The following is a 72,089-nucleotide window of genomic DNA, read 5'->3' as shown; positions in this document are numbered from 1 at the left end:
ACCTCTGGTTGACAAATTCTATTAGCAAAGCCCAAGTCACAGGTAAACATGATTTCATTCACAAGATCCTCGCATACAGTGTGTTCAAAGTGCGTTAGACTGGTCTCTTTGTCCAGCATTATACCGCATGTCCCTAGCTCCCCTCTTTTACATAATGAACAATTAAAATCCCCTCCCCAAATAACAAGAACCTCCTTAGTTTTCCAACCTAGCAAACTTTTAACATGTATCCTCAATGCTTTCAGCATGTCTTCCATTACCTCCGAGGGAGCATTATTGTAAAAATGTACAATGATCAAACAGAACACTTTATCAATATGTATCCTGATGGTATGATAATATCTATTGTTATGGGGCATCTCTATTTTCTCACATCTAAGAAGATTTGATATGTAAGTACAGAGCCCCCCTTTAGCCCTACCATATGTTGAGCCTATCGCTGGTGTAAATAATGTTTTAAAACCACACAGATGATGGGCCTCTTTAGCCCAGATTTCTTGTACACTCAATATGTCATACTCATTTACAAGATCAATCCAAATTTGATTAGACACCTTTGATTTTTGGCCTGCCACATTCCAAAACATGATTGACCATTCCAACTTTTTCGTTGTACTATCTATCCGGCCAATGCAACCAAAATTTTCACTAATATTGATGTTATTTTCAGTCGTAAGATTGGCTACTGTGCTGTGTTCCTCAATTACTCCAAATTTTTCAATTTTAGGTACCCCAGTTCTCACACAAGGATCTAATTGAGAACAATTTACTCCATCTAGGGGATCACCATTTAGATGTTTTACATTTGGTAAATTTAGCGTCACATTAACATTAGGGTTCCCGGGACTCAGTCAATCTACTCCTTCAAGCCCATAAAGCATGTCAAAGTGATTAAATGTCAGGATGTTAAATTGGTTTTTATGCATGATCATGGAACCTCCTCATTGTACCCCAGATGGATACAAGTTTGATGGCACACTAAAGGAGGGAGGGTAAACATAACTTAAATCAAAAGTTTGTATTCCACTTACCCCTCTTCGGTGGTGTTAGTCACAAATGAGATGAACCACCCGTCTATCCCTATAATTAACAATGATACAATCACCAGCTAGGTCCTTTGATCCATGGCCCACCCAACTTACTCTTCATGCATACAATATCTCACTATGTATGTGAGAAGGGAGTGGTCCATTGTTGTTTAGCCAAAAGTTTACCTTATTTTTTAATTCAGAATAAGTTTCTATTTTATCATTGTCCAACTCAGGAACCCCAGTCAGAACGACAACATAAGGAAAGGAGTCTGGTGGTAAATTAATGCGTAAATGAGTATGCTTTGTTTTTACAGGATTTGTTGTTTCCTTAACTACACATGTTGATTTTTGGTCCTGTCCCAGAACCCGGTATCCCGTTTCCAGCCCCCCCCCCCTCGCCCTTGACATCCCTCTCTTCCTTGTGTCAATGTCCCACTTTGGGCACTTATGCCAACATGGCTAGTTCCACGTGACAATGAGGAAGGTGTATTAGATGCAGTTGGAATGTGCAATGAGGGAATTATGGTTGTAGGTTCCCATGTTATGTTACTTTCCACAACACTTGACTTGGGTATACTCTTTACAGATTTTTTCAGGGTATCAAAATTTACTGTGGTTAGCTGTTCAAATTTACCCAAACTTTTGCTAATCATTTTCAGCCTCTCTAATAAGGGTAACATTAAGGACTTAGGGCCAGATGTAGGAAGGCTATTACCAGTCGATAACTGCCGAAATCGGCTGTTACCGACCGGTAATAGCCTTTTCTGATGTAGGTGGCAAATTTACCGATTTGGTAAATAATGAATCGGTGTTTACCGATTAGGTATTTACCGAATCAACATTTACCGATTCCGTATTTACCTAATCGGTCAATGACATGTAGGAAGCACTTTAAAGAGTGCTTCTGTGCTTTAAGGATTCATTATTTACCACCAACTATTAGTTGGTGGTAAATAAAAAATCCCTCTGTAAATGCAAATCTGTGCATTTACACCTGTGCCATGTGACAGACATACATGCCCTTAGGGCATGTATGTGTGCCACATGTACACACAAGCACTATTCAGGGGTGCAACAGGGTGTCAAAGTGCCACACTGCCACCCTTGACTCTTTCCCTATTTTACCGAATCGGTAATTACCGATTCGGTAATTGACATTCATTCCTATGGGCCTTCAGGCCCATAGGAATGAATGGCAATTACTGAATCGTAACGATTCGGTAATTTTTACCGAATTATTACCTACATAGCATTTACCGATTCTAAAATACGAATCGGTTAAATTTGGTATTTTAGAATCGGTAAATCCTATTTACCTACATCTAGCCCTTAATCAGTTGTTCTATTTTCTCCATAAGTCCCTCAACAATTTGGGCCGAAGGCAGGGGAAGATCAATCGACTCTATCGGCAAAGCCCTTGATGGGGGATTAGATGTTGGTGAGAGTACAATAACTGATGGAGCAGAGATCTCAGCTTCACCATTCTTAGTTACTCTAGACATTTTCGTTATCTTTGGACATCTACCCTTATGAGTACCCCCTCCATGCTTCCTCTTAGCAGTGGGTCCTGATGCTTGTTTTAATGGTTGGGAGTTAGAGTTAGGTTTCAATGTAGACCTTGTAGGTAAGCCTAAAGCTGTTTTATTAAATGTATCATCCAAAACAGAATCATTAATTAAAGCAGAAGGGCTCCGGTCTCTTATCTCAAGTCGGTTTGGCAACCCCTGTAGCTGATGGTCATTGCCTTCTCCCGCAATAGTGTGGTTAAATGTTAGTATGCATTAGTTGATCTGGATGTTCTGGCGAGATTACTGACATTAAACCGCCTAGTGATGATCGTTTGTACATAGGGTCCAATGACAGGCGAAGTTCAGTCAAGGCTATCTCATGAACTAATACTGATGTGGCCCTAGTTAGAAACTGGTTTAATGACCCAGCAACATACCCGCCCGTCACTGCTTTCTTCCCTTTCCCTGCACGAGCTGCCATTATTCCTGCTTGCTTGGCTATATAACGTAACCGAATTTTCCTATGCCACAAAATACAACAGATTTCAAATCAAAGCTAATAATGTCCTTATGATGGTAACTTTGTTTGAGGGGTGGCCCAGCCCAGCCTCCTTCAGTCTCAGATGGGCTCAGACGGGCCCACCCTTGGCCCGGCGCCCGTTCCGCGCCGCGGGGATGATGTTACACTTAAATAGCCAACGGACAATGCAACGCAGGTGTAGCGTGTCCTGTGGCCCCCTGGGACCTGGAGTCCCTCTGCAGTTCGTGGTTCAATCCTCACAGGCAGAGAAAACAACAGCGCAGCGGCTTCCGCGAAGCGGGAGCGGCAAGATGTTAAAATGCTGTTGTGGGCAATGCGGTACAAAAGGGGGTGGTGATGGACGGAGCATCTGAATCAATCAAACACTCACACCCAGTCAAAAGATCTGGGTTTAATCCATCACCGTTCTTTAGCCCAGTCTGCCACCCCAGTTCAGACATGGCTATATGCAAATCAGTCTGACCCTGTGCCTCATGGGAACAGTCCAGCCCGAACTGCCAAGCCATGTCTTCCCTGGACCGGAAACAAGCTTCCGAGGACTGGTTTCTGGCATTCCAGCCGTCTTCAGCCCGGCTTGCTTGAATCCAGTGGCAAAGTGAGCAAGGGACTCATGTCTGAGCATACCCTGCCACACTTATGGCTGCCAGAAGCGGTACAAAAGGGGGTGGTGATGGACGGACCATCTGAATCAATCAAACACTCACACCCAGTCAAAAGATCTGAGTTTAATCCATCACCGTTCTTTAGCCCACTCTGCCACCCCAGTTTAGACATCGCTATATGCAAATGCGGTCCGGTCCTCACAGGCAGAGAAAACAACAGCGCAGCGGCTCCGCTTTATCAAAAGAGAGGGAGACCAATATTATATCTCTAGTTATGGCCGCCTCCTCATTATGCCAGATTGCCAGCCGTAGCATTGTTGGAAGCCGTCCATCTGATGCAGTTCCCTAGATAATGTAAGCCGAACTCCTCATGACAAATGTAATGGGGAGTTGATATCGGGGTTGAGGCGAGCTTTCACCAAAACCTATGTTCTTTTCCGCTGTATAGCCACACAGTTTGAAATAACCTGCACTCCCGCTCCATTTGTTGCAATAGAAGTGTGTTGTGACTTATATGTCTTGAGTTGACATGGCAACAGTCCAACCCCCCACCCCCGAGGCTGTGGGAGATTAAAGAGAGAGTCAATTGCCTTTGATAGCTGCATCCTATTTTTTTGTTGTTAGACCTGGCATCTTTTGCCATGATTTCCATGGTGATTTTGCTTCTGACTTCCTGTTTGATTGTGTGATGCATTTTGCTTTTGCTGATTTTAGGACTCTGGGCAATTTACCACTGCTAAAATGCAAGCGCTCCCTATTTAAATGGTATCACTGATTGGATTATCTATGATATGCATATTTTATTTACTAGTTATTCCATAGCAAGGTGCACCAGAGGTAACCAGGCCCTGTAAATCAAAGGATACTAGTAGGCCTGAAGCACTAATTGTGCCACCCACATGAGTAGCCTTGCAAACATGTCTCAGGCCTGCCGCTGCAGTGTCTGTTGGTGCAGTTTTAAGCCATCCCTAAGGTGGGACCAAGGCAGCCTGTGGGCAGGGTGCAATGAGTTTAAAATGTAGGACATGCACTGGTGTGTATTACATGTCCTAATAGTGAAAATCTGTTACGTTTAATTTCCCACTGGGAACTAAGAAATATTTGAAGTTTGGGGTCTCTGAGCTCACAAATGTAAAAATACATCTTTTTTGTGAAGTTGGTTTTTGAATTGTAAGTTTGAAAGTGCCACTTTCAGAAAGTGGGCATTTTCTTGCTTAACATTTCTGTACCTCTGCCTGTCTATAGAATACACATCCAGGTTGGCTGACAGTTGGGCTCTTGTTCATTCACTCTAGACAGTCACACAAAGGGAGCTGAGGTATGCCCTGCATTTCATGATGGTCCATCATCAGGTGATGGGCCTTTCTGAGCTAGAGTGGTGGTAGGAGTTGTCCCTGACACCTGAATTGGGTTGTGCCTGTCCGCACACAAAACAGTCTCTGACCACCTGTAGTGTGTCTGGAGCCACGGCAGGGAAAGGCAGGGTCTTGCACACTACAAAGACTTTCCTTTGAAGTTTGCCTACTTTAAAGGCAGAAGCGGTATAAGTATTGGACCTCTGACACCCAAAATCAGAAAACGTCTGGACTGAGGACAATCTGGCAGGAAGAAGAGCTGGAGAAGCTGTCAGGAGGGACTGCCACTTTGCTGTGTTTGCCTACTGCTGTGAAACTTCAGTCCTGGGAGTGAATGGACTTTGCTTTCTGTATCCTGCTTCCAAGATTTCCAAGGATTTGAGTTGAACTTGCCTCCTGATAAGAAGTCTCAGGGCTGTCTAAGACTTCACCTGCCAGTACCTGGACTCTTCTGATGAGAGTCCCAACTTGCCAATCAGTGCCAAATCCAGTTCCTGGGCCCTTTGAAGTGCAACCTGATGACCTTAAGGAGAAAATCCATGCACCAACTCTCACTGCCTGTTTTTTATCAAAAATGTATACATCGCCAGTGCCTGCCCCGAAGAGTGGTCCCACTCATTGCATCAACCACAGCTTTCACTGCAGACCCCAGCTTGCCATTCGCAGTGCGTAAGAAAAATCGCTGTAGCGTGAATTACGAGCACCGTGTCACAGATGTCCGTCAGGGCACCCATTCTAACTACAATGCAGCACCTGCTTCACTGCTCTGGAATTGATACAGCACCTGCTTCACTGCGTTGCATTCACACAGAATGTTGGCACAGAACTTCTGAATTTTTGACACATCGTCCCTGGGCGCCAGTTCTTCATCCACTCCGCATTAAGGAACTGAGTCCGCGTGTCCAGACACCGACACATTACATGCCTTGCCAATAAGGAACAGGCGCAACACCTGCCCTGCCAATTAATAACCTGCCTAGAAGTAAGGTACCAACGTATCACCACCTCTTCCAGTAAGGAATGAACGCATCACCTCCCCTGCGTAGTAAAGAACTGATGCAACACTTTGATTCCAGAGTGTCGCTGTCCCTGCGCCTAGCACCATCTTCGATTTTTGACCTTTCTAAGGTGCTTTGAGCTAAAACCACTGCATCCATTGATTTATATGGGCTAAACTTGATTAACATTTTAAAAGTTATATTTTCACTTGTGCATGTTGGATTTTTGTTGTTTTGATCTTGATTTATTTAGATAAATATTACCTATTTTTCTAAACTGGTGCGAACACCTTTTGTAGCATTATCACTGCGTTACTGTGTGTTTCTACAAATACTTTATATATTGCCGCTGAGATAGGCCTGACTGCTCGTGCCAAACTGCAGTGGGGCTGTACAGAGGTTATCTCCGCTGTTCTGACTCTCTTACCCTGACTAGAGTGAGGGTCCCTATTTGGACAGGGTGCAAATCACTATCAACCAGAGACTCCAATTCTAACAGATGTCCATGATACTGCAGCCGAGAATGTGACTCACAAGCATTTTAGTTCGTAGTAACTGATGAACGGTGGCAAAACAGTTCAATGAGACCAGAAGTTCCTGTCCCGTCACATAAATTAGATGCACCTTTTAAGGTTTTTTATAGTGATTATTTAGAAACTGACACTGTTAATGCTCAAGTAGATTACTTTATGACAAACAAAAGCCCACTTTTACCTCTATTATTACTCTGACCCATTCTGAAACTATATCAGCTGTTTGTGAAGAGAACAACGGAAAGGTAGCAGGCTTGGATAAACTTCTGGCTGTTCTTTTTGCACTGAGCAAGATGTATGAGTACCTTATATAAATGCCCTCTCAAATACTATGCAGAAGGTGCTCTGGTCCCAGATTCATGGAAGACTGCTGAAATAGTGACACTCTTTAAACAAGGATGTCATAATATACATGCCAATTACCAAACAATCAGATAATATGCAGTAGATATTCTTCAAGCAAGTCCTTAATAGGCGCATGCCTTGGATGATCGAAAATTAGATTGTTAATCTATACCAGGCCGGATTTAGACCAAGAACAAGTATGATTGGCCAGGTCTTTTGCTTCCTCTTGAATAAGTGGGGGCCTATGGACATGGTCCGGTGCACCTTTTATGTTGCCTTGTTGATTTACGAGCAGCAACTGACATTGTCATGGTCCCAAGAGTGAAACTGTGGAAGGTGCATGCAGAGATAGGAGTTCCTTCAGACTTGTTCAATTTAATAAGAAGGTTTTACACACATAATTGAGCTATGGGCCAACAAACTGTCCGAAAGCATAGATGTGAGCACAGGAGGTTGGCAGGGCTGCGTTTGGCCTCATCCTCTTCCTCAATGGTTATGTGGAATCCCTAACTAACTACCCTGTATTCTTTGGCCAGAGAGTACCTGCTTTACTCTCTTTATTAATATCATAAACCCAGAGATGGCTTCAGATGTTGTTACAGAGGTTTGCCACTGTCAGTAGCATCTATGGCTTGAAAATTAATGCATCCAAGACTAGATTTATTGCATCTAATCCCCATAGAAATTTCAGTGGCAAAATGAGGCTGAGTGCAATCTCTTTGGAGAAAATGACATAGTTCGTTTATCTTGACATCACACTTTCTGACTCTCAAATATAGCCTTCAAAAATTTAGAAAAGCACATTGATACTGAAATGTAGGGACTCTGCAATAGTCAGGTTTGCAAAGCACACACAACTTTTCCTGTGTCTCCGACTATCAAGATCTTTGAGCACAGGCAGTTATTTCTGCCTTGGAAGGTTCAGAATTATGGAGGAATAGTGTTGCAAAGTCCATTTGAAAAGCTGATTTTTTGAGATGCTTGTTGAAGCTTCAATAGAGCTCTCTGCTATTGTTGTTGAGATTAGACTGGACCTTTAAACCAACAGATGGGTATGCTATTACAGCCCATTCTATATTGTATTCAAATCCTCTCAGAGATGAACTAGAAACATATTAGGAGAGGCTGTGTGATGCCATTGCAAGACCATAGGCACTTAAGATTCCTTGACTGATATACATTAAAATAGTTTAGAAAATCTCGTATTAAGTGAGTCTACTACTTTATCTATTTTTTCTTGAGCCTACATTGTGAATGAGAGGTTCTGGTACTTGGTCTCAGAGGAACAACATACCTCACCACCCCAGACAGATTGTCCATATGCTTCCTATCTCAGAAATCAGACTATATATTCAAAGAATTTTTGGATTAGATGAAATCTTCCTCATCCAGAACTGTGTTCATAAGGTTAAGATTGGGTATCCCTCTCATAGCATTCTTTATGAGTACGTGGATGTCATCTGAATTTGAGTGTATGCTGTGTTCTATTTGCCACTAAGTTGAGAAAACAGAGGGTCATGTTTTACTTTTTTGGATGCGTTATACAAGGACAAGATCTAGATGGGTTAAGCCACTTTGCCTGGTGCTGGGATTTAGGATCTACCAACATGCTATAAAAACATGTTTGATTAAGTCTGTGTGTTTTTTCTACCATCTCAAAATTTCTACAAGCAACTTGGCAAATAAGATCCAAAGTATTGCAGTTCTGATAATATTGATCTGTGTGTACAAATGGTATATTGATGAATTTGTAAGTGTATTATTTTGTTTTTATTGAATGTAATTTTATATTGTACCCGAACTGAAAATAAATTAAAGTAAAGTAAGGATTATTCTTTAATGTTTTCACTGTCATATATGCGTTTTACAAATGATAGAAACCCTTGAGTGTGCCACTGCTGGAAGCAGGGAATGATTATCCTCTTGGAGATCTGGAACACAATTCCTTTATCTATAGAGATGCAAGCAGCCAGGCAGTATTGTGGAACTCCATTAGTAAACATTCCTACCTGTTGAAATCATGCAGCCTTCCCTTCTCACTCAGACATGAACTCTGTATGTCATTTGTGAACAGTTTCTGATCTTCTCCTCCAGACCAATGACTGCAGCCTGGAAGAATGGACGAAACTTTTTTCTGAAGTCAAAGAAACCCTGGTACAGTATTGCTGAAATATTATCTTATTAACTATCTTTATTTTTGGAGGTGTTTTAGGGTGAGAATCAATTCAGTATAGTGCAATTTTGGAATATTTCCTCAGTGAAAGTATTGCAATATATGATCATTTAAAGACTACTCAGCAATGACAGATTTGTACTTATTGTTTTACTTGCTCACAGCCAATTACATATGCAATTTTCTTGTACTAGGTTATTTTCAATGCTTATTGGTATTATAATACTTTCATATTGTTTCATTATTTCAGAAAGACACTGGATGTGTGGTGGATCAACTTCTGTTAGGCGGAAATCCAACGGTGGTAAGTTCTTAATTGTTAGGTTGTTCTGTTTTCCGATTTCATCTTTCACATCTTATCCCTAATTCATAAATATGATCCTAATTGAAATTGTCTGTCGTTAGTGATGTAGTGATGTCTCCCCTGAGCACCTCAGGACAATACTTGGTGGCTATCTCTGGGATGTCTCACATCAGTAGAGTTCTTCTTGACTGTCTATGGTTATGTCACCCCTGAGAATCTGAGAATTGTGCTTGATGTCTGTCTCTGGTGCTGTTTACCACAAATACCTCCGTACATTACTTAGTAGGCATCTTTGAGGTGGGACTGTTTACTCTTAAAGGTTTTATCATCACTCCAGTGTAGCACATTGATAACTCTAATGAGGCAGCACCAGCTCAATGCAGATGATATCCCAACTCTTGGTTTAACCCCAGGATGGATCACCTACAACACTACTCCAGCCTTACTTCTGGGCATTGCCCTGATATATTGGAGTGGCTATGGCGCAATTCATTTAGTAAATATTTATTCACACATCCTGATGAAAATAGCACACTAATCCAGCAGCTTGTGCAAATATTGTCTGATTTACTTATATATTTCTTTTGATCCTAGTACTGGGTAAAGAGAGTAAGAAAATTGAACATGTGCCTGGTGTCCCTGAAATTCTTTTACCTGCTTATATGATGGTTTCCAGTGAAAGTATTGATAAATCCTTGGACAGTACATGCCATTAAACACCCTTGAATCTTCTCAACTTTTTCACATAGTTCCGCAGCTTTAATAGGTTCATTACTGTGGTCAGTGTTTAGGATCATATTGATTTTTGAGTGAAGGGTTCCATTAAAGCTGACAGGCTGATGCCTCTCTTATATTTTGTGTTACCAAAAGCCCATATTTTGCCTATTGTTTTTTTCCTTGGTTGAGCAGTGTCCTAAAGTGTGTCTTCCTGTTACTAATCTTTATTTTAATGCCCATTACTACCTTTACAGCATTGTGTAGTGCAGATCTTTGAGAATCGTTATATTTTGGAGGGATTATAATAAATATGTACCGAAAGAGTTCCTTTTAAGTTTAAAAAAGATTTCTTATAGGCAAATCCTATGCCAGTAAATAAGACATTCAGATTGCATCAAGGAGACTGGAAATCCACTCTCCAAATACGATATGTGCCTCTCCTACTGACACTTTGTCTGCGGGGTTTGTAGACTGCACAGGGTTGGTTGGGGGTTGGAAACTGTCAGCAGATAAGTTGGCAGCAGTTTCCCTTGGATGTAGGGCTAATGTCTACATAGGAATATTGGGGCATATTAGCAAGAAGCTCGTTAACATTATCTCAATTTTAGGTGCAGGAAACTGCCACGAAAGCGGAGTTAATGGGCTTGATAATATGCGCTATAGAATTCCAATAGAAGCACATCTAACCTGGGCTTTTTTGGAATTCTATTGCACATATTATCAAGCCCATTATTGCCGCTTTAGCTGCAGTTCCCTGCCGCTAAAACGACGATCCTTTTAACGAGCTTCTTGCTAATATGGCCCAAGGTGTGGAAGTGGTATTTGTTATAGGAGCTATATTTTCAGAAATCATACATATTGAAATAAGTGGTCTTGTGCTTCTAGATTAAATATCAATTTAGGATTTTCATGGGTTTCAAGGAATGTAGTCAATACTAAAAAGAAAAATAATTTAAAGCTTAGGTATGTATACATAAGAAGGCCCTATATAACATCAAGCAAGCTCTGGCAGTGCTAACCAAAGATAGGTCTCTGCCACAGTTTTGAGCTAACTCATCTCTTAAGTTAAAGCACTGCTCTGTTTTACCACTTTAGAACGTAATACATGGCTAATTAATTTGTCACTGAAATGTAAAGAAATGCTCTACCTTTGGCTAGAAATGTACCAGAATGTGTTTATGTCTCTAAAGTAAACCATAAAACATTGCAGAATGTCATAACACAAGGCCACATAACAGAACCACTGACACATAAAGGGAGCAACACAGTACAACAGTCAAAAGTGAATTCAAATTCAAAAGAAAGTACCTAACCTGGCAGTTTGGGCTGGACAGTTCCCATTGGGTACAGGGTCACGACTGATTTGCATATGACTGGGTTCAAACTGGAATGGCATGGAAAGCAAAACAATGATGGATTTAAGCCCAGATCTCTGTACTGGGGTGAATGTATGACATTGTTCTGCATTCTGTCCATCAATTGTTCTTTTTGCATTTGTCACTTTGAGTGGGACGGGAATGCCCAGACGTTGGTCCTGTGCTCTCCATGCCACTGGAGTCTTAGCTCTCCTGACTGATGAGGGGTGAAACCCCAAAACCGGTTCTAGAATGCTTGTTTACAGTCCAGGGATGACCTGGCCTGCCAGTTCGGACTGGACTGTTCCCATTGGGCACAGGGTCAAGGCTGATTTGCATATGGCTGGGTTCAAACTGGAATGGCATGGTGAGAAAAAAAACAATAGATTTAGGCCCAGATCTCTGTACTGGGGTGAATGTATGACATTGTTCTGCATTCTGTCCATCAATTGTTCTCTTTGCATTTGTCACCCCGAGTGGGACGGGAATGCCCAGACATTGGTCCTGTGCTCTCCATGCCACTGGAGTCTTAGCTCTCCTGGCTGATGAGGGGTGAAACCCTGAAACCGGTCCTAGGATGCTTGTTTCCAGTCCAGGGAGAGCCTGTCCTGACAGTTCAAGTTAGACAGTTCCCACTGGGCACAGGGTCAAGACTGATATGCATAAGACCAGGTTCAAACTGGAATGGCATGGTGAACAAAAAACAATGAATTTAGGCCCAGATATATGTACTGGGGTGAAATGTATGACATTGTTCTGCATTCTGTCCATCAATTGTACTTTTTGAATTTGTCACCCGTGTGGGACGGGTATGCCCAGACGTGGGTCCCATGCTCTCCATGCCACTGGAGTCAAGCTATCCTGGCTGGTGAGGGGTGAAACCCCGAAACCGGTCCTAGGATGCTTTTTTTCAGTCCAGGGAGGACCTGGATTGGCAGTTCGGGCTGGACTGTTCCCAGTGGGCACAGGGTCAAGACTGATTTGCATATGGCTGGGTTCAAACTGGAATGGCACGGTGAGAAAAAAAACAATAGATTTAGGCCCAGATCTCTGTACTGGGGTGAATGTATGACATTGTTCTGCATTCTGTCCATCAATTGTTCTCTTTGCATTTGTCACCCCGAGTGGGCCGGGAATGCCCAGACATTGGTCCTGTGCTCTCCATGCCACTGGAGTCTTAGCTCTCCTGGCTGATGAGGGGTGAAACCCTGAAACCGGTCCTAGGATGCTTGTTTCCAGTCCAGGGAGAGCCTGTCCTGACAGTTCAAGTTAGACAGTTCCCACTGGGCACAGGGTCAAGACTGATATGCATAAGACCAGGTTCAAACTGGAATGGCATGGTGAACAAAAAACAATGAATTTAGGCCCAGATATATGTACTGGGGTGAAATTTATGACATTGTTCTGCACTCTCCCCTCTGTGAGTTCTGATCCAGGTCCCCCAGCGCCAGGAAGCCGCTTGGCAGCAGTGCGCTTTATTAAATATTGTTTTCATTTCATTCATTTTTCATTCTGTCCATCAATTGTACTTTTTGAATTTGTCACCCGAGTTTGACGGGTATGCCCAGACGTGGGTCCCGTGCTCTCCATGCCACTGGAGTCAAGCTATCCTGGCTGGTGAGGGGTGAAATCCCGAAACCGGTCCTAGGATGCTTTTTTTCAGTCCAGGGAGGACCTGGCTTGGCAGTTCGGGCTGGACTGTTCCCAGTGGGCACAGGGTCAAGACTGATTTGCATATGGCTGGGTTCAAACTGGAATAGCACGGTGAGCAACAAAACTATGGATTTAGCCCCAGATCTCTGTACTGGGGTGAATGTATGACATTATTCTGCATTCTTTCCATCAATTGTTCTTTTTGCATTTGTCACCCCGTGTGGGACGGGTATGCCCAGGCGTGGGTCCCATGCTCTCCATGCCACTGGAGTCAAGCTACCCTGGCTGACGAAGGGTGAAACCCCGAAACCGGTCCTAGGATGCTTGTTTCCAGTCCAGGGAGGACTTGGATCAGCAGTTTGGGCTGGACTGTTCCTATTGGGCACAGGGTCAAGACTGATTTGCATATGGCTGGGTCCAAACTGAAATGGCATGTGAGCAAACAACAATGGATTTAGGCCCTGATCTCTGTACTGGGTGAATGTATGCCATTGTTCTGCATTCTGTCCATCAATTGTTCTTTATACAAAGGTGAATACAACACAACCACACTAAAGCACATCCAAAATACAACGACATAATAGAGGAACAAAACACAACACAAACAACAAAATAAGATATCACCACCATAACAACATGTGACACAACATATAAGTACAAATATTCTTCTCTTACATAAGGAGCTCCAGAAGTCTGTTTTATAATACAGGGTTAAATGGTGTTTGCACCAAGAACTTCCAGAATAATTTTCGAGGACATGTAATAGCTCAGGCTAAAAATGCTTTGTGATGCGCCCTAAGTGTTCTATCTGTGACATTAATTTTAATCTTTTTAGATTGAAAGACAATCCAGGCTAAAATAATTACCAGTTTCTCTGTTATCTTCTAGGAAAAAATTGCAGCTGAAGTTGGGAATGCTCTGCAACAAATCCGTGGCCCTGTCAGAGACCTTTTGGTAACACTAACTTATTTGGGTTATAATTGTGTGATATATGTTTCCCAATTTATCTTGTGACTGACTTACCAAGGCACACCATTTCAGGGCACTTTGAAATATAAGAGCTAACTTAGACAAACAACTTACCTACAGCGTCTTCCCTGGGCACCCACTATAAATGCAGGATTAGTGATGTAAATATGTATGAAAACTATCCAAATATTCTCCAAAATGAAAATGTGTAGGCTGTCTAAGGGACTCCCCTCTCAATATAGGCTACCACTAACCTTTTAACTTAGAACTAAAGGTATGCCTCCATTAATTGCCACTGCAGCTGTTGACATGCTTGGTGCTCTGACTTTAAAGAACCAAAATCCTGGATCACTGCAGATCTGGTTAAAGTATCTAAAACTACATACTGAGCAATAATGTGATGGACTAGAAGAGGCCCAACCTAATTGAAAGCTGCTGAGATGAATTCGAACATAACACTCATCATCATTTATTTTTCCCATTTATAAGTCAGACCATAATACATTTTTAAAGAGTGCTCATATTTTCTGCTTGAAATTGGTATACATAAACTAAAATGATTTACGAGAGGAAACAGTACACACCTTGTGGGTGCAGACACCTTTTCCATTCCTCATAGTCAGAAAATGTTAATTCCAATGTAATTAGGGAATGCAATGGAGAACCACTAATTCAATGTAAAATGCAGTCTGCCTGGAATGGTTTATATGGAGGTGGCCACCAAGATGATGTTAATCTTTGCCAACTGCCCTTAGATTTCACTTCTTAGTTACAGTTTTGATTCACCAGATTCCTTGGTGAAGCACTGAACCTGAAGCCTGAGCACCTCTTGACAGTTCTTGACAAAATGTGATCAAGATGAATTGATACTATAAGGGAGTCTGAGTTCACAACCTCTCGTACCCCTTTGGTTAATGGAACAGCCTGAATAGCTGTATTGAGTACCCAATAATGACCATTTAACTAGAAGCTGGACTATATAACATGCTTCATTTGATGCTTAGGGTCAAGGTTAGGAGACTGTAAAGCCTGAAGCCACTACATTATACTTGCTGTATTAGGTCAATACTAGCAATGACATCTGTCTTGTTCCAGCATGTTTATTTTCATCCTCATGCCCCTGTAACCCTAATGGAAGACTACAACAATGCCTTCTAATTGCTCTCTTGCAATAGTTTATCTTTTTACATTATGGTTTCTTATATTTAACTCTAGTGTTTTGCCTGACTGCAGTTCAGTTATATTGCTGCACTTTTTGATTATGAAGGAGAGGAACAGGGATGCAAAGTCATTGCTAGCTATGAATTGGTATTTTTTCATATGTTATGGCAATGCCATGGTATGCATTTTTCCAGTCCCTGTTTGATAGTCCTAATGAGGCAGCAATACATTCCCACAATGATACACACCACCCACTGTAGGTACCAGCACCAGCAGCCAATCAGCTATGTCATGATACTATGTAGTTGTAGATGTGTCCCATGCAACAGAAATTACTGGAACAGCTCTTGAATTGAACCCCCGTAAAGTAAAAACAAGGGAACCCTACTCACAAGCGAGCCTGGGTGTTTAAGTATTATACATAACATCTATATGATGATAGAATGCCAGTTGCAATGGTTCGCTTTTTCTCAATTGTCGACGGCGTTTCGATCCTAGTATGGATGTAGGGTCTCTTCAGGACCTATGGTGTGGGGGACATCTGATTTCGAATTGGCTAGAGTATACGTTGTGCGCCAGCGTCAGTCTTCCCGAGGTGCAATGACCAGGAAAGAAATGAACCCTTTTCCGGGAAATGCAAACAAGCACCCGCATTGAATGAAATAATTATTACATGCTTCAGAATCTTCACGCAAGCCAGAGAATCTAAAGGACAGCCATTGTGCATCCCAGAATTGCTGCAACCCACACGCTTATTAGGGAACCTGGCTGGGTTTCCCTAGTAAGTATTTTACTTCACCTGCACACGGTTTCAGATACAATTTGTGGTTTACAAAAAGTGACCACTATCTTTTTTCATTTTTCAAGTACATAACATCTATATGATGATAGAATGCCAGTTGCAATGGTTCACTTTTTCTCATTTGTCGACGGCATTTTGACCCTAGTGGCTAGATTATACGTCTTGCATGTGATCAACCGTGTGCAGGTGAAGTAAAATACTTACTAGGGAAACCCAGCCGAGTTCCCTAATAAGCGTGCGGTTTGTAGCAATTCTGGGATGCACAATGGCTGTCCTTTAGATACTCTGGCTTGCGTGAAGATTCTGAAGACTGTAATAATTATTTCATTCAATGCGGGTGCTTGTTTGCATTTTCCGGAAAAGGGTTAATTTCTTTCCTGTCTTTTAGCAGCAAGACCACCAGGGTCAGTCTTCCCGAGGTGCAATGGTCACTGCACCCCGGGAAGACTGACGCTGGTGCACAACGTATACTCTAGCCAATTCGAAATCAGATGTCCCCCACACCATAGGTCCTGAAGAGACCCTACATCCATACTAGGGTCGAAATGCCGTCGACAATTGAGAAAAAGCGAACCATTGCAACTGGCATTCTATCATCATATAGATGTTATGTACTTGAAAAATGAAAAAAGACAGTGGTCGCTTTTTGTAAACCACAAAGTGTATCTGAAACCTCACACATATTGTTATATAAATGTTTTTTTTGGTTTATAATTTCACTTGGGACACACTACAAAACTGTAAATATTTCCTGTAAATCGTAATAAATTGTTTGTCACTGGAAAATGTATTTTCAATACAAACATTGAAGAACTGAATCACTGTGTTCATGTGTCTTTCTCTATCTGGCACCTCACCCCAATCCCTGCATATATACGTGAACCTTTCGCCAATTCTTGAATCAGCATTTAAGTATCTTCCCACTGGAGCTACTGTTGTTTCTTAAAATACTTGAATTGAACGACAGCAAAGAAAGTTTAACTTGTTATATTGTGCCTCATCTTTTTAGGCCTGGCATTAGCTTAAACCTTTTGATTTTATATTAATTATATATATATATATATATATATATATATATATATATATATATTCACAGAAAAAACCATAGGTTATAGTGGATATATAGTTAGGAATTTGCATTTACAAAACCTTGAAAATTCAATGAAAAAACCATTGGTTTTAGGCCATATATAGTTAGGAATTAGCATTTACAAAACCTTATTTTACTCGCATAAAACCATTGAAATTCCATATATAGTTAGAAGCGCTAACTATATATCGCGCACCCGCAATCCACTGCTGATGATGTCACATATTACATCATTCATGACATGGTCAGTGACATCACTGATGACATCACTGATGACATCTCAAATGACATCACTGATGACATCACTGATCACAACATCCAGTGATTGTATGTGTCTGTAAAGTTTAAATATGTTTTACATATTGAAGAATGAGTGGATGTATAAGTGTCTGGATGAAGAATTTAGTAGGTGCATCACTGACTGTATGAAAGAGTGATTAAATGTGTCTCACTGAGTGCATGGGTTAGTGACTAAACTGTCTTAATTTGTGCATCAGTATGTTTGTTGTTGTGTAAGCTGCTGCATGTGTTGATCAGTAGCTATAAGAGTGGCCATATGGGTTATTGATTGGTTGCCCAAGTATTTGAATGGGAGGCTGAGTGTGTGTGTGGGTGGCTGGGAGGTGCGTGACTCTGTGCATAGATGTGTAAGCAGTTGATTCACTAGGAGTATGAGTTCAAGAGTGCATGTGGAAACAGCTATATGGGCGGTTGACTGTGCATGGGTGTGTTGGTGAGTGAATGGATTTCTCATTGCTACATGTGCAAGTAAGTACGTATGTAAAACACAATACATGTGAGAGTTGAAATATATAAATAACTGAACATAAGAGCCAGTGAATGTGTGAGTGGCTGTATCGATCACTGTGAGCTTGTATCAGGGATTATATAAGAGAGTAAATATGTGTTATTATATGTTTGAATAAGTAAGATGTGTATAACTGTATAGTTGAGGAAATGGAGGTGTGATTGATTCTTTGCATGACTGACTAGGTGTGTGAGTAACTCCATGGATGAGTGACAGTCTGTGAGTGTCTGTTTATACTGAGTGTATGTAAGGTTATATTAGAGTCTGAAGAGGTTCATTGTATTATCACATGAGTGATGTGATCAGTGATGACAAATGAGATGTCATCAGTGATGTCATTTGAGTTGTCATCAGTGATGTCATCAGTGATGTCATTTGAGATGTCATCAGTGATGTCATTTGAGTTGTCATCAGTGATGTCATTTGAGATGTCATCAGTGATGTCATCAGTGATGTCACTGACCATGTCATGAATGATGTAATATGTGACATCATCAGCAGTGGATTGCGGGTGCGCGATATATAGTTAGCGCTTCTAACTATATATGGAATTTCAATGGTTTTATGCGAGTAAAATAAGGTTTTGTAAATGCTAATTCCTAACTATATATGGCCTAAAACCAATGGTTTTTTCATTGAATTTTCAAGGTTTTGTAAATGCAAATTCCTAACTATATATCCACTATAACCTATGGTTTTTTCTGTGAATTTCATTGGTTTTTTAATAGCAAATATGAAAAGCTTTAAAATGTCAAGTACGTGATAGATAAAAACATTTTCGTATTTATGCACGCTGATGTGCTTTGAACGCTGCACCCCCCCCCTCCCCTCTTTTGTCTTAGTAGTACTCTCTCTTTGCAGATACTGAAGGGTAGTTAACGCAGGCCTTTACCCCCGTTGTAATCCGTCGTGCCTCCTTGTCTCTCCATTTGATTGATTGTTGTCCAAGCATTTACTGTTTTAGAATTGGTTCTCTTTGGATCATTCTCTATTTACAAACAAGCACAAAGTCGCAATACTCTGTTTAGTCTTTGCAGATAGTGAAAAATCGTGTAAAAAAAATAAAAGTAATCGAGCAAAATCAGTAGGCCACTAATTGGATCTCTTTTTGACCTTGCTAAAATAGAAATATTAGGAACAACCCTTCATGAGAAATACGAAAATAGTGAGATGAACTGAGCTCCACACCATGAGGGCTGCAAGACAGCTCGGCTCCGTCACCCATCCCGCCCAAAATAACGACAAACCCTATGCAAATATTAAAAATATAGACAACACACCAGCAAAGAAACAGGGTAAAACATTTTATTAAAAAACTATTTACATAACGTTGGTTTATAAGATGATGTCAGTAGTGGACCGATGTGTGAATAGATCGAAAACAGCACAAGGCTCCAAGATCCGGATGGCAAGCTCCTGGATGTTGGGTGCCATAGTTTAGAGTTCTGAATTTCAGCCTTTTTCAATGCCTGTGCTTTGTTGAATCAAAATGGCGGCTTGACACAAAGCTGACTCAAGCGTTGCTACTGATGCTATGCCGACCAAAACTGGTTTTCAGTTTGTACATTTTTCTAGATTTTTCAATCCAAGTTTGGTTGACTTTGTAGAACGATGGCTTCAGATTTTCAACATACGGTGTGGTGGCGCTGACTGGGAGGGGGCGCTTCGCTCCTGCCCCCTCCCCAAGTAAGATTTTCATACGTGAAAGTACGTTAATGGTTTTGGTCCCTGAGATGCTTCGATGTCACTGCCATTCTCAAATAGCATAAGTTCTGGATGTTGGGTGCCATAGTTAAGAGTTCTGAGCAGTGCTTGTAACACTGTCTGAAGCTTATTTCCACCTACTGCAGCTTCACTATTCTCAAAGTAAGTGAGTGTCGTTTGTGGACCTGACTGCATTAGAAAACAATGTGATATGTTACCTTCCTAAACAGCTTGACGGAGGCCCCTGAGGGGCGGTGTGATGGCCATGGATTCGGAGAAGACGCTTGGCTCCGACACCCTCCCCAAGTCTTATAGCACTGGTGTAGCCTGAGATCGCCCCCGACATAGGCGGCCGGCTCCCGGGGTCCGGCGGAACTTTTTGCCTTTTGATGACTCTTCAATTCTGGACCTTGTCCCACAATCCGTTTGACCTGAAGACAAGCTGTAGTGGGGCGCCCCTTTATCGTTTTAGTTGCCATTCCGCCCGCTTTTGCTACACTGTGCCTCTTCCGCCATTCAGCTGTTTACCGCCCGCTCTTGCGACTACAGCGTCTCGCTCACCATGTAGTTGAGATGCGCCCACTCTTGCGGTGCAGCGATAGGCGGCTGCCACAGGACTCTCAAAATGGCGGCCGGCTCTTCGGTTTTGGGCCTGGTCCACTAAAATGGCCCTGGGACACCTTGGAACTCGGACGCTTGTCTGCTAGGGCTTGGGTCCCATTCTCGAAAAGCGTCCCCTCAGCCGTGAAGATTCTACAAAAGTCTTGGGGGCCTCCGACTCCCGCAGGCTTCTGGTGGGGAGCGGCTGCCATGATTGCTCGTGGAATGGCCACGACGGAGCTACGAGATGGTAGTGGTCTCATGCTGACGCCAGCTTTAGTCTGAAACATCCAGAAACACTATAGACTACCAATTCGATCAGTTCCGGTAGCGCCCCAACATGACCCGGAAGAGAAGAACTTGCCCTCCCCTCTTTGACTGATGGTTCTTGTTGCCTGTCCCCTCTGTTGTCATTTAACAGAACTTTTTGGACTGCTGAAAGGGGTTGTGTTCTGAACGCTGGTTGGTGGAGACATTTAGACTATATTCTTGACCTACGTTGTCGCGTAATGCATTTTATGACACGCCGCGTTAGCGCACCCGGAAGTGATCCGAGGCGCGGCGCGCAGCGCGTAACGTAAGCATAACAGGTCATGTGACTTGTTAATAAAACTTTTCATTGGTTCATTTTACTTTTGTTAATTTAATGATGAAAAGCTTGGTCATATGACCTAAAAATTACGCTTTTTATTATTTTCGAACAATATTTTTTTTTCAAACATATGTTATAATATTCCAGGCTAATGTACTTTCCCGGAAAATTTACAACTGTCTTGCAAGTAAAATATATTCCTTTTTCGAGAAAAAGGGCGTTTCTTCCTTCCATGACGGAGCCGTTGAGTAAAAGAGATTCGGCCTGCTGTCTTAGTCGCCGATACGCCTGATTATCAGATTCTTATCGATCACTTTATGTTGCAGACATGAAAAACACAACTGCCCTTGACCATTTATCTTTACTGCGTTCCTACATATTATACCTTTTATCCGTCATGTAATTGGACTGCTTTATTTCACTTGCCTTTTACTGATTCGAAAACAGTCACTAAAAGTAAAAACTTTACCAATGTAAATACTACTACCGTGTTTTGTTTTAAAAACCTTTATTGTGAAAATGTCAGTATACAAATACGGGCCTATAACCACGTGGGCCGGCCACGGAGCAAACTGAAATCGTATATGATGAGGAGACATTTACACTGTAGAGGAACGTAACGAGCGGGCCATTAGGTTGCAAGAACTAAGGTGTCTAACAGTTGCGGAATCGGTGGACATACATTTTGTAATTAAAATAGAACAGGGCCACTTACAATAACATTTTCTAGATATACATTTGCGGGCAAGGAGTTACGAGTCCCATTTATACCGGCGCCATTTTGGGCGAGGCCGGGCAGGTCCAAGATATAGTCAAAATGTCTCCACCAACCATCGGCCAGACCAGAACCCCTTTCGGCCCTTTATGCTACAAGATGGTGTCTTCCATTCAGAAAATATTGTTGGCAGCATTTTGAAAGGAAACAGAAACAGCCGTTCTCCTAGTGAGTTTCACATTGTTACATTTAGGAAGAATGTTGAAGAGTAGTATGTGGAAAATCTGAAGCCATTTTTCTACAAACTCTCAATCAGACTTGGATGGAAAAAAAAAACCTGAAGAATGTACAAACTGAAAACCAATTTTTTTCTGTATAGCACCAACAGTAACGCTTGAGTCAGCTTTGTGTCAAGCCGCCATTTTCATTCAATCAATAGCGTCCCCCTGCACACATTCAGGGACCTGGTCGTGTCTTCAGATGAAACGCATTGTAGGAAAAGAAGCAGAAAGGAAAAGGAAAAAAGTTCCGCCGGACCTAGTGAAGCTGCAGCAGGTGCAAATAAGCTTCAGACAGTCTTACAAGCACTGCTCAGAACTCTCAACTGAGGCACTCAACATCCAGGACTTGCCAATCGGATCTTGGCGCCTTGTGCTGGTTCCGACCTATTCACACATCGGTCCACTACTGACATCACCTCATAAGCCAACGGGGCACCCCACGCCGACTTTCGGCGCAGCATTGTAGGATGGCCACACCAGTGCGGCAATTTCCTGGACACCACCTCGGTGCCATCCGGATCTCTGCGCGTTCGAGTCACTGTACCGCAACAGTGACCGCAATTCAGCTGGACACGCTGTCTTTCGGCGCAGCATTGTAGGATGGCCACACCAGTGCGGCAATTTGCTGGACACCACCTCGGTGCCATCCGGATCTCGGCGCGTTCGAGTCACTGTACCGCAACAGTGACCGCAACTCAGCTGGACATGCCGTCTTTCGGCGCAGCATTGTAGGATGGCCACACCAGTGCGGCAATTTGCTGGACACCACCTCGGTACCATCCGGATCTCGGCCCGTTGTGCTGCCTTCGGCCTATTCGCACATCGGTCCGCTACTGACGCCGCCTCACGTGCCAACGGATTTTCTACGCTTTTTGTAGCCCTATGCCGCATAACAGGTCATGTGACTTGTTTATAAAACTTTTCATTGGTTCATTTTACTTTTGGTTTCCTAAAGATGGAAGGCTTGGTCATATGACCTAAAAATAACACTTTTCATTGGTTTAGAAAATTTTTTTTTCCCAAACGATGAAAGCCCCACCTTGTTTCTGGATCATTCAGACTGAAGCTGGCGTCAGCATGAGAGCACCACCATCTCGTGGCTCCGTCGTGGTCATTCCGCGAGCAATCATGGCAGCCGCTCCCCACCGGAAGCCTGCGGGAGTCGGGGGCCCCCAAGACTTTTATACAATCTTCACGGCTGAGGGAACGCTTTTCGAGAATGGAGCCCAAGCCCTAGCAGGCAAGCGTCCGAGTTCCAAAGTGTCCCAGGGCCATTTCAGTGGACCAGGCCTAAAACCGAGGAGCCGTCCGCCATTTTAAGAGCCATGTGGCAGCCGCCTATCGCTGCACTGCAAGAGTGGGAGCAACTCAACAACATGGTGAGCGAGACGCTGTAGCCGCAAGAGCGGGCGCAACTCAGCTAGATGGCCGCCACCTGGGGAGGCCCGTTCACGCCGGCTCCCCCACGCCCCCCCCCGGGCCGCTGCACGCCAATTTTCGGAGCAGCATTGTAGGATACCAAAACCAGTGCGGCAGTTTACTGGACATCACCTGGGTGCCATCCACATCTCAGCGCGTTCTGCTGCCTTGGGACTATTCGCACAACAGACCGCTACTGACGAGGCCTCCCCCCGCACCACCCGGGACGCCCCACGCTGTTTTTCTGTGCTGCATTGTAGGATCCCTAAACCAGTGCGGCACCCAGGCGACATCACCTGGGTGCCGTCCAGAACTCTGCACGTTGTGCTGCCTTGGGACTATTCGCACAAAAGACAGCTTCTAACCATTGTTGCTTTTTGTGTTGAGAAATGTTTAAATGTTTTTAGTTTTTGTTCCGTTCGTTAAAGTTAGTAGTTAATAAAGTTTTATAACCTTACTTTGTTGGAGTGTTATCTATTTTTTTAAAAACGGGTGAATGGGGCCTTGAATCGGGTTATTGTCATGTGTGGGCTTTGGAAGTGTGCTTCTGCAGGATCGGACATTTCAAACTCAAATGCACGTTCTTTTTCTTACCTTTACGAAGCATGGAGCGCAATAGCAAGCAGAGAAAGGGTGATGCACGTGTTGAACACTACCTGACCTGGCAAGTTGCTGGCAGTGCCCCCCCGCCCGCTCCTGAAAGAGGGCACACACACACCGCCGCTCCGAGTACTTCACAAATCTTTAAAAGACCATGCGCTTGTTCATGAGGCTTAAATGGTTTATCACCTCTTCTAGAACCCCTGCATCGACCCTCTGACGTTTCCTGGAAAAATTACCATGTAACCCAATACCAAGCCCTGTCAGCTGAAACCCCCAAGGAATCGTGGGGCATATTATCAAGGGGGTTTATCTCCGCTTTTTTGGCTTTAAAAGCCTTGAAAGCGGAGATAAAATTATCTCCCTATTACCAAGCTGTCGCTAACACCAGTTAGTGACAGCTAAAAGGAGATTGCGACCATCTTGGGCCCCGCTTTGCATGTCAGTGATACTTATCACTAATGACATGCAAAGTGGCGTGCCAAGATGTTAGCGACTAGAAACAGTCCCTAACATCGCTACCTTCTATTACCAACTTTTGGAGATATTCGCGCTAAGCGCGAATATCTCCAAAATCTAACACCTGCCCTGAGCAGTTCTTAGCCATGTTATCCAATGGGAGGTGGATAACATGGCTAAGAGCATTAGGTCGATAATACATGAATATCGCTGACTTTTCTGCGATAATAGCAAGGTTTATCTGCGATAAAAATCGCCGATGTGCGGCGATAATTTTTGTCTCTAAACAAGTTAGAGACAAAAATTATCGCTAGTTGTTCGTAATATGCCCCCGGGTTTTTGCTTGCAGAAATCGGGAAGCGGGAGACTAGCACTGAAACAGTAGTCACACGCCTGAATCAGGAGGATTGGCATGTCTGAATTCTCTACAGCTGGGGCCATAAACTACATCCGCAGGGTTAGGTGATAGCCTGGGACCAGCCTGGCATCTAAAATGGCTGCCGTGCACGACAAAATTGTGGCATTCGAAAAAAGGCAAGATGGCGCAGCCGCTGGAAGAGATGTATCAACATATATCAGCCTCCTCAGCCACCCTCAGGAAACATAGGGGATTAGGACACGGAATCGTGGGGCATATTATCAAGGGGGTTTATCTCCGCTTTTTTGGCTTTAAAAGCCTTGAAAGCGGAGATAAAATTATCTCCCTATTACCAAGCTGTCGCTAACACCAGTTAGTGACAGCTAAAAGGAGATTGCGACCATCTTGGGCCCCGCTTTGCATGTCAGTGATACTTATCACTAATGACATGCAAAGTGGCGTGCCAAGATGTTAGCGACTAGAAACAGTCCCTAACATCGCTACCTTCTATTACCAACTTTTGGAGATATTCGCGCTAAGCGCGAATATCTCCAAAATCTAACACCTGCCCTGAGCAGTTCTTAGCCATGTTATCCAATGGGAGGTGGATAACATGGCTAAGAGCATTAGGTCGATAATACATGAATATCGCTGACTTTTCTGCGATAATAGCAAGGTTTATCTGCGATAAAAATCGCCGATGTGCGGCGATAATTTTTGTCTCTAAACAAGTTAGAGACAAAAATTATCGCTAGTTGTTCGTAATATGCCCCCGGGTTTTTGCTTGCAGAAATCGGGAGGCGGGAGACTAGCACTGAAACAGTAGTCACACGCCTGAATCAGGAGGATTGGCATGTCTGAATTCTCTACAGCTGGGGCCATAAACTACATCCGCAGGGTTAGGTGATAGCCTGGGACCAGCCTGGCATCTAAAATGGCTGCCGTGCACGACAAAATTGTGGCATTCGAAAAAAGGCAAGATGGCGCAGCCGCTGGAAGAGATGTATCAACATATATCAGCCTCCTCAGCCACCCTCAGGACACATAGGGGATTAGGATACGTCTCCCGCACCCCCTTATACCTAGTACTTTAATTAACGAAGCACAAAATGGCGAATTCCCGTTTCGCTACCAGTTTGCGGCCCAGTTCGCGGCCCGTGAAGCGCTTCTACCGTGAAAAATCATTTTTTTTTTATTTTCCCCACGGGACCCTTTAATAACCCCAACAACATTCCTAGGGGGTCAAGAGGGGGATACCTTGCCCCCTTTCATTAAATTCCCCCTTAGTTTTTCACCTTTTCTTCTCTCTCGATCCTACCGAGAGACAAGATGGCGGCCGCTCCGGACTGTCACGCAGCAAAAAAAAAAAAAAGCTCAAGCACAGCCGCTGGAAGAGATGTATCATCATATATCAGCCTCCTCAGCCACCCTCAGGAAACATAGGGGATTAGGATACGTCTCCCGCACCCACTTATACCTAGTAATTTAATTAACGAAGCACAAAATGGCGAATTCCCGTTTCGCTACCAGTTCGCGGCCCGTGAAGCGCTTCTACCGTGAAAAATCATTTTTTTTTTATTTTCCCCACGGGACCCTTTAATAACCCCAACAACATTCCTAGGGGGTCAAGAGGGGGATACCTTGCCCCCTTTCATTAAATTCCCCTTTCGTTTTTCACCTCTTCTTCTCTCTCGATCCTACCGAGAGACAAGATGGCGGCCGCTCCGGACTGTTTAGAATGTTGACAGACACCGGAGAGCCAATCAGCTTTCTGCGCGCAAAGTTCCGATAAGCGAAAAGTAAGCGGACCGGATCGCTGCCCGGAGCGCTGTTACAGATATATATCTTGATTTAAACGTTAATTTCTCAAAATCCACTGAAGCACATATATTGAGACCTAGCAAAGGCACATCGGGCTAACAGTCCCTACAATTTTGCCAAGTTTCGTGCAAATCCATTCAGCCGTTCGAGCTAAAAGTGAGGCCAAAGGCCCTATGGAAAAATGAATGGGAAAAACGCGTTTTGGGACCCCCCTTTTTTCTCGGCCCCCCCTTGACGAAACCCCACCAAATTTTCGGGGCTGCTCAGAAACAAAATGTGCCATTTTCCTGAAAATTTCAGCCGATTCCGTCCACAAACGCCAAAGTTATTAGACATAGAATTTTCAGAAATCCCATAGGGAATTAATCCTAACTATATATACCTACTGGCGATAGCCAGTAGGTAATACATATATATATATATATATATATATATATATATATATATATATATATATATATATATATATATATATATATATATATATATTCACTGAAAAAACCATAGGTTAGAGACCATATATAGTTAGCTGGACATTTTATTGACATAAAACCAATGAAATTCCATATATAGTTAGTTGCACTAACTATATATCGCGCACCCGCAATCCACTGCTGATGATGTCACATATTACATCATTCATGACATGGTCAGTGACATCACTGATGACATCACTGATGACATCTCAAATGACATCACTGATGACATCACTGATGACATCTCAAATGACATCACTGATGACATCATCTAGTGTCTGTGTGTTTTTGTAAAGTTTAAATATGTTTTACATATTGAAGAATGAGTGGATGTATGGAAGACTGAGTGTGTGTGTGGCTGGCTGGGAGGTGTGTGACTCTGTGCATATCAATGTGTACTTGTATCAGTGATTGTATAAGAGAGTAAGTATGTGTTAGTATATGTGTGAAAAGTATGGTGTTCTGTGTTTAACTGTATAGATGAGGAAATCGAAGTGTGATTGATTCTTCACAGGACTGACTAGGTGTATGAGTGCATATGATAGTGTTGTAATAATGAGTGACTGTATGTATGAGTGATTGTATGGGTGAATGAGTGAATGTGTGTGTAGACGTAGGAATCAGTGAGTGCGTATGTAGTAACTGGTATTGGTGTGTCATGATGTCATCAGTGATGTCATTTGAGATGTCATCAGTGATGTAATTTGAGATGTCATCAGTGATGTCATCAGTGATGTCACTGAAGTATGGTGTTCTGTGTTTAACTGTATAGATGAGGAAATGGAAGTGTGATTGATTCTTTACAGGACTGACTAGGTGTGTGAGTAACTCCATGGATGAGTGGCAGTGTGTGAGTGTCTGCATAGGTGTATGAGTGCATATGATAGTGTTGTAATAATGAGTGACTGTATGTATGAGTGATTGTATGGGTGAATGAGTGAATGTGTGTGTAGACGTAGGAATCAGTGAGTGCGTATGTAGTAACTGGTATTGGTGTGTCATGATGTCATCACTGATGTCATTTGAGATGTCATCAGTGATGTCATCAGTGATGTCATTTGAGATGTCATCAGTGATGTCATCAGTGATGTCACTGACCATGTCATGAATGATGTAATATGTGACATCATCAGCAGTGGATTGCGGGTGCGCGATATATAGTTAGTGCAACTAACTATATATGGAATTTCATTGGTTTTATGTCAATAAAATGTCCAGCTAACTATATATGGTCTCTAACCTATGGTTTTTTCAGTGAATTTTCAAGGTTTTGTAAATGCAAATTCCTAACTATATATGGTCTATAACCTATGGTTTTTTCAGTGAATTTCATTGGTTTTTTAAAAGCTAATATCTATAGCTGTAAAATATATTCTTTATTACGTGACGTATCACGTAGCCACGTGAGACGCCTCATGACGCGTCGCATAACCGTGACGTATCGGTTCTGCAGCGCAAACAAAACCCGTAACGTAAGCGTGCCGGAGCACGCTTACAGATATATATATTTTTTTTAACCTTAATTAGACAAAATCCACACGTGCACATATCTTGAGGCCTTGCAAAGGCACATCAAACAAACAGTCCCTACAATTTTGCCAAGTTTGCTGGAAATCTATTCCCTTAATTTTTTTTTCACTGTTTCTCTTGGTTTTCCCCTTGTTACGCTTACCGGGACGCTACCCGGTACGCGAACCGGACGCTCCAAAAACACAAGATGGCGGACTCCCGTTACGCTGCCGGTTAGCTGCCCGGTTCGCGTACCGGGAAGCGCCTCTACCGCGAAAAATCGCGGGGGACTTTAATATCCCCCTCATCAATCCTAGGGGGTCAGGAGGGGTTTACCTTGCCCCCTTTCCTTCATTTCCCCCTTCTTTTTTCACCACATCTTGTCTCTCGAACCTACCGAGAGACAAGATGGCGGCCGCTCCGGACTGTTTACAATGTTGACAGCTACGCTGCCGGTTAGCTGCCCGGTGAGCTGCCCGGTTCGCGTACCGGGACGCGCCTCTACGGCGTAAAATCGCAACATTTTTTGCCCCGCGGGGCACTTTAATATCCACCTCATCAATCCTAGGGGGTCAGGAGTGGTCTACCTTGCCCCCTTTCCTTCATTTCCCCCTTCGTTTTTCACCACATCTTGTCTCTCGATCGTACCGAGAGACAAGATGGCGGCCGCTCCGGTTTGTTTAGAATGTTGACAGACACCGGAGAGCCAATCAGATTCACTTCGCGAAGTTCCGTTACGCGTCAGGTACGCGAACCGGGGCGCTAACCGGAGCGCTGTCACAGATATATATATTTTTTTAAACGTTAATTTCTCAAAATCCACTGGAGCACATATATTGAGACATAGCAAAGGCACGTCGGGCAAACCATATCTACAATTTTGCCAAGTTTCATGTAAATCTATTCAGCCGTTCGAGCTAAAAGTGAGTCCAACCGCCCCATGGAAAAATGAATGGGAAAAACGCGTTTTGGGACCCCCCTTTGTTCTCGGCCCCCCCTTGACGAAACCCCACCAAATTTTCAGGGGCTGCTCAGAAAAAAAATGTGCCATTTTCCTGAAAATTTCAGCCAATTCCGTTCACAAACGCCAAAGTTATTAGACATAGAATTTTCAGGAATCTCATAGAGAAAAAATCCTAACTATATATACCCACTGGCTATCGCCAGTAGGTAATATACATATATAAACATATGTAATCTGCATATCTATATAAATATAAATGCATGCATACATATACATATATGCATACATATGCATGTTATTTACATGAAAGTTTTAAAAACACTAATAAAAGCAAAGCTAAAAAGCCACCTCATTACAAACAGAATGGCTTTAACTTAAACGAGGGCGAGATCTATTGCATTTTCAATGCTTGTTTACTTTGGTTCTATCAAGAAGGCATTCAGATGTGTCACACATTTGCCATAAATTCTGAATGTTAGCACTCTAGTTGCTCATTAGATCACTGTAGTAAAGCTAGTGCTCACCAGGGAAGTCTGCTGCTAATCATGGTTTGCAGCCATTTTCCCGCATTTTTTATCCCGCAGACTTTCAGTCCGCATACCATTATCCCGCAAGGTCATTGAGCTCGCATACTATTATCCCGCATTTTTTCAAAACGCATGTGCATTTATCGCGCATGCCTTTACAAAGAATTACGTTTTAAAGGCATGTATGGTAAATGCATTTGCGTTGTGAAAACCACGATGACGAGAAAGGTAAGTGGGTTTGTGTAATTTTTTCGTGGGTTAGTGATTGTGTAGTGTAGTGTAGTGTTGTGTAGTGTAGTGTTGTGTTAGTGTAGTGTAGAGTTGTGGTGGTTGTTTAGTGTAGGGTCATGCTGGGGGTAGTGTTTTAGGGTTTAGGGTTGTGTTGTAGTGTTTGCGTAGTGTAGGGTCATGCTGGGGGTAGTGTTTTAGGGTTCAGGGTAGTGTTGTAGTGTTTGCGTAGATTAGGGTCATGCTGGGGGTAGTGTTTTAGGGTTTAGGGTTGTGTTGTAGTGTTTGCGTAGTGTAGGGTCATGCTGGGGCTAGTGTTTTAGGGTTTAGGGTAGTGTTGTAGTGTTTGCGTAGTGTAGGGTCATGCTGGGCGTAGTGTTTTAGGGTTTAGGATAGTGTTGTAGTGTTTGCGTAGTGTAGGGTCATGCTGGGGGTAGTGTTTTAGGGTTTTGGGTAGTGTTGTAGTGTTTGCGTAGTGTAGGGTCATGCTGGGGTGTAGTATTTTAGGGTTTAGGGTAGTGTTGTAGTGTTTGCGTAGTGTAGGGTCATGCTGGGGGTAGTGTTTTAGGGTTTTGGGTAGTGTTGTAGTGTTTGCGTAGTGTAGGGTCATGCTGGGGTGTAGTGTTTTAGGGTTTTGGGTAGTGTTGTAGTGTTTGCGTAGTGTAGGGTCATGCTGGGGTGTAGTGTTTTAGGGTTTTGGGTAGTGTTGTAGTGTTTGCGTAGTGTAGGGTCATGCTGGGGGTAGTGTTTTAGGGTTTTGGGTAGTGTTGTAGTGTTTGCGTAGTGTAGGGTCATGCTGGGGGGTAGTGTTTTAGGGTTTTGGGTAGTGTTGTAGTGTTTGCGTAGTGTAGGGTCATGCTGGGGGTAGTGTTTTAGGGTTTTGGGTAGTGTTGTAGTGTTTGCGTAGTGTAGGGTCATGCTGAGGGTAGTGTTTTAGGGTTTAGGGTAGTGTTGTAGTGTTTGCGTAGTGTAGGGTCATGCTGGGGGTAGTGTTTTAGGGTTTAGGGTAGTGTTGTAGTGTTTGCGTAGTGTAGGGTCATGCTGGGGGTAGTGTTTTAGGGTTTAGGGTAGTGTTGTAGTGTTTGCGTAGTGTAGGGTCATGCTGGGGGTAGTGTTTTAGGGTTTAGGGTAGTGTTGTAGTGTTTGCGTAGTGTAGGGTCATGCTGGGGTGTAGTGTTTTAGGGTTTTGGGTAGTGTTGTAGTGTTTGCGTAGTGTAGGGTCATGCTGGGGGTAGTGTTTTAGGGTTTTGGGTAGTGTTGTAGTGTTTGCGTAGTGTAGGGTCATGCTGGGGGGTAGTGTTTTAGGGTTTTGGGTAGTGTTGTAGTGTTTGCGTAGTGTACGGTCATGCTGGGGGTAGTGTTTTAGGGTTTTGGGTAGTGTTTGCGTAGTGTAGGGTCATGCTGGGGGTAGTGTTTTAGGGTTTAGGGTAGTGTTGTAGTGTTTGCGTAGTGTAGGGTCATGCTGGGGGTAGTGTTTTAGGGTTTAGGGTAGTGTTGTAGTGTTTGCGTAGTGTAGGGTCATGCTGGGGGTAGTGTTTTAGGGTTTAGGGTAGTGTTGTAGTGTTTGCGTAGTGTAGGGTCATGCTGAGGGTAGTGTTTTAGGGTTTAGGGTAGTGTTGTAGTGTTTGCGTAGTGTAGGGTCATGCTGGGGGTAGTGTTTTAGGGTTTAGGGTAGTGTTGTAGTGTTTGCGTAGTGTAGGGTCATGCTGGGGGTAGTGTTTTAGGGTTTAGGGTAGTGTTGTAGTGTTTGCGTAGTGTAGGGTCATGCTGGGGTGTAGTGTTTTAGGGTTTTGGGTAGTGTTGTAGTGTTTGCGTAGTGTAGGGTCATGCTGGGGGTAGTGTTTTAGGGTTTAGGGTAGTGTTGTAGTGTTTGCGTAGTGTAGGGTCATGCTGGGGTGTAGTGTTTTAGGGTTTTGGGTAGTGTTGTAGTGTTTGCGTAGTGTAGGGTCATGCTGGGGGTAGTGTTTTAGGGTTTAGGGTAGTGTTGTAGTGTTTGCGTAGTGTAGGGTCATGCTGGGGTGTAGTGTTTTAGGGTTTTGGGTAGTGTTGTAGTGTTTGCGTAGTGTAGGGTCATGCTGGGGGTAGTGTTTTAGGATTTAGGTTAGTGTTGTAGTGTTTGCGTAGTGTAGGGTCATGCTGGGGGTAGTGTTTTAGGGTTTAGGGTTGTGTTGTAGTGTTTGCGTAGTGTAGGGTCATGCTGGGGGTAGTGTTTTAGGGTTTAGGAATGTGTTGTAGTGTTTGTGTAGTGTAGGGTCATGCTGGGGGTAGTGTTTTAGGGTTTAGGGTAGTGTTGTAGTGTTTGCGTAGTGTAGGGTCATGCTGGGGTGTAGTGTTTTAGGGTTTTGGGTAGTGTTGTAGTGTTTGCGTAGTGTAGGGTCATGCTGGGGGTAGTGTTTTAGGGTTTAGGGTAGTGTTGTAGTGTTTGTGTAGTGTAGGGTCATGCTGGGGGTAGTGTTTTAGGGTTTAGGGTAGTGTTGTAGTGTTTGTGTAGTGTAGGGTCATGCTGGGGGTAGTGTTTTAGGGTTTAGGGTAGTGTTGTAGTGTTTGTGTAGTGTAGGGTCATGCTGGGGGTAGTGTTTTAGGGTTTAGGGTAGTGTTGTAGTGTTTGTGTAGTGTAGGGTCATGCTGGGGGTAGTGTTTTAGGGTTTAGGGTAGTGTTGTAGTGTTTGCGTAGTGTAGGGTCATGCTGAGGGTAGTGTTTTAGGGTTTAGGGTAGTGTTGTAGTGTTTGCGTAGTGTAGGGTCATGCTGGGGGTAGTGTTTTAGGGTTTAGGGTAGTGTTGTAGTGTTTGCGTAGTGTAGGGTCATGCTGGGGGTAGTGTTTTAGGGTTTAGGGTAGTGTTGTAGTGTTTGCGTAGTGTAGGGTCATGCTGGGGTGTAGTGTTTTAGGGTTTTGGGTAGTGTTGTAGTGTTTGCGTAGTGTAGGGTCATGCTGGGGGTAGTGTTTTAGGGTTTAGGGTAGTGTTGTAGTGTTTGCGTAGTGTAGGGTCATGCTGGGGTGTAGTGTTTTAGGGTTTTGGGTAGTGTTGTAGTGTTTGCGTAGTGTAGGGTCATGCTGGGGGTAGTGTTTTAGGGTTTAGGGTAGTGTTGTAGTGTTTGCGTAGTGTAGGGTCATGCTGGGGTGTAGTGTTTTAGGGTTTTGGGTAGTGTTGTAGTGTTTGCGTAGTGTAGGGTCATGCTGGGGGTAGTGTTTTAGGATTTAGGTTAGTGTTGTAGTGTTTGCGTAGTGTAGGGTCATGCTGGGGGTAGTGTTTTAGGGTTTAGGGTTGTGTTGTAGTGTTTGCGTAGTGTAGGGTCATGCTGGGGGTAGTGTTTTAGGGTTTAGGAATGTGTTGTAGTGTTTGTGTAGTGTAGGGTCATGCTGGGGGTAGTGTTTTAGGGTTTAGGGTAGTGTTGTAGTGTTTGCGTAGTGTAGGGTCATGCTGGGGTGTAGTGTTTTAGGGTTTTGGGTAGTGTTGTAGTGTTTGCGTAGTGTAGGGTCATGCTGGGGGTAGTGTTTTAGGGTTTAGGGTAGTGTTGTAGTGTTTGTGTAGTGTAGGGTCATGCTGGGGGTAGTGTTTTAGGGTTTAGGGTAGTGTTGTAGTGTTTGTGTAGTGTAGGGTCATGCTGGGGGTAGTGTTTTAGGGTTTAGGGTAGTGTTGTAGTGTTTGTGTAGTGTAGGGTCATGCTGGGGGTAGTGTTTTAGGGTTTAGGGTAGTGTTGTACTGTTTGTGTAGTGTAGGGTCATGCTGGGGGTAGTGTTTTAGGGTTTAGGGTAGTTTAGTTGTTTAGTGTATGCTAAAGGCATATTCGTTCTAAAAGTTTTCGTTATTTTAATTTGCGGCCTAATAGTACATGCGGGATTTTTTTTGCGGACTGATGGTATGCGGGATTTCGTCATATATTCGCTAATCATACTTTCTATGGCAAAATGAACCCCCTCATTTTGTTCCTTTTTAAATTAAATGTTTTAAGAGTTACCACTTTATTCCAATCAAGATGGCTTCAGGTGTGCCATACCTTTGTAATAAGTAGGACTGTTAGCACTCTAGTTGTTCTTTAGAACACTCTGGGACAATCTGTCATTGGGCTATAGTTGGGCTACATCTGGCTGATATTTGGGCTACATTTGTTTTTTTTTGTCTCTGGTGGCCATCTTTGGGCTACATTGGGCTACATTGGGCTACATTGGGCTACATTTGGGCTCCAACATATATATAGCCCAATGTAGCCCAAAATGTATTTTTCAAAGTTAATTTTCGTAAAAACCACTGGAGCCTATATCTTGAGACATAGCAAAGGCACATCGGGCTACCAGTCCCTACAATTTTGCCTAGTTTGGTGTAAATCCATTCAGCCGTTCAGGCTAAAAGTGAGGCCAACCGCCCTATGGAAAATTGCATGGGAAAAACACGTTTTGGGACCCCCCTTTTTTCTCGGCCCCCCCTTGACGAAACCCCCCCAAATTTTCAGGGGCTGCTCAGAAACAAAATGTTCCATTTTCCTGAAAATTTCAGCCAATTCTGTCCTCATAAGCCAAAGTTATTCGACATAGAATTTTCAAAAATCCCATAGGAAAAAAATCCTAACTATATATACCTACTGGCTATCGCCAGTAGGTAATATATATATATATATATATATATATATATATATATATATATATATATATATATATATATATATATATATATATATATATATATATATATATATATATATATATATATATATATGTATGTATGTATGTATGTATGTATATATATATATATATATATATATATATATATATATATATATATATATATATATATGATTTTATATAAACATATATATATATATCCAACAATGCAGGAACCCCAAGTTGGAAACGACCACACGAAATGGATCCAAAACTTCAATTTAATACCAGCAGCTTGCCAGCAGGCTCCCAGTAACAGGTGTCCTCACAGAAATACATTAGCCAGACGCGTTTCTAGAGACAAGACTCTCTTCTTCAATGGCATGGGTTTGTAGTAGCAAAGGGACACCTTCTTTAATGCACATCTTTAAACAGTTCCCGCCCCACTGGGCATGTCACCCACTGCAGCTTTGTGGGATCTGTAGTGCCAAATAAGTTTCAAGTGGGTGCATCTCTTTGTTCGAATAAAACCATATCAAGTCCAAGTGGAAATGAAGTCCACAAGGGACAGGTGCCTGCCTCGCTTTGTAGCTGCTGGTGAAGTGTCACTGGGCCCCCCCTGCAGGGTCCCACATCTTTCGATCCAAAGTTGAACCAAGTAGGTATCAGCCTGGACCTGGCAGCGCAGTGGGTCACTTTCCACGACCGGGAGCGGCTGTTACAAATCCAACAATGCACGTAACCCAATTTGGAAATGACCACACGAAATGGATCCAAAACTTCACTTTAATACCGGCAGCTTGCCAGCAGACTCCCAGTCACAGGTGTCCTCACAGAAATACATTAGCCAGACGCGTTTCGAGAGACGAGACTCTCTTCTTCAATGGCATGGGTTTGTAGTAGCAAAGGGACGCCTTCTTTAATGCACATCTTTAAACAGTTGCCGCCCCACTGGGCATGTCACCCACTGCGGCTTTGTGGGATCTGTAGTGCCAAATAAGTTCCAAGTGGGTGCATCTCTTTGTTCGAATAAAACCATATCAAGTCCAAGTGGAAATGAAGTCCACAAGGGACAGGTGCCTGCCTCGCTTTGTAGCTGCTGGTGAAGTGTCACTGGGCCCCCCCCCATGCAGGGTCCCATGTCTTTCGTTCCAAAGTTGAACCAAGTAGGTATCAGCCTGGACCTGCCTGTGCAGTGGGTCACTTTCCACGACCGGGAGCGGACGTTACTAATCCAACAATGCAGGAAACCCAATTTGGAAACGACCACACGAAATGGAACCAAAACTTCACTTTAATACCGGCAGCTTGCCAGCAGGCTCCCAGTCACAGGTGTCCTCACAGATATATATATATATATATATATATATATATATATATATATATATATATATATATATATATATATATATATATATATATATATATATACCGTTATTGTATGAAATTGGGGTATTAGTTGAGAAGAGTGACTGACTACCCACCTCAAATAAAAATCACAATCCTTGTCAGGGTGAAGTAATAAAGTCACTACATTACCCTGAGCTCAACCCCTTGGTAGCTATAGCATTGACCAGACAAGAAATGTGTAAGTTATGTATATAGCACCAACACAGTAATAGATTCAAAACACAACAAATGGAAAATCCCAACCTAATCTGGAAGAATAGTTTACATTTTACATTTTATTGATTAAAATCGCACCAAAGCAATTAAAGTTCAATAAAGGAAACCAAACAAATGAATTTGAAAGTTTAAAATAAAAATAGCACCAAAAAACGCTAAGCATCAACCTCAATCTGCTTGGCTTGACAAGCACCAAGGCAGAAGTTATGGGTGACCACAATGGAGTGTGGGTAGGATACAGAAACCAGGTTCTACCCATTCAGACGCTTTCCTCCTGACTCAGTTTATGGAATGAAAATCTAAAACCTTCAGAGGAGCAAGGCAGCATGCAACGGCCAAAGGGGGCTGATCAACATTGGATATCTGTTGGATGAGGTCTCAGTGAAGTGCTGACTTTTGGCAGAAAAGTTGCAAGCATGTAAAATTTGAAATTTTCCCCCAGACATGGTCCCTCATCGGAGAGATACTTTTGGTGACTTTACCCAGTGAAGATGTCTATTTTCAGACTTAGTTACGTTTTTGCGACCTTGGATTCTTCCAGCAGGGCAAGGCAGTAGGCTATAGCTTAAAAAGGGTCCACAGGGCCGAACTCCTTCCCATCAAGGTCCTGCTGAATACAATTGGAGGTCAGCCTTATCACCCTAGGAGCCCACGTCTTTGTCCTAGGTGCAAGACACAGCAGATCCAGTCCTCCGCAGCCCTTATTAGTTAAGAGACAGCAGGTTTAGCCTTTTTCTGTTCCCACAGGTCCAGTAGTGCCTGGCACCACCCGGTTTCAGTAGTACCTGGCAACAGCCTGTTGGTGAGGTGACACCCTAACCAATAGGGCAAATGTTACCAGGTGTAAGCAACATTTCCTGTGTTCTCTCCTGCAAACAATCCCACTCTACCCCTCTCTGCCTAAAGATTGTGGAACCCTTCTCCCATTGTGCAGAGCCTGTGTGTCCACCACATTGGAGTGGTAATGGAAATGAACAGCACCTCCTCAGTGGTCTCTCTATACCAATACTGAGGCCAGCTCCCCTCCCACTGTGATTGGAAACTGCCTGGCAGAGAGAACAAAAAATCACCCTGCCAAAGTGTCATCTAACATTTGCTTGTGGCAGGGTAGGCCTTCAATGAAATTAATTAAGTTCCTGGCCACAGCCTGCTGTTTGTGCTGTTAAGGAAAATAAAACAAGACCTCCCAAACCAAAGGCCTTTGTCTCTGCTCTGGGACCAGAGACAAGGGGTGCTGTTCAGCTGCTGTATGACAGTTGGAGGTCATGGACATGGACTCCCAGAGATTTTAGGCAGGGAAAAAGTAACTTTCTAAAAGTACCTTTTCCTTATTTAGTATTAAAAATATAATTTTTAATAGCTATTAAATAGAGTCCTGCAACTCTATTTTTAGCTGACAAGTGGAATTTGCAGTTTAAAAACTGCAACAAAACCAGTACAATGTTAGGCCTGAAGCCTTGTTTGTACTGTCACTGTAGTGGGTGGGGCAATAAGTGCTGTAGACAACTAGTGATATTTAATTACAAGACCTAGGTACACTTGGTACCAAATACTAGGGACTTATAGGTAACCTAAATATGCCACTTAGGGGCATATCAATTTCATCATGTTGAAAGGGGGAGGATAGGCACTATGCAACTCATTAGCAAGGGTAAAGTGCACAGAGTTCTACAGCCAACAAAAACAGATAAGGCAACAATCTGAGAGTACAGCATGCAAAATATGACAATTTCTTACAGATATTTATAGGATGTTTCCGGTATCTCATCATCCATTCGTCTGTCACTGTGTCATTCATATTCTTAGGCCACCCACCAAAGCATACAGCATGGGGCACATGGTCAGCTGACATCAGCAATTGGCTTACCTCTCTGTGAGTGACAAGATTCTGTTCTTGCACAATGTACACATATAAAGGTAGTCCACTTTGGCAGTATTTAAGAAATACATTAATGAGCATTAGCACAGCCAAATGTTTGGCATACAGCACCAGACCTATTGGCTTTCCCAATGCTTGCTTATTTTGTAACCTGGATAATAACAATGAAGCCTGCACCAGGAAACATAGAGACACAAGGCCACCAGGCCACTCAAAGAAATTAGAAGACTAAACTGCTAAATTAAACATTCGAAGATTTTTTTTTGCCTTAACTGTTGTTTAACTACTGCATATTTGTACATGCGCCCCTCTGGCCATCATAGAATTTCACCTTTTTCACTTTTGATTTGTCGTTGATATCTCCTGCAGCCAGTGCATTTTTTGTGCACCACCCTTTGTCTGAATACATTGCTATTCTGAGTCTATTCTGTTTCTTTTTGAGCTAGTCCTAATACCCCTCTACCCACTAACTCTGATTCAACATCTAAAGTTATGTAGATATCTTCATGTGTTCCAGCTTGAGAGTTGAGATGTTTCACATTGCTCATGTCGGATATCTTAGAAACCTGTCCATTGTCAGGCAAACTCAGTTCTACCACACACACAAGGTGCATAAGCTATGGAAGAAAACCTATTACTATTGAAACTTTGGATTGCATCCTTCTCAATGCATCGTTAGGCACCAAATTATCTACTCATGCCCATCTGTCTCCCTTCCACCTCCACCTGCATAGATCTGGTGACATTTGGTGTGGTATTGTGACTATGCCACCAGTGCCACATCATGATACACGGCCCAGAAATATAGCTCATATTGATTTTGCTTTATGCATTTCGCTGTCTGTTATATGATTCTGCCTCCGTCTTGATATACACTATCATCTTGTCCTTTTCTAGCTTAAACTTGAAATTGAACAGCTTTAGTATACTGGCAAAGAGCAAAATGCACTATTTTGAAATTATTTCTTGGAAACTTAGAATTAAATGAAAACTTGTCCTATTTTTTCATATGTTTATTGTTAATAATGATTTTTTCCCATTTACAAAATGAAATATTATGTCATCATTTTTATGAAAAAAAATTAGAGGGAAGAACTGGAAGACTGTAGCCCTATAGAAAGCAGGGTACTCTCAGAAGGTATGGCCTCCAAGACTATCTTGTATACTTACTTACTCATGAATAACAGACCTGACAATCTCAACCTCCTCAGGTTCAAATAGCAGGTTGAACTGAGACCAATAAAAGGTATTGATTGGGAAGCAGCCCTAATGCATTCTCGTGAAGTGGCGATATAAACAGCCTGAGGCTTAGACAGTTGAAGGTACTGCACAGCCTATTTCACAGGCAATGGTTGTTTGAGATGGGTAGAGCACAGACTTCTAATTGTTTACATTGTGAGGATGGGGAGGGGTCTTTTTTCATTTAGTATGGGAATGCCCACATTATATTCATTATATAGAGGCAGAGAAGGTGATTTATAGTGTGTGAGGCTGGCTAAAGAAAATTTGGTGTGGGCCCTGGATGGCCTATTATGATCTAGACTGGGAGTCTGAAACATACCCTAACACCCTGATAGGGAGAGATGTCACCCTAGGGGAATAAGAACCCTCTGTGCTACTGAAAGCACAGCACGAAGATTGCTGAGGATGGAGAGGCTGAGGAGAGCTCACCGTTGGATGGTTCACACCCCCCTGTCGCTGTCTTTCAGTGTTATATATGTTAATTCAGCCAGGATTGCCTCTGTATCTGCATTTAATGTGTGCCGATTGTACAGGTAATGGAGGTGAGGTTTTACTTTAAGTTGTAAAAAGCAATAAAACAGTACAAAAAGTAATAAATAAAATGTTCTGGTTGGAAAGCAATGCATTGTGCTATTCTGTCAAAAGGACATCTCACTGTGATTGCCTTTACTATTTTCTAGATACAACTTAAACTTGAGGAACCTGTTTTTGATCTGCTGTGTAAACTGCTGGTAAGTCTCTCTCCTCTTTGGTTTATCTTGGGATTCCCCTAAACAGAGAGAACATTACCCTGTCACTTACCTTGTATCAGGCACCAAGGGTACCTCTTTCAGCAGTGATGAGGGTCCTGAACTCCCCTGGCCTGCTGATTAAGGTCCTACTGGTTCAAAATGTCCTGCAGCAAGAGATCATGAAGCTACAACTTCTGTGTCTCTGATAGGAAGCCATCTTAAAAATAATTACAGTTAAACCACTAACTTATTTGTTTTTCTTTTCACAACTAGTGAAGGATGGAATGTCCTCTGCCATACACTAAAGACACCAGTATTTAACTATGATTTAACTTTAGTAAGTAACAGCATTAAGTCTCATTGCACTTATCATGACAAAAGAAAAACGAATGGGCTTATAATACACGCCCTTTTCCGCAAGAAGCTCTATCTGCATCCTTTCCAAAGTCAAAACAGAGTAATTCCACCCTATGTGTATTACTCTATCACAGTAAATTTGAGCCTCCGATGGAAATAATCATATTATGCTATCATGCGCACAATGCTAACACCTTCAAGCCAAAAAATGTCAGGTGTTAAAGTCCATTAGAGAGATCTGAAGCATTAGACAAATAAATGCATTGTCCACATCATAGCAGATTAGTTTTGTTGTCAAGCTACTGTTATACTCCAAAAAGATTTTTTATTGTCAAGTTAATTAAAACTCACAATTAAAATACATTGTTTATAAAAGAAAGTATATCAAGGATAAAAAGTTGGTTATCAAAAGTTAAAATATTGTAGTTCATATAATTGGTTGGTCAGTCGATGTGCCTCGTTTGGGTCGCCAACCCAAGAATGCTCAGTGTCACTATCTGGCTATTGCACTGTTACATCTTTTTGTGCTTCCTTGATCCTCATTGCCACTGCGTCAAGGAATTTTGTAATTCTGCAGTTTGGTTGAGTCTCTTGCGGGTTGAAACACAATTTCACTGCCTGTCGACAGGATCTAATCCCCTTTTGATTCCAAATTACACGTAGTAGTGTTCTCCTTATGTCAGTTAAACCTGGGCAAATACATATTATGTGGGTTAGATCTTCAGAGCCTACTCCGCAGAGACGGCAAGTTTGGTCTTCCTTGTTCCTTTCCCATGGGGCCAAGTGAGGGAGAATTGGTAAGCCTAGGCGCAGCTTTAAGAATTTCTCCTTGGTCTTCTGTTTGAACCCATGGTCTAGGTACACTTGGGGCTTTAAAGTTTTGTAGTCATTTAAGACTAACCATTCATGGGCCCTTTTTGCCAGATTTTCTTTGTCTTCCAGTAGCGATGTTATTTTCGTTGCTTTTGTTACTAGCTTTTTAAAGCTCTTGTGGTCTACTGTGCTGTTCCAGAGGCCAGTCAGTTCGAGACTTTCTAGAGATTCTGTCAAATACTCTCTAGCGTTCGATCGTTCTCGTCTTTGCAGTTCGGTCCAAAGGTGGGTATTTAGGGTGCCTGGCTCTGCATTTCTGATCTTGTGCCAGCATTTTATAAAGCTACCCCTTCTTTCCACTGTTTGTTTTTGTACCCCGAACTCCAGACAAATTTGTGCAGGAGATGCGTAGCTGGGTAGCTGAAAGATTGACCTATAGGTTTTGGCGATCACCTTGTCGAGTGTCAATGCATCTCTTCCGAAAGTGGATTCGCCCCCATGTTAGTGTCGGTTGGAGACGGGCTCTAAGTACCTGTAGAAAAGGCTCAAGCGTGTGGTCTGGCAGAATCTTCTTCAAGGGTTTCATCGCGAGGTGGCTCATGATTCCTTTTCGGTGTAGCGACTCTAATTGGGGTTTAAACGACCCTCTGTTTTCCACCAGAACACCCAGGTACTTGTAGCACGTTACTTGGTCCAGTTTGTGTCCGTCCAAAAACCAATTGTTCTTCCTGATCTTCCTGATCTTCCTGATCTTTTTGTAGTTTACTGCCATGATACTTGTTTTTTTCAGGTTGATGGTTATGCCGTTGCGGTGTGAGAATGAGCTAGTGGTGTTTAGAAGATGTTGGAGGCCTATTGGGGTGAGACTTATTAAAACGAGATCGTCGGCATAGAGGAGATTGGTCAGCGTAATGTCCCCCAACCGTGGGGCGTGCGATTTGGTGTTGTCCAATTCCTCTGGTAGGTCTGCCAGTTAAAGGTTGAACAAGCTCGGGGCTAGGACGCACCCTTGTTTCAGGCCGTTGGAGGTGTTAATTCGCCTTGATAGGTGCGTCCCGTCACCCAGCTTGATCCTGACCCAATTGTTGGTGTGGAGTAGAATGAGTTGGTTCAAGAGGGGGTATGGTTTTCCCCATTTTTCGAGCTTTTGCCATAGTTTACCCCGGTCCACATGGTCAAAGGCTGAGCTGTAATCTATGAAGCTCAAGAACAGTGGGTTCTTTCCCAATTTTGCCGCATCTGTTAGTAACGACAGAGCCATAATGTTGGTGGAAGTTCCCTGTCCTCTACAGAATCCTGTTTGAGTTGGTGGAATTATGTGGTTTGTCTCTGCCCACGATGTCAGTTCTTCTAGTAGTATTCTCGCGTAATACTTTGCCTCTATATCTAATAGGGCAATCAGCCGATAGTTACCAGGATTACTCCTGTCTCCTTGCTTTTAGATGGGCTTATGATAGATCCTTTCGAGGATTCCGGACATGTTTCTAGTTCCAGAGTGCTCGTAAAGAATGGCACTAATGTGTTGCTCCAGAATTCTGAGTCATGCTTGAATATTGCCGGTGGAATCCCATTTGGGCCCGGGGCTCCTTCCATTTTTCCCTTCTTGATTTGGGTTTTAATCCGGTTTGCGGTTATTTTAATGTCATCAATGCTGAGTGTTGATGTTCTGTTATTCTTTGCCCCCCCCCTGCATTCTCTTGATTGTATTGTGCTCTTGTACTTTCTACTGCAATTCTAAGCCCTTTTTCAAACTTTCTTGTTTCGCTGTTCTCCTTATTAGGCTCTTTTTCTTGTGTTATCGGGCATGAATGGTTGTTTTCTTTGGGTTGGTTGAAGTGGTTGTGCAAATAGTCTGCCCAGGCTGGCTCTGATATATGTGAGCTTATCCCGTGATGCCCTGGTCGCTGCAAACTGTGAACCGTTTACCAAAAGTTTGCGCTGTTTTTTAGTTTGGAATCATCCTTTATTTTTGCCCAGAGTTCGTCGTTCGCCTGCCTCTTGTTTTCCGTAAAATTTCCTTTTTTAGGCTTACTTTTAGACTACGTAGGGTGTGTTGTAAGTGTTCTTTTGTGGGCTGTATGCGCAGTTGTTTCAAAGTTTGCTTGATATCCCTTTTGAGGCTTTTTATCTCCGGTGTACTTGTCTTTCTCATTGTACTCTTCAAGGATTTCCCTTTAGAGGTTCTTGGTTTGGTTGCGTGTTTGGTCCCGAGGTCCTTTGTGAACCCTTCCTAGACCTCTGTTTGATTTGCAGCCGAGTTGCCTTGCTGTGTTAGCTCCTTTGCGTCGGTGGAGAGTGCTTCAATGTTGTCTTGTTTAAATCTGATGCATTTGAAGTCTGTTGTTTATTCAGAGCCGTTGGTAGCCCTGACTTCCTTGGAGTTTCCAGTAAGGGTATTTAGGACAATTTCTTGCGGCAGATGGTCGCTTTGATCGCTGTCGCCGAATTGAAATGATCTGATGGCGTCAAATAGGGAGAGGGTTACAAATGTGTAGTCTAGGTAAGAGGAGGATGTGACAGAGTGGTAAGTTGCTGCTGGGGGAGTGTCTTCTTCAAACCGGCCATTCAGTGCTCTTAAGTTTAGTTGCTCTAGGTCTTTTAGCAATTGTGTTGAATATTTTGTTGGTTTTATTGCCGGCACTTGTGCTTGCACTGGTATTCCCCATGCTCTGTTGAGTTCTTGTGCTATTTCGTCTTCCGCTGCAGTGCCAAAGAGAAAGAGATTAAAGTCTCCTGCCAGGATTATGTCCTCAACTTCCCCCATAGTCATGATTCTTGCTGTTTCCTTGGCCAATTCTCTTGCACCCTTCTGCTTGTGCTTCGGGTGTATGTAGGAGTTGATTATTACAAGAGGGTGATCTGGCTTCCTTGTGTTGCGTGTAATGACTGCCGCCTGTATCACGTTAGGAGCTATGGTTTTAGTTTTTATTTCCCTCATTGATCCTATTGTGAGTATTGAGGCAAGGATCGTTAATCCTCCTGAGCTGTGGCCAAAGGATGAGGTCCTGGTTGCAGGGAAGGTTTGCGTCATATATCCCTCCAGGGCTATCTCTTCTACTTCCGAGGTTTCTTGTAGTAGTATTAAGTCAAATGACCTTAGGTATTTTAATGTTTCCTGGTCGTCCAGTTTGTCAGTCAGACCGTTGATGTTCCAGATGCATATTCTGAGGGCAGATGAATTCATTGTTGGAGGTTTTGTTGTTACCGCTTGAATATGGGATGGCCTGCCTTGGTAGCCTGGTGACTGGCTGAGTGCTCCTTTTAATATTGATGTGGCTTTGGGGCGATGTTCTCTTTCGCTTTCTTTTAAGAATGGCGTTGGGTAGAATGGCCTTCTGCCTGGTTCAAGTTTTATTCCCCACTGTGCAAATTCGTTATACTTTTCTAGGATACGATCGACCAGGTCATTTGTAGACCATGTCGTCTTAGTTGTTTCTGAGTTATTCTGTACAGATGCAGGTTGAAATTCGATTTGAAGTAGATCGGTTGAAGAAATTCCCTCTAGGCCCTCAATTGAGTTAATCAGTTTTTTAATGTTCCCTCTATTCAAGACGTCCACTCTGCCTCTGGATTTGTACTCTGGAACAAATATTAATATGTCTGTCTTGTTGGACGAAGTAGCGCGTGTTGGTTGGACTGCAGTTTGGACGGGGTAGTTAGCCCTGTTGAAAGGTTGGCTATGGTTGAAATCTGTTGTGACTGTGGTTTCCCTTGGTTCGTGGTATTCGTGATCCTGCTCCAGAGCCGGCAGGCTCTCGTTTTGTGGCGCGGAGGTGTGACTACTAGTTGTGTTACATTCGTTGGTCGCTCGCTCTGGGCTTTTCCGCTGTTGTGTGGTTTGTGTCTTTATCTTCTCCTTATGCCCAGGGTGATCGATTGTTGTTGTAAATACTTCTATTGTGTTTGTTGTTTTTTAGTTTGTCGGAGGTTCGTGCTGGAATCAGTTTTTCCCCTGGAGTCAGTTATTTGCCTGCGAGCGGAGTCCGCTCGACCTCATTGTAGGAAGATGCAGTCTCATCTTGTTCCTCCTGGCAAACGGGCTCCTTTTGTTGCCTTTCCTGCTCTTGGATGATAACTATCGTTTTCCTGTTCCTGTCTTTCCTTTTTTGTTTCCGGTGGGTTCGTGAGTTAGTTGGCACTGCTGTGCTCCTTACTTCCGGAGACGGGAGGGTTGAGAGTAATTTTTTTGGCAATTGGGTGGCTTTGGGAGAGCAAGTCTTCTCATTTTGATGTAACTTATTCTCTGTTTTTGACGGTTTTCCATTTGGTTGTAGGTCCCTGATCTCATTTCCCTCAGTGGCTGGGTCTGTTGGGACCGGTGCCATGATTGGTTTCAGGTCGTCCAGAAGGCTCTCTAGCATTGTTGGTAGCGTCGCTAGCTTGTTTATTATTGGGAGGCAGTCGCATTATGTTTTTGCTAGCGCTGAAAGTTCTGCTGCTTCCTGTCCCCTTTTTATAAGACCGTTTAGGTCGCCTAGTTTCCTCCCAATCCCTGGGGTAAACTCAGCTAGCGTTTGTAGTACTGTTAACTGCATGTCTAATTTTTCTGATTGATATTGTAAAGCTGTTGCAGATAATTGTATTGTATTTAGTAGATTTGCCCAGAACGCGGTGAACGAGGTTTTGCTCTCGTTCTCCAGTCTGCTGGTGCTAGAGATTTTGGTGGGTTTTGGGTTGTAAGCCGCCACTAAGTCTTGCCACTCCTGTGATGCAAGGAAGGTCATGTCGTTAGCTGTGGCGTAGGGGTTCTCTTTTTTCTGACTTTTAGGTGTGTTGGGTATGTTAAAACGGCCTGTGTCACTCTGCTCTTTAGGTGCCATTTGGAGAGAGTTTCGCGCGCTTGTGGGCATAGATGGGGGGGTGCTACTTGGTTGAGGTGTTACTTCCATTCCGTCCTGTTCACTCGGGGCTTTTTGCTGCGGCGATCGGACTGATAGATCGCCCCAGTCATGTAGATCTTGAAGTTCAAAAATGATGGAAGCATCTAGTGCTCTTTTTACTCTTGGCCCACTTGGAGTGGTGTCCTTGAGTGGAGAGCTTTCTGTTTTTATCCTCCCGGGGAGAGTCTGTGTGCTTTGGGGACTCCTCAATGTCATATTTAGTGAGCTGCTAGACTCCTCTGACCGATCTGTTGTTGTGCAGGCTGCGACGCCTTTTTCCTTGTTGATTGTTGGCCCGCTTTCAGTTGATACCTTCTGCGAATTGCCGATGTGGATGTCCACCACTACAAGTTTTGAGGGTCTTTCTGCTTCCGATGGTTGTTGTGCTTCTAGTGGGGGATATTCTATCTTCCCAGGTTCCAGAGGGGTGGGTAGATGTTCTATATTCCCATTTTTTGTAAAGATTGCTGCTCCGGTGTGTTTTAGGAACGCAAATTTTGTGTAAATTTTTGGTTGGTAGGTATGTGGAGTTTTGCTAGCTGGTTCTCCGTCTATAGTTATAAGGTCTTCAGTTCTGACTCTTTTTAAACCTTTAGTTGGTTTGCTTGGTTTTCTTACATTTTATTCGTTTTTTGGGCCCGTTGTAGTTGGTGAGTAGTTGTCTTTAGTGGGCTCCGAGCCGAGTTTTGAACTCCTAAAAGATGGTTTCTTGAAGCTGACTGTAGAAGTATTGGGGGAGCAGTTGTGCCCATGCTCCAAGACCCTGAACAGCTCTCTAGGTATGATCCTATTTTAGACAATGGCTGTAATGACAGAACATCCAACTTGGAAGTGGTAGCCATCAGGTTGCTTTTTTAATCTAAGACTTCGGAGAACTTGTTGGATGGCATGCACTCCTCTCCTTTAGAACATTTTCTACTGCAATCTTGCATCAATCAGCCTCAAATCCTTTAGGCCTATAGAGAACTTTCCTGGGTTTTGAACACATGGTGGAATTTAGTTTTTGGGGCGAATGTTGTACCTACAATACAGTGTACATAATTTTTGTATGTAATTACATTATTTTAAAGTACATTCACATTAATGGGGTGCCTACAGGTGTTTATAAATTGGCATATAATATCAAGAAATAATAATGTGAAGTAATAATCTACATGTTACAAGAGAGTATGAAAACCGCCAAAGAGGTGCATTCAAATGACATTGTTTTGGGTGACAAATGCAAAAACCACAGTTGATGGACAGAATGCATAACAATGTCATAAATTCACCCCAGTTCAGAGATCTGGGCCTAAATCCATCGTTTTTTTTGTTGTTTTTTTTTTGGCACAGGGTACATTAAATGAGATAACTACCTCTGTTTTACATATAAGCAGCAAAAGACCCCTTTAGGTTTGCAAGACAGTTTTGAATTGTCTTATAAGTCGAAGTGAATAAGATCAAAAGAGGTTTTGGGTTAACGACATTTGACATCCCAGATCATCTGCATCCAGAGCAATAGAAGGAATTTACAAGAGCAAATCCCTAGTGGTTTCCCTGAAAATAGGCACCAGTATTTTTTATGAAGAACACAAATAAAAGGTTTTCAGGGGGAGACCAGCCAGAGAGCAATCCAAAAATTGATGTGGTATAAAATAGGGTTTTCTCTGAAGGGAGAAATGTTGTTCTCCTTTGGAAGCTATAGTTATTTGGTGCAAATACACTGATGTGTTGCAGCAACATATTAGAAATACTTATTTCTTACATTTCCAATTGCGTATTTGTTTATTGTTATGAGGCCCCTTTGGAAGATGTAATAGTTAAGTACTCCTGACATGCTATATGAATTCAAATAAATGTGTACATTTCTTCACAATATAGTAGTAGCCTTACATAATCTAAATTCTAACTTTTGTTGTGAATTGGACCCTAAGTTATTAAAGAAACTGCCACAAAAAGAGGCCGTACATTGTATTGTGGTTTTTATAAGAATGGTGCCTCTCCTGGAAAATAACTATGTGTCTGCATGAGTGAGGACGCTTATTTCCCTCCCAAGGAGCTGTAGATAACCAAGGCACCTAGTTGGCATGTCTGTGTTAACGGTGGTTGGTCAAAAATCTACATTCTTTCAACATATTTCTTGTTGGGCACAGGTTGCTGCTTTGTTCTAGCTGATGAGATCTACCCCTGTATTGCAAATCAGACAAGCAAATGCCTTGCTAATTTCAGCCTTTTCTATCCTTCCTCAACTAAAGAGTAATGCCATTGGTAAAGTAGCAAAGGCAGTTAAATCTGGATCCCCTTTAGACCCTGCCCCACAGACATTTTGCTGAAAGGAGGTGATACTATTTTATCATCTTTGACCAACCTATATAATCTCTATTTGCAAAAAGGACAAGTTCCCAACCACTGGAAACACGCAGCTATTAGTCCATTGCTGTAGAAATCCTTCTTGGACCCCGACAAGACAGAGAATTACAGGCCAACATCTCCACTCCCTGGTGCAATCAACATTTTAGAGAGGGTGGTCAATAGCCATCTGACCAGTTTCCTGGAATTGCATAATCTTTTACATCCAACTCAAACTGGATTTAGACCAGGGTATGGCGTCAATACGGCCCCCCTAGTAGCTATGGAAGACCATATGAGAATACTGGTTCATGGTGGCTCAGCTGCGCTCATCCTTTTGGATATGAGTGCAGCTTTTGACACTGTTTCCCGCCCTATTCTGCAAAGTAGGCTGGAGGCGCTAGGAATTAAAGACAAAATACTAAATTTGCTGACCTCCTTTCTGGAAAATAGAAGTTTCCAGGTTAGTGTGGGACTCTGCCTGTCGAAGGTCCATCAGCTCAAATGCGGAGTACCCCGGAGCTCATCCTTAAGCCCTACTCTTTATAATGTATTTATGCGCCTCTTGGCTGACATCATTTGCTCAGCAGGTGTTATGATGGTCTCATACACTGACGACACCCAGATTGCCATCTCTCTTGCTTCTAACATCTGTCAAACCCAGGCCTATTTACTAGACTGTATGGACCAGGTAAATGCTTGGATGCACAATAGTCACCTTAAACTGAATGGCTACAAGACAGAGGGCATGCTGGCCTGTAACAGTTCTTCCTTATTTAATAATACTTCCTCGCCCCCATGCCTGGGTGATCATCCCTCTCCAAAAGAGAAAGTTAAGAGCCTGGGAGTATCCCTTGATAAGGACCTTACCATGGCATCACAGCCAGGAAATTGGTGGGACATGTGTTGATCTTTTGAGAGCTCCCAGGAAGACGTTCAAATGGCTTCCAATTGACACAGTAATACAAGATCTCATTTTGTCACCCTTAGATTATGGCAACTTACTTTCTCTTGGTAGCCCTGTGTATGTCACCGGAAACCTGCAGGCTATACATAATGCCACAGACAGAACTTTGCTGAATATTCCCAAATTACAATCAGCAAGACCAGTGCTGGCCAGCCTTCATTGGTTGCCAGTGTGGAAGAGAATTGAGTTTAAGACTCTTTGTATTGTACACAAAGTAAAGCATGCCCAGACACCACATTTTCTGAGGCAATTCATTGTACCTCAACGAAAGCACGTGACTTAAGGTCAAAAAGTCAACTTCTCCTGGCAATGGCAAAAATAAAAAGGGCCAGAAGCGGAGGACAATCCTTTGCTTATCTGGTGCCCAGGCTTTAGAATTCCCCCCGACTGGCCTAAGAATCAACAATAATTGCTCAGCTTTAGGAAGCAATAAAAAATGTACCTGTTTTCTTGAAGCAGTATGTCATCCCTCAGGTCTCATATTAGCACTGGAATGCCCATGCTTGGGTAGCCATGCACTCTACAAGATCTCGTAAAAAAAAGAAATCCTGGATCCCAAGTGATATCTAGGCGTACATTCACTCAACAGAGAAATGTCTACTCACACTCAGACTTTTTAAGGCACCAACAACTCTTGGGAATTTTGGCAGTAGCCCAAATAACACAGGCTTCAGATCAGACTACATGCAAAAAATAAAAAAGGTTTTTTACATGTTTTTGTAAATCTATTCAAACACACCCAGATCTTAGCTCATGTAGTAGGTTATTTCGCCATTCTTTGAACTATTCCACTAAATAGTTTTGAAACCTAGGCCTCTATTTAACAAGTTGGGCCTGTTCGATTGTTCTCAGATGGTAATTCTCAAATAGAATTGAGTGGATTGTATTGAAGAAGAGATGATCTTTCTTCTGTGGACCTATAAAGAACCAATTATACCTACTGTTAGGTCCAGCCTTTGAGATAGCTTTAGCTGTTTAACCAGACTGCTGTATTCCCCCCCAAAAATATACACGTTATCAGATCTTTCAGTCAGTGGATTTTGTTTTTGGTCTGGTAAATTGTCGTTCAAACATTGCTTCTGTCTACCACAAACTACAACATGGAGCAAGGGGTCGGCCCAATTGAGTAATCAGATTCTCTTTATGCCAGTGATGACAATTGGCTTCTCAACAATGTGGATATCTACCAGTCAAATTGTCCCCTTCAGTTCCAGGGCCAATGGAAAAATATGTACTTTCCTTTTCAAAATCCTTTTTCTTTTTAAATATTTGCTTCTTTTAATTACTTTTTGAGGACCTGGCAGGTTCCAAATATTGCTAACAGGCCCTCATTGTCTCTTGCACAGCACGGAATCCCATGTACTACTTCTGGAGGTGGGCATCATACAACAGGACTTTCCACTATTTCTTAACAGTAAAGTCGCTTAAAACACAGTCAGAAATCTTTGACTGTTTTTTGCAATAAAGTATAATACAAACCACTGCAAGAAGTTTTCCTCTGGGAGCAGATGCAAGAAACATAGTTACTGCCATCTTACAATGTTGATGTCATGCTTTATTATTACATACCAATCCACAATGGCCAACCCAGTGCTTTCAAAAGCATCTGACATCTTGGAATGCTAACGTAATGAAATGAAACAAGTACTTCAATGGGAGCTTCTCTAAAATGCTCGACAACAAAAAGAGAACAGTGTGAAATTGGTGTTAATCTGACATATTCCAGGCTTCTCAAATATGCTCTGCAGTATACTGTAGCAAGTCCATCCACTATGTAACAATCAAGTTTAGCAGTTTAAATCAATCCCTTTCCATTTAAGTTATTGGTCTCCAGGACTTTCTTTGGCACAATTATATTATAGCCTTATAGCCAGCCGTAGAGGGCTATACCATCTGTTAAAGGCCCTCTCCCGCATTAAAGGCCCCGAGCCGAAGGCCAGGGACTTTAACAAGGGAGAGGGACTTTAATAGCCGGTATAGCCCAGCTACGAAGGACTATAAGGCTATTAGAACATTCTGCCACTAGAAGACAGAATATTCTAACAAAAAAGAACAAAGCCTTAAGGGAGCATGAAGGGATTGGAATCCCCTCTGGGTCCTTGAAGCCTTTGTTCACAGACAGAGCTGCGTACAAAGAGACATTGGAATGTTGGAGGGCATATACCAGCCATTATAAGACCGGAGCAGTCCAACATTTCAATTTTCTAATAGAAGTTTCTTTTCAGTAATGATGTTATCTTATATTGGTTTTAACAATTCTACTACAGATGCTCAAACCCCAATTCTTAAACATAGCTTTGCATGTAGAAAGTTCACATACTCTATGTATGCTATGGATTTCTTCACTTTAGTGATGAATAGTTCAGCCTTATATAGGAAGGTTTTGACAATTATTCATATTGGACGTGTTCATCCGGAAAATTTGCATGTCTAAATATATGCAACTGTTTTTTCTCTCCAGGGTGACACTTTATTAAAAGTTGGAGATCTTCTGGTAAGCCAAAGTAAATTTTCATGTTGGTACATGCACAATTTCATGCAAATATGTTCAATCATATGCATTTGGGACAGGTGCAAAATGTTAGCTCCTGAATACAATGTAGAACTAAGAATATCAAAGCACTTATTTTTCCAAATCAAGATGTCATATGACTCTGTAAGACAGACTTGTATCAATACAGTTTACATTACAGCAACACTAAATATGATAGTCTAGAAAGATGCTACAGAACATGTGGTCATGTGTCTTCTTTTCAATACAATCACAATGTCATTGTGTTTTTAGGACGACCTGACAGGCTCTCTGAATCTTGGGGTAAGTCATTCAACTTGTCTCTCATGTTGCATGGTCACCTGAAATAAAACACAGGCTATAATTGTAATTAAAGCATCAGCCCCGTTCACTAATAATGAGTTTTTCATGTTTACAACAATCTGGACTCTGATTTGAGAGAGTGCTAAAGCCCTCTCATGATCCCTCTCCCAGTGTCCTCATTATTATGGGTTGACACGCCTCAAATGTAGAATTACAATAGCTGCGTGTGCCTGTTGTGTTATTAATCTCAATAGCAGGTCAATTATTTGATGTTAATCTAAAATATATAATAATTGGGCATATCTTTGATATTGATTATTGTAATGAGGATGATGATGAGGATGATATTATCATTATTTATATCTCCTTCTTTTTGACCCCTTCTGTGCTGATGACGAGCCCAGGCTCGTCATGCAGCACGGTGCTCGTGTGCTGGTGACGAGCCTGGGCTCGTCATGAGCCGTGGAACGCTCACACGCGGGGCTAATTTCCCCGCTGTGCTGAGCGTTCCATTGCGCGGGCGTGGTCATGACGAGCCCAGGCTCGTCACCAGCACACGAGCACCGTGCTGCATGACGAGCCTGGGCTCGTCATGAGCACAGCGGCGCCGTGCGCGGCCCCCCTACCCCCGCGCTGTGGGGAAATTAGCCCCGCAGCGAAGGGGTTAATGTCATGAGTGGGTTGCTCATCATCAACAGTATGGACCCAGTATATTAGGGATTGTTGTGAAAATGTCTTAAGTGGGACATCTTACCTTGCTACAGAAAGTCCTGTGGTTGTCTTAAGCTTAAATAAAAACTTTTATATATCAGCCATTTTCATTCCTTCTAAAAGGTGATCATCTAAAGAGAAATTCCTGGAAATTGAATCTGACTATGGCGCTCAGGCTACACTTAAGATGACAAGCCAAATGCCTTAGACAGTAGAACATTCACCCTAATAATGAGTTTACATACAAACACAAACAAGCATTGTTAAATGCATTAGGTTTAGCCTTTGTGATTAATAATAAGTTGTTTTTTGCTGTAAGGTGTAGCTTGCTGGCTAGTTTTAAAATATAAGTTACAGAAAGACTGGTAAAGTGTTATGACTTGCTTACGTACAAAAAGGCAATACATTGTGCTGCTACTAATGGTATAGTGCAGGTAAGTAATAGCAATATTGTGTGTTTAAAGGAGTTCTGACAACTTTTGGATCCGATGCCACTGCATTTGTGACTGCCTGTGTTTAGTAAGAAAATATAGCAATATTTGGTGTTTAGAGGAGTTATGACAATTTTTGGCCCTGGTGCCACTGCACCTGCTTCACCATTCAAATCTTGACCCTATTGCCTGACAGGTAACTGCACTTGTCACTGCCTCTTTAGTACTAAATCTTGCAATATTTGGTGTTTAGAGGGGTATCTAGATCTCTGAGCCTTGGTTTCACTGCAACAGCAGCGCCATTGAAATCACAACCCTAGTGCCTGCTAGATAACTGCACTTGTGACCTATTTAGTAGTAAAATATAGCAACAATTGGTGTTTAATAGAGTTATAACAACTTTTAGCCCCAGTGCCACTGCAGCTGGTGCACCATTTAAACAAAGCCCCTTTCAGTTGTAAGGTAACTAAAATTGTGACTGTTTAGTAGTAAAATTTAGCAACATTAGGTGTTTAAAGGAGTTTTGACAACTCTTTGGACCGGTGACACTGCACCTGCTGCACCATTCAAATCATGCCCTTTGTGCTTGAAAGATAACTGCAGTTGTGACTTCTGACTGTTTAGTTGTAAAATATAGCAATAATCGGTGTTAGTGTGTTGCCTGGAGCTTTTGGTCACAGTACCACTGCATCTGCTGCACTATTGAAATCATGTCCCTAGCACTTGCTAGATAACTGCACTTGTGGCTGCCAGCTGTCTGTTTAGTTGTAAAATATAGCAGTATTAGGTGTTTAGAGGAGTTCTGATAACATTTGGGCCCAGTGCTACTGCACCTACTGCACCATTCAAACAATGACCCTGTTGCCTGCAAGACTGCGTTTGTGACTGCCTGTTTAGTAGTAAAATATAGTAATATTTGGTGTTTAGTCGAGTTATGACAACCTTTGGTCCCAGTGCCACTGCACCTGCTGCCCCAATTAAATCAAGGCCCTTTTAGCTGCAAGGTAAATGCAATTGTGACAGCCTGTATTGTAATAAAATATAGCAATAGTAGGTGTTTAGAGGAGTTCTCACTACATTTGGGCCCGGTGCCACTGCATTTGCTGCACTATTCAGATCATGATCCTGTTGTCTGCAAGGTAACTGCACTTGTGACTGCCTGTTTAGTAGTAAAATACAGAAATACTATGTGTATAGTGGGGTGCCTAGAGCTTTTGGTCTTGGTGTCACCGCACCTGCTGCACCCTTGAAATCATAACCCTGTTGTCTCAAAGATAACATGCTCTTGCGACTGCCTGTTAAGTGTTGCATTTTAGCAATAATCTAGGTTTAGTAGTGTCCCTAGAGCTTTTTGCCCCAGTGCCACTGCATCTGCTGCATCATTCAAATCAAGTCCCTTTTAAATGCAAGGTAACAACAATTGTGACTGCCTATTTAGCAGTTAAATATAGCAATATTATGTGTTTAGAGGAGTTTTGCCAACTTTTTGACTTGTGGTATTGCACCTGCTGCACAATTCAATTCATGACCCTATTGTATGCAAGGTAACTGCACTTGTAGCTGACTATTTAGTAGTAAAATGTAGCATAGCTCTTGTATATTATTTTTATTTTTAACAAACAACATTTATTACAACATTTAGAATATGATCCTAATAACAAAATACATGAAGTTGAAAAAAAATCAATCTGATAAAGCCTACAAAGTGCAAAGAAAGTTACTAAGGCATGAATAGGAAATGCCACAAGTGTTCTAAGGGTAAAGCATCTGCTTTACACAACTAAGTAATAAAAAGCTAGCATTCCAGCATACTGTTAGAAGCTGTCTGCATTTTCTGTGGGAAGAGATCTTATCCTAACAGTGAATGGGGCTTAAACAGTGTGAACAGCTTTAGTAGACGTATTGTCAATGCGTGCAGCCAGGGGAAGTTAAGAACAAAGAAAGTTACACACAAAAGCGAATTAACACAGTCATTTGGTGTTTGGAACTGTTAAGAACCCCCTTTTAAGATATATTAAATACAAAAGATTTCATAAGCACAGTAAAAACCTAAAAATGACTACAGACCGATGTCTCTAATGGCGGATATGAATTGACCTGAAATGTACTACTCTGGAATAATTATGTTTTTTGTCTTTGATAAAAGGGCATCGCTGGTGGCCTTCTCCAGGGCGGTGGCCTTCTTGGTGGTGTTAGTGGACTCCTTGGCAAATGAATTGAGGTAACGCCAACGTCTGGTTAAAAATCTAAACATGTGCATCATTTATGATGATTTCATCCCAGCACTGTACGTATTGTCACAGGTTCTGTCACTGTTCAACCCATCTGTGCGACAAATAGGTGGTACCAACAGAAGACATCATCTTAAGCCTAAAAACGAATCTGATCCTATTGACCACACATGGAAATTCTGTATATTTCTTCAAATATCTCAAAGACAATCACAATAATATTTTAATTTCACCAACTCCAAATAATGAGGCTCAGGGACTAGAAATGTCAACTTAATACAAGAGCAGCCCATGTAATTCTTCCAACTACAAATACAAACCTTGCCTTGACAAACCCCTTATAAACAAAAGGAATGGTGCCAGGTCCACCTGCTACAACCACTAGTGTAGCCCCTAAGCCCTTAAGCCCAGACTTACTAAGGACTTGCACTGTCCTTGTGTGTCTCTTCACTTTCCTCAGAGAGCTGCTCAGCATTTGTGGTTGTTTTCTCTTTCTAAGAGCACAGTCTCTGACCTCTGCACCAGTGGAAGGATTCCGATGACGAATGCCTGACCCTCACCTCTTTTACATTTCGATGCAAGAGATACCTTCTAACCTTCATGTGAAATACAATGTTTCCTGCTGGCTTATGTGCCAATCCTTTAATAAAGTAGCAAAAGCATAATAAATACTGTCTCATCTGAATTAATGTAACTCCTCTACAAATGCTACAGTGTTCACCAAGTCGAAATTAAACTGCGTTAATTAAAACAGTTTTGGAATGCATTGATAACACTTGTTATTTACAACACTTGCTCGTCTGGTATGAAGAGCAATGGGAAGAACAAATATTATATTATCATAATTGCTTATATTTTTGGTTGTAATATTCTGACTTGCTGCGAACGTTCGCCTAATGAGATATTTTTGGTCATATGGATGACATATTTGTTATAGGATAGGAGATAATTCTTGGCATTAATGACACTTTCAATTTAGGTTGGAAAGTGTAAAGGTCTGTCATTTGTGCGTCTATCTTTGCAAGCACATGAAACATTAGGCCTGATGTCTGATACTCTTTTGCTGGCACAAAGCATTCAACCCACAAAATCAGAGGCTCTGTGAGTGAAAAACAAATTCGCCAAAGGTAATTTAAAACTCCAAATTTTGATTTTGCTACTCATTCTGAATTGCAAAGAGGAGGGGGTGTGAAAGGGGAACGCCAATCCTCATTTGGAATCACAGTGAAATGTATTGGTGTTTTTTAACTGCATCAGTAGAATAGGCATTATTCAGTGAAATAGTCAGTGGGTCAAATCACTACAGCTTTCTCTCACTAAAGTCTTCCCTTATAGGAAACGTTTTTTAAATCAATACGTCATTTTAGTAGACAAAGTCTGCTTTAAAAAGTTTCCAAATGTTATGGGAAGCAAATTCAGGGACATAGGTAAGCTGTCTCTTGCAGACCACCATTCCTACATTCACAGTTCTTCATACAACTCTGTAAATTGTTATCTGCCTAGTTAATATGCAGTTTGCGATGTGACTTCTTTGTTCCTTAGTCATGTGTCAAATTGGTTTGCAGTTCACAAACCAGCTGGCCAGCGGCGGGTCCTCTGCTATGATGACAGAAGCATCACCCTCTACCCCCCCCCCCGCCGCAGCCTCAACATTTGAAAAATAAAATGATAATAAACGTGTTTATTATCATTTTATTTTTCTTCCATTGAATGAGTTTTGGAGGCGGGCCATTGTAGGGCAAGTCATGTGGAGGAGTGGTGGGTACTGACTTCAGTGCGCATGTGGGTTTGGCTTGCAATATTAGGACGGCTAAACAGGTATGTGCTCTGAAACTGTCCCCAACCCAGTTGCTCTGCTGGGTTGCAGAGAGCAAGCACAGGCTCCCAGTCTCCCTGGGAATGCAAATTGAGGGCGCTCAGACCAATCCTGATGCTGCTTTTATACATGAGAGCAGCATCAGGATTTGCTGCATGGAAGGCTGGGAGCCACGGCTGTAGCGAAGAAAAAGCAGAAGAGCTGCATTTTGTCGGACGGTGATGCAGCAGATAAGTTCTTTTTTAAACTTTTTATTTGAATGTTTTCCTCGTGCCTCATCACGCCATTTGTCCCACTGCCCGCCACTCTGCCGGCATGCCCACCGGTAGTTGGCTTGCAATTTTGACATGCTGGCCAAAGAGGCATGCCTAGTTGGTAATCTATTTTGACAGTGAAACAAGAATGAATATTAAGATCAATGTGAATCAAGTCATTCAGAAATACTTGGGCTGACCCAGCTTAAAGCAAGTTAAATGGACTGAGAGGTTTTCAAAGCAGCTGCCATTGTACTAAATCAACAGATAGCATTTCCATAGCACACGGGCCTGGCCACTGAGCAGCTTTATCACATTTCTAGAAGAAGGAAATGTTGTAGACAGATTTTGAATATCAAAAAGGAGAGAGACAAAGCTTATCAATCATAAACAGTTTAAGGTTTTTATTTTTTGTTCCTTTTAGTTAAGTTTGTTTTACTGGAGATTTGTAAAACAATAACGATATGTATAGCAAATACAGTATAATCATACACAACAGTAGCAGATATTATATTTGTTGAAGTAAATTGAACAAAAAAGAAACATTTATGAAATCCAACATATCTGTAACATTTAATATAACAAGCATTTACAATGCAATGGTCTCGGCATCAGTAAAGGTAGAGCTATTGGTATTGCTCATGACATTCCTTTTTTTTCTTAAATCATCAATAAATGGCATTGTCATTTACATTGCCAATAGCTTAATTGTTAAATAAATGGCATTGTCATTTACAATCCCAATACCTACACCCTACACAGAGCCACCCTCACACAGACAGAGCCACCCACACATAGAGCCACCTACAAAAAAAATAAATGGCATTGTCATTTACATTGCCAATAGCACAATAAGGGGGGCAGAGGCAAGAAAAATGGCACAATCAGGGGAGCAGCGGCAAGAAAAACGCGTGCAATCAGGGGGCAGAAGGCAAGAAAAACGAGCGCAATCAGGGGGCGGAAGGCAAGAAAACAAGCACAATCAGGGGGGCAGAGGCAAGAAAAAAAAGCTATTCCGGAGGGGTGGGTGCCATGTCTCTGTCAATGCTCTCCTTGTAGGTTCGTTTTGGTGGTGAAGGGAGGGCGGCATTCAGAAAAGATCCTCATGCAGAGCAGCGCCGTGCTGCAGTCTGGGGCTGAGTTTTTTTTTTTAAAGTAAGTTGCCCTGGTTGTAGGAGGACGTCCCATTCCCGCATGTTGTGCCGAGCGCTGCAGAGCAGGCCGTACTGTTTAAGGGCTGGTCATGCCACGGCGCCCCCACTAACAGCTCGAGACAGCCAGATTTTTTTTTTTTTGTATGTTCTTATATAGCGCTCGAATCACCCGGAGGCATCTCGGCGCTTGCCTTAGGAACCCGTCCTGGCTTTTCCCTGTGAGATAGCCCCTAACGGGCATCCCCAAGGTGAAAGCCAGGCATCCCACCGCAGGGGGCCGTTGTGGAGATTAAGCAAGCTTAATGCCCAGAGTTGCAGAGTGTGAACCCATGATTAGGTTAGGCACCGAAGCGAGAATTATCGAGTCCGTGGACATTTGAGCTCAAGACCCTGCCGCGTCGGGAATTGAACCCTGGTCCCGGGTCTGACCTCTGCTTCAGGGTCTGCCTGCTCTAACCAGTGAGCCACACTTCTCCACTGATGATGCCGCAATCTCACGCAAATCCCGGGGGAAGGCAGCCGTGGGGGAAGGAACTGACTCATAGAGGTCGCGCGAAAAATGCATTCCAAAGCCGCCTCTTCATATCTTGCCGCCGCCTGATCTCTACTCTGACCAACATTAATTGTTTATGGTATTTCTCCATATTTTACGTTTTATAATGCATAGCTCTTTCATGTGGCCTAACGGATAGACTGGTTGACCTCAGAGCTTGGGAACTGGGTCTCGAGTCTCCTGTGATTCTGGGCATATCACTTAATACCCCTGCCCCCTCTTGTGCCTAACAAAATGCATGTGTCCCGTCTGTAACGGAACTGCTGCTCATGTACGCGCTATATGAAACTAAAAACAAGGAAGAAGAAATAGGACCCAGAAGGATACAGAGAAAGAGACCATCCCAGCACTTGTTTTATCTGAAATTAAAGCATTGGGAAACTGAAGTCCCGGCACCTGTTTTATCTCAAATTAAGCATTGGGACCGTAAAACTAACAAACGCTATAAAAGGGGCTGACATGTCAGGAACAATAATGTCTCACAATGTACACGGAAACTCCCGTCTGAAGAGCCTTGAAGATGCCAGGCAGTGTGCCCCAGAGTATTAATTAGCACAATCAAGAACTTTCTGAGCTTGTTGCAAACGGAGCCCACGCCGCTCCAGCCCAGGCTTTCTATTAAAATATGCACAGATATAGGCCTCCTGGGGGCACTGAGAGGAGGCCTTTAATTATACAGGAATCTCCAACTCCTAAACGCGCGTTGCTTTCGAGACGCTCACAGAGCCCTGTCTGCACTGGAGCCTGGCTGATGAGTGTGTGAATGAGGAAGGCTTTTGTGTGCGACCTGTCAAGGCAGTCTACATGGGCCTGGGGGTGCTAGAACTAGAATAAAAACAAGCTTTGATAAGAGCAACGATATCCTTGGCGAAGGGCAGGTTCTAAATGAAGGGTACTCACTACACGCCCCCAGCGATTCAGACGTGAGCGAAACCGAAACCTTCCGTGGGGCGGGACTTCCGGCTTTGGAAGCCTGTGCACGCGCCCATGGAGAGAAGCAGTGCTGGTGACATGGGGCTCCCATGCCCGAGGGAGAGCCCCGCGGTGGCGGCTGAAGTCCGGAGTGGCGGTAAGTGGGCCAGGGGGTGCTTGGTGCACTTGTGTGTGTGTGTGTATGCGCGTGTGTGTATGCGATGGCGGGGGTGGGTTCTCTGTATGTGTAGGTGCATGCGTGCATGGGCGCTCGTGTGTGTGTGTGTGTCTCTGTGTATGTGCATGCGTGTGAACACCTTACGATATGGAGCATTTTCGATCATGCCATGAAACACGCTGCTTAAAAGAAACTGAAAGTTACACGTTTAACCACACTCTAAACGCGCATTGCCGCACTCTAAACGCGCATTGCAAGAAACTTGCAACAAAGTCAATTGAGCGCTTGTACTTGTGCGCGTGCCAGTTTCAAATCGCCTCCAAGGAGATGCGCGCGGCCAGGATTGTCTCCTGGAAAGCAGACACGCCGACAAAAGGTCTCTGGCGAGAACGCGCTTCGGCGCGCTTAGCCGAGACCTAAAAAGGAAACAGAGAAAGAGAGATTTATGGAAGAGGAAGCTAAGGATGACAATAGAGAGATAGAGAGGAGAAAGGATACAAAGAAGCAAATAGAAAGATAGAATAAGAAGACTAAGACATTGTTGAATGAGAGGATAAATAGGTAGTAAAGGGTAACCAATCTAGATCTGGTTTGATATTCTGAAGTACCAGTGAAGAAACATTAGTTATTCTCTGTTCATCACAAATAAAATTCCACCATGCTGACACTAATAATGTTGTATTATCTTTCCAACTAGAGAGTATAGTCTTAAAACAAATGCAATGAAAATGTCAAATAACATATGTTTGGGTGTAGTCATATTAAAATCAGGTGACATAGATCCAAAGAAAACCTTTTGTATTCATAACTGAATATTACACAGGAAGATTTTTAAACATTTGGACCAAACAACTTTCCAAAACTTAAAACACATGAGAGCAATAGTAGAATAAATGTGTTAGAGTGCCATTAGAAGTTGACCATGACCAACTTAGTGGAGAAGTAGTGGTATAAATTGTAGAGATACATTTAGGATTAATAGGAGCTTTATTATAAACAAAACATAGTCATTTTGTGATACATGCATCTTTGGAGCTGGTAAACACTTTAAGCCATGTTTGATCCCATTGATGAACAGAGAACGATATGGAAAGATAATTTCGCCATAATACTTCAATAGAATTCTTAAATAGCACAGAAGCAGGAGATGCTAAAAGCTTGTGTATGCAGTTAGCTTTGGGAATACAATCTTGATCAATAGTGTGTAATGGTGTCCTGGGTGTGACTGGAGCAGGGTCAGGAGTAAAAGTGTGAATCATCAAAAAGGATTTGAAAGCAGAATATATAAACTCATCTTCTTGTAAAAAAAAGAGTTTGGTTAAAGTAAAAAGTGTTTGCAACTGAAAAGAAGGTATATTATAATGATAGCTTACCAATTGATGTACAAACATAATTGCATTCTCTTTCCAATGTTTAAAATTGAATGATTTACAGTGAAATTTAATAACCTTACGGTATACCAAATGGAAGAAGATAGAAAACATTGATGAAAATCAAAATCAACTGAGAATATTGTATGTAACAAATGGTGGGAGTATTTTAAAGTTTGATTTTGGGAGATAAAAGTACAATTAGATATATAAACCATATTCTTGAATGAGAACTCATTTAACCGCTTTGCCGCGGCTGACATTCCGCCGAGCTGCGGAAGAAAATGACGCGTGTGCAGTTCGGACGGCCCCCGGCCGTCCTCTGCACACGCTCACCGTGACTTGGAAAAGGTTAGTAAGGATGGTTCAAATACAATCCAGCGTGGTATGAGAGAGTTTTGAAAATTATTAATTAAAGCATAAAATTGGCAAATTTGAAAATCAGAGTGACTTCACTTAAAATCAGGGAAATGGGCCCCCTTCATTCTTTGGGCATTTAAGTTTATATAAGGCTATCTGTGAGTGTTTGTTGTCCCATAGAAACTTGATCCAAATTCATCTGAGAAACATATTAATTGGGTATTTTGAAGGGTAACATAGTGCATAGAGGACATGTGGCACAATAATCATCTTAAGGGTATGTAATCTACCCTACCATGATAAATGTAGGGGAGACCAGAATGTAAGTAATTTCTGTATATTGAGTTTTAAAACATAAACAGTATGACTAATTATGCTGGAAATGGTAGGAGAAAATCCAGTATATAAATCTAGAAGTGCACGACATAAAGGTAGTGTTTGCAAACATATATTGATAACATAAGGAGTTCAAAGGTAAATCTTTAATTTTGGAAAAGTTGAGTTCATAACTAGAGATATTAGAATATAAGTTGACCCCTTATAAAAAGGGGTTTATGGTGGATATGGAATTGGACATGTACATTAAAACTTCATCAGCATGAGCCAATAGCGTAGTTTCAAGGAAATTATATTTGACTTTAATATAGTTGAAACTGGGGAGAGGTGTATTATACTGAATATGTTCAACAAAGGGTACAAGACAATGAATAAAAAGCATAGCGGAAAGTGGACAGTCTTGCCTGGCACCTCAATCTAACTCGAGGGTCAGAGTATAGTAAATTTATAAATGAAATACATTTAGCACCAAAGCCAAACCAACTGATAGTAGTAAACATAAATTGGCAATTAATGTGATCATATCTGTTTTCATATTCAAGAGATAGGGTTGCAAGGAGAAGCTGATATTTTGTGCCCAATACAAGAATATTAAAAAACAGTCGGCATTAACCTCAGCCTGTCTGCCGTCAATGAAACCTGATTGTTCTGGTTAAACAAGGAGGGGAACAACAATTTTTAAGGAGAATTTATAGGATTTTAGCAAATATTTTGCAATCATATTTAACTAATGAACGAGGCTGGTAGTTTTTACAAAGGGTATGATCTTTATCTGGCTTAGGGATAATAACAGTCAGAGCTTCTAAAGAAGAACCAGTAGCCTTTGAATCTAAAAGAAAAGAATTAAAAAGCTCAAGTAATTTGGGGGCAAACAAAGATGAAAAAGAAGATATTAGTTCAATAGAACATCCGTCCAGGCCAGGAGCATTAGCTTTTTTTAGGGATGTTATAGCATTAGTAATTTCTTGAAGTGTTATGTTGGCTTCTAAAGTTTTGAAAGTATCAGGAATAGAAATAGGATTGGCAAGACCCTGAAAAAAGTTGGCATATCAAGTTCTGAAGGAACAGTATCTTCAGTTTAAGGATTTGTAGTAAGTTTGAAAGACATTGGAAATATTAGTATTGGAGGTTGCAAGGTTATTTGTGACTTCATTACGAATGGGCCCAATAGTTTCACTTTTATTTTTTCAAGTAAGTAGCCAGCATTTTATCCACTTTATTTTATCCTCTGTGAAACTTAAATTGAACCTTAAGTAGGATATGACATTCATCAGTAGTGGATAGTTTTTTGAGGGCAGATTAGGCTCAAACAATTCATGTACAACAGAGGGAGATTTATACATGAAGTAAGTATGCTCAAGTGACTTATTTGCTTAAACAGCGTAAGCTTTGGACAATCTAATTTCTCTTTCTAAATAGCTGAATAAGCTATAGTGAATGGCCAGAACAAAGATTTTAAAGCACGCCAATTGTTAGAACTGGAAGTGTCAATAGCTTGATTAATTTGAAAGAACTTTTTTATAAAAGCATGAGATTCTGTAATAAAACTTGATCAGATAGCAGGGAGTTGTTGAATCTCCAATGTCCTGTTTTAGAAATATTTAAAGCTACATCAAATGAAGATAAAACAGGGGCATGATCTGAAGTAAAAATGGAACAAATTTTAGAAGACTGGAGGGAAGTAATGAATTAGTAACTAAAATACAATCAATGCATGATTTGAAGTAAAAATGTAAGCAATTTTAGAAGACTGGAGGGAAGTAATGAATTAATAACTAATATATAATCAATGCTGGACATGGAATGGTGTACATTAGAAAAAATGTGAACTTGTAAGTATCAGGATTATATGGGAAGAGGACGGCACTTGGTCTTTTGGCTCTACAGAGGCATCCGGGCACATGCAGTAATCTCACTTGCTCATCTATGCGTGAAATGGGAACACTGGATTCAAATACATCTAATACAAGGTACTGCACAGAGCATATCGTACACCTCATTGCTTGAACTGCATATACACAGATGCCCAGTTCACTTGCCCTAGGTGCAGGGTGGCAGGTGTGGACTTGTTGCACATGCTCTGGAACTGTCCAAAGCTAGGTAGATTTTGGGCACAAATAAGAGATATACTAGCAGACAACACAGGTACTTCGGTATGAAACGCAGCTGCAAGCTGCCTTGTGGGATGACACCCTGCCCCAAACAACCGAAAACACAATATAGGTTTGCGGACCTGGCCATGCTGCTGGTGATAAGAACCATCACCATGAGATGGAAGTCTGCGTTCCCTCCTCGACTACACATGTGGCATACAGAGATAGTCCGATGGGGAGCAGCTGAGAGCGCCGCGCTATGGCGTGAAGAACAGAGAGGGCAACACAAAAATCCCATCCCCGTGGACTGGGACAGCATGATTGAATATCTTAAAGCAGTAGATGTGTCGGAGCCGGCTGGTCCTCAGTTAGAGTAAAGTATAACCAAAACATAAACATAGTTAGGAATATTTTTTCCGGGTAATATGTCCACACTCCAGGTCAATCGGAATTGGTTTTTGCTATGAGTAGTGGTGTTAAGATACTGCATTGATAAGGGCTCTATGCAAATAGTTGAATGATGATATGTATTCCGGCGAGCCTACTGAGAAGGTGATGTGTGGCTGGGACAGTTAAGTTAGATTACGTTTGTTCATTAGATAGATAACATAGAACTGGACTGAACATCCAGCCTTGACAGATAACTGTCATATTATGCACAGAGCCTAGCTGCCAGGTTGTACTGGTAATATTGTGACAATACTCATAGTGCTGAGGTTGCACAGATTTTAAAGATCACCATGTTACACAAATGGATCCAAAAGTATATGTCTATGATTGTCTGTGATGATTGTCTGTGATGACATATTATATGAAACTCAATAGAAATATATATATATATACGTATCAGGATTACAAGTTTTCCAAATATCAAAATATGGATGAGTGGTAATGGTTGATTGAAATGCCTTATGAGAATTATCAGGTTTAAATTTTTACATTTAGATTTTCTGTCTGTAAACTGCATTAACCATTGATTGAAATCACCTTCAACAATAATGTTGGAATATCAATGTAGGCAAGTTTTATAAAATGCCAAAAGTCAGGGTATGGTGTGACAGGACCATAAATGTTGAATCTAGAAATATGTTACTGTAAATTATGGCATTGACAAATACCCATTGTCCATGAGCATCACCTTGAGTTGAGACAATCTGTGCATTTAACAATTCATGAAAAAAGATACCAACACCACCATTTCGATTAATGACTCGTAAAATGACAACTTGGTCTACCCTTGACGTTTTAGATTTAGCGATTCAACATCATTACAATGAGTTTCCTGTAAAAATGTAATATGTGAATTAAGTTTCGACAGATGAGAAAGTACCTCTTGTCTTTTGACTTTATTCCCCAGACCACGAACATTCCATAAGACAGTGTTATAGATATTGCGGAATAGAAGTAGAGAGACAGGAACATGGATGACAAGCTCCAAAAATAGAAAGAGAACAAAAAGACACCATTTATTGATAAGAACATTACGGATACAAAATGATAATAATCATTTGTGAAGACCTAAGAGCACTCACACAATCAAGGAAAAAGAAGACGAATACAGAATGAGGAAAACAGATAAAGACACAAGGATGAAGAAACAGATCAAGGATAATAAGAGTCCAGACCTGAAGAGAAGAGCATAGGACATGTCAGCGCCACAGTAAGATAAAGAGTAAAGTATAATTAAAAAAGACATGCATACCTAAAATGATAAAAGAGACTAAAAAGAAAAACATGCGCATGACAAATTTCATTTGGAGCATAGTCAACAGTATCCATATAAGACAAAAACATTGTAAGAAATATTTTTAGTTTAGAAGGATTATTATAGGAACACAAAGTGCCTTTGTGTGCAATTTTGCAGACACAGGGTGTAGAATGCCACAAAGAATATTCAAATGTCTCACTTGAGGTCGTAGGACCAGGAAGTCTTTTCTTCTATCATTTGTTCAATTAGAAAGATCTTGTGAGAAGGTGTGGCCTGAAGCCAACAAAGATGGCTACACACAGAGCCGGCCTGCCTCCCTGGTGGAACTGGCGAGAAGACTGGGACCTGGTGACGCAGGGCTGGCAGCTCCAAGAGAGAGTGAGGCTGGTTCCTGCTGTGGGAGTCCTGCAGTCACTGAGGCTGTTGGAGTTGAGGTTGCACTGGAATCAAGCTAACAGGGCTGAAGAGGGCTGAAAGCCCGAAACTGGTCCTAGTATGCTTGTTTCCAGTCCAGGGAGGACCAGGCTTGGCAGTCCGGGTTGGACTGTTCCCATGGGACACAGGGTCAAGACTGAATTGCATATTGCTGGGTTCAAATTGGAATGGCATGGTGAGCAAAAAACACAATGGATTTAGACTAGATCTCTGTACTGGGGTTAATGTATGACATTGTTCTGCATTCTGTCCATCAACTGTTATTTTTGCATTTGTCACCCCGAGTGTGACGGGTATGCTCAGACGTGAGTCCCGTGCTCTCCATTCCACTAGAATCAAGCTATCCTGGCTGAAGAGGGTTGAAAGCCCAAAACCGGTCCTAGGATGCTTGTTTCCAGTCCATGGAGGACCTGGCTTGGCAGTTCGGGCTGGACTGTTCCCATGGGGCACAGGGTCAAGACTGATTTGCATATGGCTGGGTTCAAACTGGACTGGCATGGTGAGCAAAAACACAATGTATTTAGGCCCAGATCTCTGTCCTGGGGTGAATGTATGACAGTGTTCTGCATTCTGTCCATCAACTGTTATGTTTGCAATTGCACCCACATATGCAGCTCAACAGGCAGCCCTGATTGTGGAGAGAGTATCATAGGGCCCACTGAGGTCTGTGAGGCAGAGGGGGCAGTCATCTGGCTGCTGCAAGTAGAGTGGCAAGAGCTGGAAAGATTGAACCTTTGGCACAGTGCCTCCCCTTTTGAGCCCTGAGAGTGAGGGAGGATCCCCCGCTTTGCTGCATGTGGGGGTCCTGCTTGTGCTGCACTGCCCAGGACCAAGCTGTGGACTTGTGGAGGTGCAGGGTAGCAACAGGATTGTTGGGCCATTCGTCTGTGAGGTGTGGCCCCTGCGTTTGTCATTGCGCAACACGGGTGTTGTGAGTGCCATACGAGTCAGTGTCTGGGGTCCTGGCCTGCACAGGCAAACCAGAGGTGGCATGCCTCTAGAGAGAGATGACCGGGACCTGCGGGGGGCACAGTAGCCTTCTGACAGTGAGACGGGCATGGCAGTTAATTGAGTCTCTTCCAACCAGTGACTGAGTGGCTGACCACAAGAATGGGATGCTGTTAGACCCTACCGGGTGTTCAAGATCCAGGCACTGGATTCTCTGCTACTGGACACAGTGCATGAGAGCGATGGTTCGGACTAAGGGCTCTCACCCAGTCTAATCAGATTGAAAAATAAACAATCACAATGGGACCGGCGGGAGGACAGGAGGAACAACAGCAGACCCTGCAGCGCGAGGTGGGAAAGACCTCACACATGAGCCCTCTTAGAAGGATATCATGAAGGAAATGAGGGAACTCAGAGGCACCCTTCAGCCTAAACTGGATATAGTGACTGAGGAAGTAAACCTGTTGCAAGAGGACTTCTGCAAAATGGCAGATAAGGTGTCTACTGCTGAAATACATATAGAAAGCTTACAATCAAAAACTAAGTGCCTGGAGGAACAAGCTGCCCAAGTCACAAAACAACTCACTGAGGCATTGGCCTGACTTGACCAGGAGAGCTGGGCAAGGCACAGCAATATCCGCATGGCGGGGTCCCCGAGGGAGCAGAGGGACAATCTGCAGATCTTTTTCTCAAGTAGCTTATTCTTAACACCATCCAGCCCAAGAGACTGTCAAACTACTTCTCAAATGAGCACATCAGGCATTGAGGCCACCACGCCCTGCTTGCTGATAGCCTGCATATTTAACTATAGAGACCGGGATGCAATCCGTCAATTAGCCAGCTCATATGGCGGCCTGCAGTATTAAAATTCAATGATTCATTTTTTTCCCCTGATTTTACCCTCACAAGTGCTGCACCAACAGCTGACTTCCGATGCAATTAAGAAAGCCCTTAGGGAAAAAAATGTCAAGTACATGTTGCGCTACCCTGCCAAGCTCAGAGTGTTATTCGATTTTATGATGCCTGAGGAGGCCTGGGACTGGTTGGAATGCTGGAAAGTGGCCGGGCTAAGAAAGAAACATGGAAAGGTGGCAGCTGTGTGGGTAAAGCATCCTGAGTCACACAGCCCTACATCCTCGACCACGAGATAGACTTGGACATCTAGTGCCACAGCAGACATCTGGAACTCTTTGCCTCGGCTTTGAGTAAAATAAGGTGGGGGATGGGATAGGTGGTGTTGTATAGTTCTAGCCTTACAAGGTCTGCATTGGCTGTCTCTTTTCACTCAACTGGCCCGAGACACTGTCCAGGCCCAATAAGATTATGAGGCCTTGCTACTCCCTATTTTTATTGGGGGACTCTAATAAAAAGTTATGACTATCCACTCAGTTCACATCAGTGAAGGGAACGCCTTCCCAGTGTTTCATACACACATTTGGGTGACAGGCACTCTGCAGGTCGGGGAAGTGGGAGGTATATAACTCACTTAGCAGTGAGGGAGGGAGGGGGGAGTTTTCAGATTTGTTTTTGATTGCCTTGTTATGTTGAACTGTTTTGCTCATCTTTGTAATGTGCAGCACAAGCACACAGAGTATTCTATGTTGGAAGGCAACGGGTCACTTACAAATTACATGTACACTTATAACCCTCATGGCGAACAAATGATTATGCCTGCCTTCTCGAATCAAATCCCGATTCATAAAAAATCCACATTGGCAAGAAAATGGGCAGTGGCTCAAGCTCCTGCCTTATATAAAAATCATGTAGGATGGGATGAGGATTCTCCTAACCACAAAATCCAATTAAAAAATCAGCCCGCTGCACAAAGACAGTACCCAGTTAAACAAGAACCTAAAAAGCAAGTCAGGGAGATCTTAGATCAACTTGAACATCAAGGGTGATCGAAACGTGCACCTCACTAATGAACAATCCTTTGTTTGCTGTCTCCAAGCAAGACGAGTCATATCGTCTAGTTTTGGACTACAGACACCTTAACTCCTGTTGTAAAACATTTGCTGTACAAAACTCACATAGTGCAGCACTAATGAATAACATTGTGCGCAAAAAATATAAAACGACATTAGATATCTCTAATGGATTCTTCTGTCAAAACATTGCACCTGAAAGCAGGTATTTGACAGCTTTCTCAATAATTGGATCGCAAAAACAATTTTGCCGACTCCCACAGGGATTCAAGAATACCCCAGGATTATTCTCAGCAAGGGTAACAGAGTTACTACAAATATTTGATGATGAGGCATTATCCTATATCAATGACATCTATCTCACAGATGATGACCTGGAAACTCACTTAAAAAGGGTGAACACCATAATACTTGGGTTTGCGTCAGAGGGTTACAAATTCAACTTTTAAAAAGTCACGAATTGCCCATCTAACTGTCCTATTTTTAGGATATGAATTATCAAGTGAAGGCAAAAGCCTAGCAGACAATTTCTTAGAGAAATGTGCTGTCCTCCAAGCACCAAAAATGCTGAAGAATTTACAATCAATACTAGGTTTCCTGAATTTCGGAAGAACATACATTCTAAATTATGCAGAGAGGGTTAAACCTCTCTATGAATTAATAAGACCAGATTTCAAACAAACCAATTGGACTCAGAAACACACAGAGATTTTGAGATCATTGCAAACAGACATGTTTATTAAAACAAAATTACAAACTCGTGAAAACATACGCAAATTGGTAATCCGAGTCATCCCAGGAAGATACGGATTCACATACCTGACCTCTAATGAAGGAGAAACGGTACCTATAGCTTACAAATCACATTTAAACACTGAAGCTGAAATGAAATTCAGCTCTACAGAAAAAATTCTGACTGCGGTTCAAACTGCTGTAGCAAAAGAACCAGCCCTTGAGGCGTTAACAAGTCCACGTAATCTGATTAAAATGTTCTTAGATCCGAAATGGATAGAATGGGAAAATTCCTTTGCTACAGAAGACGTGAAATACTATTTTGAACCAAAACTGGAAAAAATAGATGATCTAGTATATGAACCAGAATATCCTCTGCCAGCTGAATTCCTGCCTCTAGAACAATATACCTGCGTAATCTATATGGATAGATTCGCACAACACTACGAAGTAGAAAAGAAATCCTACAATGCAGCGTGCACAATTGTTAAAGGTCGCTGGCGCTCTGGTAAATTCAAACCAATGATTACCAAAACTGAATCACTCAGAAAATGTTTAGCTCAGCGAGCTGAAATAAGAACTTTAAAGATGGCGCTCGAAAATGCCGATCGCGAATTCCCCACACAAATAGTGTGTGATTCGTATTTCTGCGTCAAATCATACAACAGTGACATGCAGACATGGATCAAAAACGGTTACAAAGATGACACAGGTGCCACAATAAAGCATAAAACGCTTTGGGAACAAGTAGTTCTTTTAAAGAAAGAACTACAAAAGACTCACGTGATACACGCACTGAGTCATCGACGTGATGGCGTTCACGTTGAAGGGAATTCATTGGCTAACACAGCCACAGCGGAAGCGGTTCAACCGGCTCCCGAAGCCACGGAAAAGCGTTCAGAAAAACAAATAGATGGAGAAACCATCTTGGCAGTAAAAGCCACATTAAAAGGAGATTATGCAGCATTACCTCTCAACTATCCACTCAGTAATACATCCATAAATGATGCAAACTCCGTTCCGTTTGCTTGAATAACTGGAGTGGGGGATAGAGTAATTCCAAACACGAACCAGAGAATCTTCTTACTACAAGAAACACATATGGGGTTGGGTCGGAGGCACCAAGAGATCCTGAAATCTCTGATGGAACTACAATCGGAGTACTGGTGGCCGGGTATGAGCGTAGATATCTATTATGTTGCAAAAAATTGCAAGGACTGCAACAGAGATCGCAGTTGTGAACCTGACCAGCCTGTAGCCCAGATACCACTATTAGATAGCATGAGGCTATCTATAGCGCAGAAATCCAGTTGGAGAAATTCGTCCCATAATTAATAAAAGACTTAAAACACTGAAAAATGTGGCCCCAGCACTCGGCTGACGCCAGAACTGTTATAAAAGATTTGCTAGTCTTTATCGGCACATACGCAATTGGCATTCTACATTCTGATCAGGGTCCTGCGTTTAGCTCTCAAGCTTACAAAGAGGCCATGAACAGAATGGGCAT

General features: G+C 42.4%; 1 long non-coding RNA gene across 1 annotated transcript; it reads left to right on the top strand.

The window, feature by feature from the left end:
- Window positions 1-14,021: 14,021 nt before the first annotated feature.
- LOC147688973 (uncharacterized) lies at window positions 14,022-55,799 on the top strand. Its single transcript, XR_015300577.1, has 5 exons — window positions 14,022-14,069; window positions 40,225-40,275; window positions 52,082-52,114; window positions 52,406-52,435; window positions 55,724-55,799. It is a non-coding gene; the product is annotated as an uncharacterized LOC147688973 (long non-coding RNA).
- The last annotated feature ends 16,290 nt before the right edge of the window (window positions 55,800-72,089 follow it).

This window comes from Lissotriton vulgaris, chromosome 10 (genome assembly GCF_964263255.1).
Source record: "Lissotriton vulgaris chromosome 10, aLisVul1.2, whole genome shotgun sequence".
Classification (NCBI taxonomy): domain Eukaryota; kingdom Metazoa; phylum Chordata; class Amphibia; order Caudata; family Salamandridae; genus Lissotriton; species Lissotriton vulgaris.
The sequence above is the reverse complement of the archived record's forward strand: the minus strand, read 5'-3'. Positions and strand labels throughout refer to the sequence as shown.